We start from the raw sequence: 72,089 nt of genomic DNA, 5'->3' as shown, positions 1-72,089 counted from the left end.
ATCACATCCCCATTTGCTCGTTAAAGTAGACTGGTGTCATTTAAAGCTTCAATTTCACTCTCAGTTTTTAGTTGCATAATTCCGTTGACTGTAGAATCCAGCAACTTTTGAAGCGGCCACTTTAGCGGAAACGCTAGTAACTTCGTCGATTTCGGGCAGAACATTTGCTTCTGGCTGAATAATTTGTTGTAACTCGGCAACGCGTCGTGATTCCTCTTCTTCAACTCGTTTCGAAGCACAATATATTTATCTTTGGAAAGTCCCTAGGTCCAAAAACAGAGACAAAGCTTCTTCTGCTGTAAATTTTGTGGTGCGTTTTTTTGCAGTTCGAATGGTGTTCTTCATTTCATTGAGAAGATCGGACCAACTCCGTCTACAGCTTCAACATGGACGCCTTTTCGTGTTGTCGTTCTGATTTGTATCGTTGACACAGCCGTTAGTTAATCAAATCAGTAGATATATTTTCGTTATGTTCTCTTAACTCCCGTCTTTTGGTCACTTCTGAACAATCCTCCAAACTTTTCACTGGTCTACCCATATTAGACGTGGATGGAACTTCATATGTCGGTGTGCACATGTTTCTTTCTTTCTCCGTTTTTAAATCATGCGGGTACTAATCCACAGCTGATTATGCGCTTCGAATCTTGATACCGTCCCTACTAGCACTAAGCCACTTTCTTTTGAATGTTGCGTAAATAATTTCGAATCGGTGCCCTATCAACAATTTGCACATTATACGTCCTTGCAATATGCCCTGACAAATCTTCCACAGCTGTTGAAACTGTTTTCACGTATGATTTGGTACAGATCGCGGTATGACATTTCCATATTGATGTTAAAGTCACAGAACACTTTATCAATCTGTTTCTTTTTTGACCTGCGTTTAGTTTAAGTACCTCGCGTACGGAAAATGACGGGGGTGGGCTTTAGGATTGGTTCGCGATGAATTTTTCAAAAGTCGCGGTCGGGTAAGAAGGCGGTCGTTTCGGTAATAAAACAAAAGTGTCCTGGTGAAAAATCAGTAAAGAACACGCCCCATAGTCACTGGTCACCCCAAGTATCCGAGAGTACCCTCGAGTGACCTACTTGGGGAATTCCGCGTACAGGTAAGACTTTATGAACCCCTTTGATTTCAGTAAAAGATGGTAAACGTATTGTTTCGTGAGTGAAAAGACATAATCCGAAAAAAGGGCGACAGGTTAAATCGACGAAAACGTTTATAGAAGGTAAGAGAAGGCCGATAGGTCCAAACAATCATTATTGCCACGGGGCTATTCAGACTTTCTTAGAATAGTGAAAGTCTGGCTTACAACAATAAAAAAAAGTGGATCGGTTTATGATATGGTGATTGGCACAACAGGTACTTAATAGGATAGCTGGTAGATTTTGAAGATTATCTCGATCGTTTAAATTACAATTACTGCAGAAGGGATCGTCAACTTTTATTGAACCGAAATAAAATTTTGGATAACGAATATACACGTCGAATGCAGTTAGCTGGATAATAACGTATTTGGTACTGCTTATCCATCATCGCGCGCTGCGGCCAAGATTGGTGTAATTTATTTCAATCGCCATTTTTTTGAGCAGTGGCAGGTTGGGGGCAGCCGTTTTTTTTTTATTCTGATAGAGGAAGATTCACTCTTTACTACAGTAATAATCACGCCCTGCACAAGTGTGCACATTTTCTATAAATCAAAACGCAAAAGTTGAGATTTTAGTTAATTGTACTTCGTTTCATTCAGATACTATTATTAATAAAAAGTTGTTACATTGAACACTTTATTGAACCGAAATAAAGTTTTGGATACGAATATAGACGTCGAATGCAGTTAACTGATAAATGATCGTATCTGGTACTGCTTTCCATCATCGTGCGCTGCGGCCAAGATTGGTGTAATTTATTTCAATCGCCATTTTTTTGAGCAGTGGCAGATTGGGGCAGTCGTTTTCTCGGATTCTGATAGAGGAAGGTTCACATCGTTACTACAGTAATAATCACGCCCTGCACAAGTCTGCACATTTTTTAAAAATCAAACGCAAATTTCAGATTTTAGTTAAATGTATTTCGTTTCAATCAGATCCTATTATTTATAAAGTTGTTAACATTTTAACTTATTTATGTACTGAATAGAATCTATACTAATCTAGTAAACTTTTTAATTCATTTGAATTTTATCTTTCCGAGTAAATTACTAGAATCGTACATTGAAGTTATGGGTAATATTATCAGCGTTTCGTCTTGACGAATTTCTACTGACTTTGAGTGCGAACCACGGCAAAACGGAAGGAAATATGAAAAAACGGATTGCACTACGTTAAACTACAGTTTATTCTCTATCGATGTATGTAATTTGTTTTCATTTTCGATTTCACGAAATCGACTTTTGATCGCCGAAGCCGTTTTGGTCCCACTGTGCGCCGTGCCGTTTGGACGTCGTGCCATTTGGAGTCGTGCCATTTGATGCCATATCTTTTATAATCATTGCCTTGGAAATCGCAGATGGTGTTATTGTTTGTCGATTTAAATTCCTATGCTATTTGAATGCGTATGCATGCTAAGTATATGATTACGTATATCTAACGATAAGGTCAAGTGGTTGTGTGTACGTTTGACAGATTAGGTTATAGTGAAAAACATGTGGAAATTGAATGCAGTTACTTTCTTACAAGATATAACTGGAAGTAGGTTTAAGGTAAAAGAATATTAAACCTTATTTTGTTCATACATTCTTTATTTCAAATTAATGATTTGAGTACAATGTATCAATATTGTAACATGATTTGTTTTTCTTTATTTTCGGCATTTATACAGACATTGATGAGGAACTTACAAGCACAAAATTATGAAGTACAAAAGTTGAATAGATATGTAATAAATGAAACTCCCGGCTCGTAGCCTAAAACAATTAACTTTTATTCGCAATCCCTTGCTCGTGGCGTTCATACAATACGACTGACTTCTCGTCCGTCCCCACCAGGCCGCCGCGCCGATCGTCCTTTGGCCCGCCACACACGTACATATACAGATACAGTAAAGAAATTAAACAGTGTGGAATGAAATGCTAGGACAAATAACAAAAACTAATCTGAAGACCGATGCAATTACTTTCTTGCAAGATATATGTAGAAATATGTTTAAGGTAGAAGAAATATTAAATCTAATTTTTTTCAATATATTCTTTATTCTAAATTAATGATGTTGGGTATAATGTAGCAATATATAATAATATGGTTTCTTCTTCTTTATTTTCAGCATTTAATCAGACACGGAGGGGAAAATTGCAACAGAGATATTATGGAGTAGAAGTATTAAATAGATACAGTGCAGAAATTATTCAAGCAAGAGCAGTATTAAATTAGATAAGTTTGTCTTGCACGTTATAGACTTTAAAAACAATGTAATACCAGCATATTTCAAATAATAGTTTAATACAAGTAGATAAATCCCTTAAACTTTAACTTCCTATTCTAATTTCCTTAATAGAATTTAAGTTACAATTCACAGTGTTTTCTTCTACTTCAAATAAATAGTTTTACCAAGTAATAATTTATAAAAAAAATAACTTGAAACAGAGTTTCTATTTCACTATTCACTTGTATCTTTTTTATAGCGCTTGTATTGTGTTTAGAAGTCTTGAATTTGTCTCAAACGAGTTGAACAGTTGTATTGAAATATTCCATTCTGAATAAATGCTGAAAATAAAGAAAAACAAATCATATTACAATATATTGATACATTGTACTCAAAATCATTAATTTGGAATAAGAATGTATTGAAAAAAATAGATTAATATTTCTTTTACCTTAATCAGATTTCCTTATATATCCCGCGAGAAAGTAATTGCATCGGTTTTTCAGAGTACGTTTTTCTCATTTGTTGTAGTATTTCATTCCGCAGGTGTTTAATGTCTTTAATGTAACTTTTCTACTCCGTAGCTTTTGGTTGTAATTTCCTCATCAATGTCCGAATATAACCTGAAAATAAAGAAAAAGAAATCATATTACTATATATTGATACAGTGTCCACAACAACATTAATTTGGAATACAGAATGTATTAAGAAAATTAGATTTAATATTACTTTTACCTCAACATATTTCCTGATATATCCTGCGAGAATGCTCATCAATGTCTGAACAATGCTGAAAATAAAGAAAAAGAAATTATATTATTATACATTGATACTGTTACGTTGCGGCGGGCGCGAGGCGAGCGCGCAACGTAAAGTGATATGTGTGAATTTACTAGGAAGGAAAATTGGAAAAGATCGATTGTTAATTTTCCTTAATTTGATTAATCTTTGCGATGAGAAAGGTCTCGCTGCCACCAGCTCTGACCGCGTATGACGCGTTAACGGCCTCTACGATCAGAACAATTTTAAAAGACGGAATTTAGATAGAATTTATTTCCGTTGGGTTCGTCAGTGTTCTAGGTCCCATACGGGTCCCTCCTTGAAACGTTGTGTTGGCGTGCGTAGATTTAATGTAAAGATAGGCGTTGTAACTCAAAGAATAAAGTAGACTGAATCGTGTTCAACAAATAAAAATGTAATTCAAAACCTATTGAAAGTAGTACAACTGAAAATGACTATTGAATTTAATGCTATTAATGCTTGATATATTAATGATTACTATTAGATAAGTTCAATTCAAAAATAATACTGGTTTGACAAGGGTAAAGATGCTTAACCTATTTCATATAATAATGACTATTGTTTGTCTGAAAATCGTGTAAAATATAGATTGCCTTTGATTAGCAGTTGGACTTTGAATATATTTTAATTTTAAACGTGTTATCGAATCTAGGTGTAAGACGACTTCCTCAACCAATTAATATATTAATTGAATGGAAATTAGCGGTGTTTGGCCGCGAGGGAACGACCTGAATGGAGAAGGCCCTCACAACCCCCGAAAGGGCTTTACAGGTCGCCCCTGACAAAATATCGTAGTCTAGAAATCGTCATACACACAAAAGTCGCGATAAATCAAAATTCAGAATTTTAGAATAGCGTATTATTTATAATTCGGTACCTGAACGTAAAAATCGAGACGATCTAAAATGGAGAGACTCTCATAACCCGAAGGCTTAATAGATCGCCCGTTTTGCCTTGTTGAAATTCAATGATAATGCCGTGCTCGACGAATTAGTAATTGACAGGCTTACCGTGAAAATGTAGTTTATAATATATGGTAAAATCGTTGAAAAATCGCTATTGGTTCGTTGAAAGATCGCTGTTGAATCTGGAACACCAAGAGAGAGATGAGGAAACCTGTCGCACTAGCACTTGTCGCGCGCCCGATTGCCCTTTATTGCGTCACAAACAGAATCTAAACGACACGATCACAAACGATTACGATTTTTCTTGGAAAAATAGAATTATTATTAACACGAGTGAATTTAATACGGAGATACGCGATCAAACGGAATAAAAATGAAAGAGAAAAGATAGAATTTTAAGAGTATGAAGAATTAACGTGCGCGTCACTGAGTCTTTGCAAAATATTCCCGAATTTCACCCTCGCGACACTCTGCCTAATCTATAGGTCTTGCCGCGCAGCTAAATTACGCGAAGTATTATTACAACTCTATCTCTAGACGCACGGGCTCCCGTCACGACTTACTCGATTGTTCGACGAAGAGTGATCGGAATCGATCGCGATCCTGGCCGGAAGGGCCCGTCGCGAGGATGATGTCCTGCGTGGGGACATTCCGACAAATCATAGCGCGTGACGACAGCGTCGCGCGCGTCGCTATTGGTCGAAGACGCGTGCTAGCTAAATTCCTCTAGACTATGTTCCTTCTCTCTCTTGGTGTTTCATCTCTGTCTAACGGCTTTTCGGTGTTCCTACGCCGTAGATTTTCTGGAATATTCCATTTCTCGCCTTCGATATCAGATATAACGAATATCAGCAATTATTTAAATCTGAATTAATGTTTAGACCAGAACCATTCAACAATGAAGCGAATAATTATGAATAAATTTATATCCATTATACCATTATATATTAATAATTTGATCGATTGGCAATCGCACGATTTTGACTAGCAGTCGGCGTAAACGATTAGCATTATCGGTAATTGTTTGTTCATGAATCGCAACGTGAGTTTCGCCGGCGCGCATGTTGTAAAACATTCGATGTTTGGATGAAATTCTCGATTAGCTAACATATTCCTTGATTATTAAATCGAATATAAGTTATTTCATTAGCAGCGTAGCTAGTTCTAGAACGTTCTTGCTATTTGAAAATTACCGTTGGGGTCTTGGTTTCAGGCAAATTCTCGGAATTCGATACAAAGACTTTTATTGCCCCGTTCGACCCTTCGCCCCTAAACAGTCGTCGAACGCTTGCTAACGCTTGACTGCGAGGGTTCTCATTCCTCGTTCATTCTATCAACCAAATGTTCAAACAGATAGATTAATCCGCGCTTCCACTCCAGCACTCATCTCACGCATACGATCGAATTAGGAGCCGACTGGCGCCCACGCGTGGAAAAGAGGAGAGATTCGGTTGAAATTCGAATGATAAATTGATCTCTACGCTTTTGCGCAGTTAACCTGAGGAGACCCTATAATGCGAAGCACTGGCTAACTGCGCAGCGAACGCTGTTTATGATACCTCTCCTCTGTCGAACCCGAGTTTTGTATAGTTCGAAATCTGTTACTACGCAGTTGAGCACGACGATAGTCTCAAGGAGGGGTAATAACTAAAGAAAAGAATTGAGAGATGTAAGGAGAATAAAGAATAGAAAGACAAAATAGAATAATTATAGACTCAAACTCTTCCCTGTGCCTTTCCCACATGAAGAAGACTCTCATAACCCGAAGGCTTGATGAGAAAACACAGAGTCGAGGAGAAAATTGAAAAGATGAAGTAGTAATTCGCCCTCCCCACGTCCCTTACATGAGGAGACTCCTATAACCCGAAGGCTTGATAAGGGAACGTGAGGCGGACAAATTTGCAAAATTTTCCAGACGTAACAATACATTGTCCACAACAACATTAATTTGGAATAAAGAATGTATTAAAGAGAATAAGATTTAATATTTCTTTACCTCAAACATATTTCCTGATATATCCTGCGAGAATGTAATTGCATCTGTTTTCCGAGTACGTTTCTGTTATTAATCCTAGTATTTCATTCCACAATGTTTAATTTGTTTAATGGATCTATTCAAATTCTCTACTCCATAATTTTGGTGGTAATTTCCTCATCAATGTCTGCATAAATGCTGAAAATAAAGAAAACGAAATCATATTATTATATATTGATACATTGTCCACAACAACATTAATTTGGAATAAAGAATGTATTAAAGAAAATAAGCTTTAAAATTAGTTTTATCTTAAACATACTTCCAGATATATCTTGTAAGAAAGTAACTGCACTCAATTTCCACATGTTTTTCACTATAACCTATACCTGTCAAAACGATCTACAGATTTCTAAAAGCAATAATATTAAAACATATGGCGTCCAAAAGACACAGCATCCAAACGGCGCGCCGTCCAATAGGAACGCATCAGAACCCGTCCAATCGGTACGGCGTCCAAAAGGATCTCATCCAATCGGCACGGGGTCCAAAAGAAACGCGTCAGAACGCGTCCAATCGGTTCGGCGTCCAAAAGGAATGTATCCAATCGGCACGGCGTCCAACAGTGAACTACTGGAGAATATCAAGAAAAAGAAATGTAATTCACACATATATTGGTCGGACTACATGTAATTAATATTATTTCGTACAATTGGTCAAGAAATTTAGTGAATTCCGTTTTGTAACATTTTAGGTTATATTTGCGTACAGTGAAATAAAACTAATTCATAGTAATTGAATTTCCTTTTCTATCTTTTCTCCATAAGTCTTCTTTGCTTCTAAATGTTTTAATCCTTTTTCTAATTAGCGTGAACAATGGAATAATGCAGTTGGAATATTAAACATTGTACATATTCTTCAATACATTCTTTATTCCAAATTAATGTTGTTAAGTACAATATATCAATATGTAATAATATGATTACTTTTTCTATATTTTCAGACTTTGATGGGGAAACTACAACCAAGAAATGATGGTGTATCAAAGTTGAATAGATACATTGAAGATACTTTCCAGCGTAGAATGAAATACTAGGACGAACGACAAAAACGTACTCTCCAAACAGATGCAATTACTTTCTTGCATGATATATCTGGAAATATGTTTAAGGTAAAGAAATATTAAAGCTTATTTTCTTCAATACATTCTTTATTCCAAATTAATGTTGTTGAGTACAATGTATCAATATATAATAATATGATTTCTTTTTCTTTATTTTCAGTATTTATTCAGACATTCATGAGGAAATTACAAGCATAAAATTATGGAGCAGAAAAGTTGAATAGATACATTACAGATATTTTCCAACGTGGAATGAAATACTAGAATATATAACGAAAACATACTACGCAAACATACTTTACTTTCTTGCATGATATATCCGGAAATATGTTTAAGGTAAAAAAATATTAAAGCTTATTTTCTTCAATACATTCTTTATTCCAAATTAATGTTGTTGAGTACAATGTATCAATATATAATAATATGATTTCTTTTTCTTTATTTTCAGGATTTATTCAGACGTTGATGAGGAACTTACAACCAAAAAACTACGGAGTAGAAAAGTTGAAAAGTTACATTAAACAAATTAAACACTGCGGAATGAAATACTGTGACAAATGAGAAAAACGTACTCTGAAAACAGATGCAATTACTTTCTCGCAGGATATATAAGGAAATATGATTAAGGTAAAAGAAATATTAAATCTTATTTTTTCAATACATTCTTTAGTCCAAATTAATGATTTTGAGTACAATGTATCAATATATAATAATATGATTTCTTTCTCTTTATTTTCAGCATTTATTCAGAATGGAAATATTTCAATACAACTGTTCAACTCGTTTGAGACAAATTCAAGACTTCTAAACACAATACAAGCGCTATAAAAAAGATACAAGTGAATATTGAAATAGAAACTCTGTTTCAAGTTATTTTTTTATAAATTATTACTTGGTAAAACTATTTATTTGAAAGTAGAAGAAAACACTGTGAATTGTAACTTAAATTCTATATTAAGGAAATTAGAATAGGAAGTTAAAGTTTAAGGGATTTATCTACTTGTATTAAACTATTTATTTGAAATATGCTGGTATTACATTGTTTTTAAAATCTATAACGTGCACACAAACATATCTAATTTAATACTGCTCTTGCTCGAATAATTTCTGCACTGTATCTATTTAATACATCTACTACATAATATCTCTGTTGCAATTTCCCCTCCGTGGTCTGATCAAACGCCTGAAAATAAAGAAGAAGAAATCATATTATTATATGTTGTTTGCAAGTTGACGTGGGTCTGCGAGTTCTGAGAAATGAGACACGCTTTTAACGAGCACACTTATATTTCATGAACACAAAAATACACAAAAGAATGATGAATTATATGCAAAGAGTATGTACAGTTATTCGCGTGGTCAATTACAAATAGAATGCGTGGGCGAAGCGCGGACACTGAACTGAGTGAACACAGTTCGTTGCGTGGACAAAGCGCGGCCGAAACTTGTTATTTTAACAATCAAACTAGACTTGATCTTGCGTGAGCGTTGTACAAGCGAAGCGCGTGCGTTTGCTCTGAGCGTTCGATCAAGAAGAACGAAATCGATGATGGCGTCGATCGTGCCGGTTCCGCCTGGAGAGGGGATCGCGTGGACAAAGGAGGCCCGTGAGGTGCTGCCGCTATCGGTAACGACGCACCCAACGAATTACTTTCGCTGCCAACTTCGTCACGCTGCGTGTACGTAGGGAATTTCGCCAACATTTCCCCCCGGCCATCAGCGACTGGTCGATGAAGTGGTCTGCGTGTCCGCGTCGTCCTGAGAGGGCTGATGTAGAATGGCCAGCTTGGCGATGGGCCGTGTGAGCGTCGTGGTGGCCGTCTTGAGCTCGACGACTCTGGTCAATCCGTCCTTGCCTGGTAGGAGTTTGAGAACCCGTGCCATGGGCCATTTTTCTGGGGGCAAGCGTTCATCAGTAATAAGAACAAGAGTGCCTACCTTGATCTCATTTGACGGGTGATGCCACTTCGAGACTGCTTGGAGTCGTTGAAGATACTGCGTGGACCAGAGCCTCCAAAACTGTTGGAGACGCTGTTGCAGAAATTGCCATCTTGTCAATCGGTTGACTGAGACGTCGAGAAGCGTGGGCTCTGGCACTGCGTTGAGCGGCGATCCGATCAGGAAATGTCCTGGTATAAGGGCCGAGAGGTCGTCTGGATCATCGCTGAGTGGTTCCAACGGTCTTGAATTGAGGATGGCTTCGATCTGCGCGAGCAATGTTATTGATTCCTCGAACGTCAGCAAAGCATCTCCAATGGTTCTCTTCAGATGGAACTTGAGAGACTTGACCACTGCCTCCCATTTTCCACCCATGTCTGGAGCGGCAGGAGGGTTGAAGTGCCACTGCGTACCATCCTTGGAGAGTAAAGCTGCGAGGTCTTGATTTTCGCGTGTGCTGTCCTTGAACTGTTTCTGCAACTGCGCGTCTGCTCCTTGGAAGTTGGCGCCGCAATCTGAGTAGAGAGAGGCTGCAGTTCCTCTCCTGGCTGCGAATCTGCGATAGGCTGCGATGAACGCGTCGGCTGAGTAATCGGTGACAACTTCCAGATGAACAGCTGATGTTGCGAAACAGACGAATACACAAATCCACCCTTTCTGCGTCTTGGCTCCTCTGCCTTTCCAAGTCTTCAGCGTGAGCGGTCCTGCGTAGTCCACCCCTGTGTGGGTGAACGGGCGTGATGGAGTGACCCGAGAAAGAGGTAGTTGGCCCATCAGTTGATGGGCACGGATCCCCCTCTGCCGAGCACACTTCACACACCTCAGGATATGCGTTTTCACTGGAGCTCGTCCACCGAGAATCCAGTAGCGTTGTCTGAGAAAAGCGAGGGTGGATTGCGTACCTCCATGCATGGTCTGACGATGTGCGTGACCACGCTCATCGACCGATGAGCAGTGTAGGGAGTCGTGAATCACGAGGCAAAATAACAGGATGTTTGCCATCGTGCGAGAGTTCTGAATGTTGGAGGCGTCCGCCTACCCTGACGATTCCCTGATGGTCGAGGTAAGCGGTGAGCCTCGTGAATGGATGAGTTGTTGGAAGCGTTGTTCCCTTGGCGAGTGCAGCGAGTTCGTCTTTGAAGAATGCGGACTGCGTGGCCTGAATCCAGTAGATTCTGGCCTTCTCCATATCAGCTGCTGAGATAAAATGCGTGGGCGAAGCGTCCTTTCGTTTGAACAGCTTGTCCACGAATTTGAGGCAAAGAGCGGTGACTCTGAGTAGTCTGTGAAAAGAAGAATATTTATAGATTAACTCCCATGAATATTCTTTTACTGCGTTTGCCGTGTGGAGTGCGACGACAGCACGAGCTTCTGGGGCGCCCAACTCGTCTGCGTCAACACTGGTCTGCTTGGGCCATGAGTTCTGCGGTTGCGTGATCCACGGTGGTCCCGTCCACCACAGCGTGTGCTGTTGAAGCTGTTCTGTCGTCATGCCTCTTGACGCGCAGTCAGCTGGATTCGAAGATCCTGGTACATGCCTCCAGTAAAAGTTCTGCGTGATCTCCTGGATCTGGATTACCCTGTTGCGAACGTAATCCTTCCATTCGGAGGGGTGCGTTTTGATCCAAGCAAGCGTGACTTCTGAATCCGTCCACAAAAATGTTTGAGAGACGGTCATGTTCAAAGTAGCGTGAACATGCCGTATCAGTTTAGAGAGTAGCAGCGCTGCTGTGAGCTCCAACCTCGGGATGGTCAGACGTTTGAGTGGTGTCACTCGCGTTTTTGAGCAGACGAGAGAAACTTGGGTACCCGTGGACGGTGCGTGTACGACGAGATAGACGACGGCTGCCATTGCGAGGACTGATGCATCAGCGAAGCCATGAAGTTCAACTGTAGACGTGGTCGTGGTGTTGAACCATCGAGGGATGGAAAGCTTGGCCAAGCTGGTTAAATCTTCCCAGATGCATAACCATCGTTGAGTGATGTGAAGCGGCAGAACGTCGTCCCAACTGAGTTCCTGTAACCAAAGCTCTTGAATAAGAATTTTAGCTCTGATAATTACAGGTGCAACAGAACCGAGTGGATCAAAGAGTTGAGCTACTTCGGAGAGAATGAGGCGTTTTGTAAATTGCGTGCGCTGCGTGGCTGATATGGTCGAAAAGTTGACCGTGTCCTGATGTGGAATCCATTTAATTCCGAGAATTTTGGTTGCGCAGTCGTCGAATGAAATTGCTGCGTTGGTCTGTTCTGGTGCGAGGTCTTCTAGCAACGATTTGCTTGTGGAATGCCATTTTGCGAGTGGAAATCCACCCGCTTGACACAACTGCGTTAGCTGATTTGCAACGTCCTGTAGATGTTCTGCGGTGTCTGCGCCACCAAAAATGTCATCGACATACCTGCCATTTTTGATGGGTTCCACGGCAAGGGGATATTTCGACCCCTCGTCGTCAGCGAGTTGCAAGAGTGTTCGGACAGCCAAGTACGGTGCAGCTTTCGTTCCGTACGTGACCGTGGTCAGCTGGTACTGCGTTTCTTTCTGCGTGTCATCAAGCCAGAGTATCTGCTGCAAGCTCCAGTCATCTGGATGCACCTTAATTTGTCGGTACATCTTCGTGACGTCAGTTGCAAACAGATGTTTGTATCTTCGTATCCAAGTGAGAAGATCTGCGATATTCAGCATCAGATTTGGACCAGTATGTAGAAGATCGTTCAGCGAGTATCCTGATGAAGTTGGACTGGAGCCATTGAAAACCACACGCAATGCGGTGGTCGTGCTGCCCAACTTCAGAACGCCATGATGCGGAAGAAAGTACTGAAACGGACTAGTTATTGAGTCGTTGTTCAGTCTTACCATATGACCAAGTTGCTCATACTCGAGCATGAACTTGGTGTACAGCTGATTGTACTGGGCGTCCTTACTGAGTCCTCTGAGAGTGCGTTGAAGGCAACTGTGCGCGGTCTGATAAGAATTGCCAAGTGCTCGAGGATGAATTTTGAGCGGCAATCGCACAATGTATCTTCCACTGGAGTCTCTTGAATGCGTGGTCTTGAAATGATCTTCGCACTCTTGCTCGTCTGGCGTGAGCAAGGGTGCCGTGTCCTGCGGTGGCTCTTCCTGCGTCCAGAAGCGGCTGAGTAACTCACTCAATTGGCGATCAGTATTATTGACTGTCACTTGATGAGAAGTCCTGCGAATTGTCTGAGTGCCCTCGAGGGGCCCGATTATGAGCCAACCGAAAATCGAGAGTTGAGCGATCAACGGTGATGACGTGTTCCGAATAATATTTGGCTTGATGACTTGCCCGTATGCGTCTGCTCCAAGAATGATGTCCACCGGTCTGGATACGAGAAATTGAGGATCTGCGAGATTCAATTTCTCCAAATGCGCTGGCAGAGTGGGCTGAGATGGTGGTTCTGATGGCAAGCAAGTGGTCACCTTTGTAAGCACGTGTGCTTGAACGGTGACTGCGAGTGGTCTGTAATTAGAATGGAGGGTAATATTGACCACTCCATTTGTCTGCGAGGTCCTTGCTCCACCAACTCCGTGGACATCCAATGAGAAGCGTTTCCGTCTGAGTCTAAGCTGATTAACTAAAGACTCTGAAATAAGAGAAACTTCAGAGCCTGAATCGACCAGAATTCTTACTTGCTGCGTTGCGAGGTCAGTGTGCACTCTTGCGAGTGCTGTTGCTAGAAGTGTGGTCCGTGGTCTGCGTGGTCTGAATGCGTGGGCTGCGTGGTCCTTTAATGCGTGGGCTGAGCAGGCTGCGTGGGCGTCGACGACTGCACCAACATCTCAATGTTGTGTTGATTGTGTTGAAGTAGCCTGCGTTGTCCTTGTCGTGGGCTGAGTCGATGTGGAGGACTGCGAGGTCTGAGGTCCGGGCACCAATACTCGGATGAGATTGCCACCATGAAGTATAGTGTGATGCATCTCACCGCACAGCTTGCATCGCTGTGTAGTACGGCAGCTGCGAAGATTGTGGTGGCCCAAGCAATTTACGCAGAGCTGTTGGGTCTTCACCACACTTAGACGCTCCTCCACATCCTTGTCCCGGAATAGAGGGCATGCGGAGAGGAAATGATCCTTGGCGCAGAGCGCACAAGGATACAGAGCGGACATGCGTGGGCGAGGCATGGGCGCTACTCCGGCAGAAGCTCCGGATGTTGTTGGCGTGGGCTGGCTTGCGCTGGCTGCGTGGACGGTGGTTTTCTGCTGGACTAGCCGGATGTCACGGCTGGCGGGGCGCCCTGACGTGGTCGTCGTGGTTTGCGACGACTTCTGCTCAACCATCCGCTCCACCTGTTCTAGGATGCCGGCTCGAGCTAACAGAAAGTCTGTCAGCTGAGACAGGGGAGGAAACGTCCGCTGCGCTGAGAGCGACTGTTCCCAATGCTCCCGGGTGTCCGTGTCCAGCAGGCGAACCAGAGCGGTGAGCAAATAACAGTTATGCTCGTCTGCGAGGTCGAATGATTTCAGAGCTTGCTGAGTCTCCTCAATGATATTGACCATTTTGGTCAATGAAGCTGCCTTGCGCATTTTCATGGGCCGAAGGTTGTAGAGCCGGTCCATGTGAGATTGAACATTGAGGCGCGTGTTCGAATAGCGGGCGTCCAACAGTTGCCACGCCTGGCTAAACGCTTCACACGTAGCTGGTAGATGACAGATCAGCTGCGAGGCGGCCCCAGTCACTGCTCCCTTCAGATAATGCAACCGATCAATATCAGAGAGCTCTGATCGGTTGCCGATGACGGAGGAAAAGCCAGTCTTGAACTCCATCCACCTGCTGTAATCTCCCTCAAATTTAGGGAGAGGTATCTCAGGGAGACGAGACCGCATCTGCGAGGGCGCTGTTGTCGTGGACTGCGTGTTCTGAGCGTCCGTCTGCGAGGTCGGCGTGTTCGGTTTCAGCCTTCGCTCCAGCTGGGCAAGAAGCTTCTTCCCCTTCAGCACTAGCTGTGCTGCCGTGGAGGCCATCTTCTTGCTGAAGTACTCGTGGCCCAGCTGTGAGACAGGCCACTGGCGACTGAGCATTGCATGCTCCTGCTGGAAGCTGACGTGGAGGTGCAGGAGCGTGTCACGAGTCAGCGTGACTTCTTCCTCGATCAGTTGAAGAGGATCTGTAGCAGCCGCCGTCTGCAGATCTGCAACAATAGCACGGATCGTATCCAGGTGATCCTCCTGCACCCTGGCGCGCATCTGGAGCTCGGAAGAGAGTCTTGCGGGCGAGCGTGGGCGAATGGTCTGCGTGGACGGTAACGTTTCTTCAGGCAACGTTAACTGCGAGGGCGCGATCGGCGAGGGCGGACGTGCGACCGTTGCTGTTTGAAACGCTGCTTCCGGCACTTGCAACAAAGAGGGCGCAGCCGGCGCCTCCTCTTCTGGCTTGTCGGAGCGTCCTGCGCCATCTTGGGACGCGGGCGACACATCACGCGATTTCGGCATTTTCCGATCACTGCGTAAACGTTCACTGCGTGGTCCGAACAAATGTCACTGCACTTAATCCAAAGAGCACTGCGTAGTCGAATGGGATCGTCTGACGCTCTGTACCGCACACTTCTTCCTAGAGTCACAAGGCTCAAAGATGAGCGCGGTCACTACGCGTAATGGCGTCACAAAAACCGTTAAACGGCACTGCGTCACGCGAACCGGGCGTGTCTCATCCGGCTCGAAGGACCAAAATGTTTGCAAGTTGACGTGGTCTGCGAGTTCTGAGAAATGAGACACGCTTTTAACGAGCACACTTATATTTCATGAACACAAAAATACACAAAAGAATGATGAATTATATGCAAAGAGTATGTACAGTTATTCGCGTGGTCAATTACAAATAGAATGCGTGGGCGAAGCGCGGACACTAAACTGAGTGAACACAGTTCGTTGCGTGGGCAAAGCGCGGTCGAAAACTTGTTATTTTAACAATCAAACTAGACTTGATCTTTGCGTGAGCGTGTACAAGCGAAGCGCGTGCGTTTGCTCTGAGCGTTCGATCAAGAAGAACGAAATCGATGATGGCGTCGATCGTGCCGGTTCCGCCTGGAGAGGGGATCGCGTGGACAAAGGGGGCCCGTGAGGTGCTGCCGCTATCGGTAACGACGCACCAACGAATTACTTTCGCTGCCAACTTCGTCACGCTGCGTGTACGTAGGGAATTTCGCCAACAATATTGTTACATTATACTCAACAACATTAATTTATAATAAAGAATGTATTGAAGCTCTGTTATCAGTAAAAAAACGATAAAATCGTCCAATATTCGCTAAAATGTAGCCGAACACAGCGTTCGGCAGCCATGTTGTTTGCTTACAACAGCGTCTGTCTCAATCGTACAGTTTCGAAAATCCCATTTTTCTCAACGTATGGTCTTTATTAGCGTTAAAGTGGACCTGACCGACCTGTAGCGAAGTCTACCCGTGTGTGGTGTACCCGCGAAAATTTCATTTATGCAATTATCGAGACGAAAAATGGAATCTACGAAATCAAGTGTCTCTCTCACACATGGCGTATACGTGCATGCTTTCCGTTGATTGTGTAAGTGCACGCATATAGGTCATGGCACAAGGAGACTGTGCCCTTAACAGACCTGTTTTGTAGGAAATTAAATTTCCTACTATTTATGTTCTATGACATTTTTTGATCAGATGCATAGTTTTCGAGATATATCGAGATATGTAAAAGTTCCGAAACCGCACCAACATTATAAGGATGAAGTAACACTGTGGCCCTTTCTTTGAGGTAACTCTGAACTATTCTAAGCTGTATTCACTATTCCTAGCTGTAAATGCCACTTCCAGCGCAGCTGTGCAGAAGAAGAACAAGAAGCAGAAGAAATATCTCGGAATATGTGCGCGACGCCCCTTTCCTTGAGGTAAATCTGCAAATATCTCGGAAACGGTGTGAGCTATGGCAAAATGTTAAGGGCACGGACTCCTTCGAGGCCTCCTCCGAATCGATGTAAGCGCCATTAGAAAGAATCGGGCAATCGTGAAAATACATAATTGAGAAATTCGACATTTGACGGTGTGACATCTAACGTCATTATGCAGAATAAGACACGAAAGTGTCGTGGCATAGTTGCCAAATCACATCATTTGAGAGTTCTAACTCGGTGTTGCCGCATCTGTGACCATCTAGCAAAGTGAATTTGCTTGAGCCGAGCGAAATTTTGATTCCTGGCGGACATAGAAAAGGAGAGCGCGAAAGAAAGAGAAGGAGTATCATGAATGAAACAACGTAGGGCCGATCGGCGGAAATATAGTCACACGCTACGACAGATTCGATGAGACTCTGTAATACACATAACGTACGCGACTATAAAACTTATAGGAACATGTAAATTGATCTATAATATACAATATTTATTGATTGAAATATAATCAATAAATATAAACAATGCCTCTTCTTTCTCCGCGACGTCTACATCGTCGGTTACCATGACAGCCACTTCAGCCACGTATTATTGAAATTTTTTCATCTGAAATATAATAATGAATTTTAATATAATTGTACCTGCATATACAGGGTGTCACAGGCTAAGTGTGACAGAATTATATTAAAATTCATTATTCATTTCTTTATTTCTTATTCCCTTCTTGAAATTATTATGTCAGGTAATTTTCATTCCTATAAGTCTTATGGTCGCGTACTTACGTTATATGTATTATTTCATTCATTCTACCTGTACCAGCACCACGAGTCCGTTGTTCTTTGATGTTTCCGAACATAGAAAAGGATAGCGCAAGAAGGATAAACAAAGAGAGAAATACTCGCAAGCACAACATTTAACCCAATATTATGCTACTAAATGTTGACCAATTTATATTGTGTTTAGCTTCATTTTAATCAGAAAAATCTTCTCCACATGATAGTGAAATTTTTATTAATAAAAAGTACAAAATAAAAAACTTTATTCTGTGCATTAGTATGGTCACATTGACATGGGGCATTTAAATGAAGGCAATAAATCCCGGTTTCAGTTTCTCTTTCGTCTTTAGCTACTAACTGTTTCTAGTCAGTGTTTATTGACTAGACAATTAAATTCGAAAAATGATTCTCCTATTCCATAACAGTTGCGAAGCGGACCGGCAATAGTTACATTTATCAAGTTTTCACTGTATATGGTGCAAGTTGTATAATTCATTTTTCTGGCATATCATTTCAAGTGTTCTATCTGCAATTTCATTGATAAAAAAACATGATTATAAATATGAATAAAAAAGTTTTATGGTTGCACACATTAGTATATGTATTGTTTCATTCTCGGATCTCTTTCTCTCGAGCGCACTATTCTTTTCTATGTCTGGCAGGAATCAAATCGGCTCGAGCCTGTTACAATTGTAACAGATGTGGCAACACCGTGACCGAAGTCTCAATACGTTACGGCAACCATGCCTTACATTTATCGTCTGATTTATCGAATTTACATTTATCGTCTGATTTGTGTTTTTATCGACCCTGATGATAACGTGGTCAAATATACCATCAATGCCTCTGACGGAGAATCAGTGAACTATTCTTATTTCTATTTGACGTCTGATGCGTGCAAATCGTAGATTCCATTTTACGTCTTCCAGAAGTGATAAATTGTGAAAAATCGAATTTCAGTGATATTGTGCTAGTTCAAGGAAAGTTCGTCAGCTTTGTTGTCAGTAAAAAAACGATTAAATCGTCCAATATAAGCTAAAATGTAGCCGAACACAGCATTCGGCAGCCATGTTGTTTGCTAAATAGCGAAAGCCGCCATCGCCCCCCCCCCCCGCACCCATTATGGCCGCGGATCTCTGCGACGTCGTCGCGTCCCACGTCCGGGATCTCTCCGAGCGGGATCGTACCTTTCACGATCCCGCTCGGACCTCTCCTTGAGGGCCATGACCTACTCGCAGAAGGTGGTCACGGCCCTCCATTCTGTCTTGCTGGCAAGCACCTGTCTCACGACGCCTGCCGGCGAGAGATTCTCCCCTATTTCTGCCGTCAGGGCGTGCGGGCCACCGCAAACACCGGACACTCCGCTAGCGTGTGCTGTGCGGCGTCCCGCACCGCCCCGCAGAGCCAACAGTCGGGGGTCCATTCCCTGTACCTTCGGCACAGGAACTCCCCGAACACCCCGTGTCCGGAGAGCATCTGCGTGACCCGGAACGACAGGGCGCCGTGGCCGCGGTCCCGCCACTCCGATATCATCGGCAGGACCGCCTCGACGGCGCGGGTTCCGGCGGCAGCCCCCTCTCTAAGGGATCTCTGCCACCTTTCCGCCGCGACCAGTCGGGCCTGGCTCCGGTGTTCCTCGACCGTCGGCCCGGCGGGTCCTCCCCGGCCTGGCGGAGGGCTCGCGAATACCAGTATGTACTCGATTCGACCTCCGCCTGGTACCGGAGTGGGATCAGACCCGCCAAGACCATCGCCCCCTCGTAGGAGATCGTGCAGTAGCCCCGCACGATCCTGATGGCCAGCCGGCGCTCCACCCGCCGCAGCAGAGTGCAGCTGTGCCTGCTGACCGCCAGATCGCCGGCCCATATCGGAGCCCCGTATAGGGCTATGGATCGGACGATTCCCACGTATAGGCGGTGAACCCTCACTCCCGGCCCCCGAGGTTGGGCAACAGGCGGCCAAGATTGGTCGCCACCCGTTCCAATCGGGGAGCCAGGCTGTCGAAGTGAACATCGAACCGCCAGTGGCTGTCGAGATACAGACCGAGGTATCGAAGACCCCGGCCGATCACGATCCGGCACCCGTCGACGTCGAGCCAGAGCTGGGCCGGAGGGGCTACCCCACGCCGAGACTCAAAGAACCACATCGCCTCGGTCTTGTGAGGAGCCAGCGCCAGACCCAGCGCCCGGATCGCTCTTCGCACGATGGCGAACCCCACCTCGGCACGGCGGCAGGTCCTCAACCAGTCCCGCCCGGTGGCCAGCAGGTAGTAGTCATCTGCGAATACCGTGGCCCACACCCTGGGCGGGAGGAACACCCGCAGCGCCGCGTCGTACCCCACGTTCCATAAGGGGGGGGGCCAGTTTGGACCCCTGGGGCACTCCACAGTCGACCTCCCTCCAGTGCAGCGTACCGTCCCGACCCGTGTATCCACCTGCCATCCAGGAAGACCCCGATGATCCTCTGCAGATACGGGGGAACGTTGTGGTGAACCAGCGCCCCCCGTATCGTCCCATGGGGCAGGGTGTTGAACGCGTTTGTAACGTCCAAGGAGACGCCCAGCACCACCCCACCCCGGGACGTGGCCGACTCGGCGAGGGTGCGCACCTGCTGGATAGCGTCGATGGTGCTGCGACCCTCGCGAAACCCGAACTGGATGTCGGCCAGATCGGGGCCAACGCTCGACAGGTGGTGGACGAGGCGGTTTGCGATGACACGCTCGAAGAGCTTTCCCAACTCGTCCAACAGCACAATGGGCAGGTACGCAGAGGGCGAATCTGCGGGCCGTCCGTCCTTTCGGAGGAGGACCAGCCGCCCCTCCTTCCAAATCGAGGGGAACACCCCCTGCTCTAAAGCGGCGCTGAAGAGGCGGCACAGCCTCGGACCTAGGATGCCGGACGCGTTAACCCAGGCGTGGCCGGGGACGGCATCGTCCACATCCTCCTCTGTGACCCCCAGGTCGACGGACCAGGCGACGGGCACCGCCGGCCCTTGCTGGTGGCGCGGGTGCGACGTTCCCCCGGAAGCGGGGAAGAGGGTGTCTATTACCCGCGTCAGCAGCTGGGGGTCCAGGCTCTCCGAGACCGGGGACGCCCGTGCGCGCAGCTTGCCCATGACCGTCCAGTAAGGGCGCACCCACGGGTCCTCGTCCAGAGAGCCCTGGAGCTCCTCCCACGCCCGGGATTTCGCTTCCCTGATGGCCTGCCTCAGGGCTACCACGAAGACCTGATATGTGCCCCTCAGCAGATCCTCCCTCGCCTGGTCGCGGACTCGAGCCCTTCGGGCACGCTGCCACTGCCGCCGGGCGTGGTGACACTCGGATCGGAGATCCGCAATGTCGCCCGACCACCAGTACACCGCCCCCTGGCGGGGCAGGCGCGGGACCCGGGGCACGGCGGTATCGCATATTGCGGTCATCGCCTCCAGGAACCACTTCTCCTCCCCCTCAACGTCCACGACCGGCCCGGCCAGAAGAGCTGGCCAGGCCACGGCAAGGGCTGCGGCCATCAGCATGTCCTTATCCAGCCTTCTCAGCACCCAGCGACGCAGTGGCGGGCCACGCGCCGGCCGAGGGGCGGCGGGGAGGGAGTAGCCGAAGGTGATGTATAGATGATCACTCAGCGTCTCCCTCGCCGCCACCCTCCAATTTTGCACCATGCGCCCGGCCACAGGGGACGCGCAGCCCAGATCCACAATGGATTGCCCCTGAGCCCGAACGCAGGTGCTGGCGGAGCCCTTGTTCAGGAGCAGGAGCCCCGCGCCAGCCGCCGAGAGCAGTACCGCCCCTACTCTCGCGTCGGTCCTCGGGGACCCCCAGGCTTCGGCATGGAGTTGAAATCCCCGAGGACCAACGTCGACCGGGTGTAGGAGCTAGCTACAACGCTCCCCACCCGGTCCAGGAACTCCTCGAACCGCTCCAGGGACCAGCTGGGCGACACGTACACGCCCACCACTGCTGCGCCCCCCCAGTTGGGTCGGTCCAGTACGCGGTACGGCTCCGACACCACCGCAACCTCAATCTGCCACTCGGCCAGGGTTTGTAGCAAAAGGTCCTACGCCCCGGCCGAGTGGTTGATGTTGGCCTGCAGGAAAGGACCCTTAGGCCCCATTGCGCGCCGGCTACACCGCTGCCTCCACAGCTGCTCCTGCGTTGCTGGGGCCCGCTACCCCAGAGGACGATGCAGCCGGGGACTGCTTCGCGCTCGTGTTCTTGGCGGACTTCTTCCGCCCTTTCTTCGCGGAGACCGACGGGCATCCTCTGGTCCCCATCCTGGCCCCCGCGGGCCGCCCTGAATCAGTGCACAGGGTGCAGCGCGGCGGGGCCGTACAGCCACTGGCTCGATTGTCCAGATCGCCACAGTTGAAGAAGCGATCCGAACGATCGACCCCGCAGGGACACCGCTGCCTGACATGTCCAGTCTCCAGACAGTGGTAGCACTGCAGGGGGCGAGTCGCCAGGGCCTCGACCCGTGCTGAGGACCAGCCGACCCTCAGCCTCCCCGCGTCGACGACCTTGTTGGCTGTGGTGAGGGGGCACCTCACCCAGACCCCCCCCCCCCCCCAGGTCACGGGGTGGAGCGCGAATCTCCCCCACCTTGACCTCCTCCGCGGTGCAGGCTCCTCCGATTACCACCGCCGCTGCTACCTCCTCCCGGGTGACCGAATGGTCGAGCCCAATGAGGCGGATCTCGCCCATCTTAACTGAACACGCCACCCTAACCTCATCGGACCCGTGGAACACAGTTTGGAGGCGGCTAGCCAGGGCCGCAGCCTTTGCCGCCCTCTCCGTCCCGGTGATCTCCAGGACGAGACCGCCGGTGGCCTCGCGCCTGGGTAGGAGATTGGTGATGCCGATTTGTCGCCTTGCCCCCCGCGGTTCCCTCCTTTCGTGCGGCCGGGGAATTTGTCGTCCCGGCTGTCGTCCTCCTCCCCGTCTTCTTCGCCGGTGGCGGAGGGGGGGTCATCTCCACACCCTTCTTCTTCGCCGCCTCTGCCTTCATTGCTTTGCGGCCTACCACCTTGGACCACGCCTCGGTCTCCTGGCGGTAGTCCTCCTGGATTCTTGCCATCCTGTCGGCAACGAACGAGCCGGAGGAGGCCGCAGGGCGGGAAGGCGCGCGAGTCCCAGCCGCCGCCGAACCCTTTTCCTGGGGCTGCGGAGTTCCCCCGGATATCGTGGGATCCCAGGGCTGCTGCCTCTGCCCCTTCCCCTGCCGTCCAGAGGTGGCAGGAGGGGGGCACCCGGCGGCGTCCGCCGGGGGACGGGGCCGATCCCGCTCCCCGACGAACTCCCGCCGGAGGTCGGCCACATTTCCGCGCGACGAGGGCAGCGATGCCATCCATGAGCGCGGCCTTCCCCGACGCCCCCCCCCCCCTGGCGGCCAGGGCCTCATGCTCGGTGGGGTTGTCCACGGCCCGCCCCCTCCGGTCGCGGCAGGCGACAGTGAACGCACCGGGGCGGGGTCCTCCGTCTCCTCCAACGTGGAACCCCCCCGACAGCTTCTCTTCGGCCGGGCCTCCTGCTCCAGCGGGGACGCCGGCCGCGACGCCTTCCTGGTGCCAGGGGCGGCCGGGGCTTCTACCGCCGGGGGCCTCTCGCGCCGAGCCTCCAGCTCCCGCCGCAGCGTCGCAATCTCCTCCCCTTGTGACGCTATTTTGGCGTCGCGGAGCTGTAATTGGGCCCAGAGCTCCTCCGTTTCGTGGTCGTCGCGGTGCCGCGCGGCCCTCAGCCCCAGCTCGTTTACGACCGCCTCCACGTCGCGGGATGCCTCCCTGAGGGCACGGACACACGTGCCCTTCACGTTTTAGGTGCACCCCGCGACCTTCTCGAGCTTTACGGCGCCCTCCATGGAGCGCGCCACAAGGTCTGACGAGGGGAGGTGGCGCACCTCCCGCGCAATTTCCTCCGCCTCCCTCAGCTTCAGGGCCGACCGGCTTGGCTGGCGGGGGACCGCACCGACGTCCAGTGGCTCCCTAGTTGACTGGAGCTCCATCTCCTCCCTCTGTAGGCGCAGGAATTCTTCTTTCTTCGCGGCAAGGGCCACGTAGTCCCCCGATGTATGGGGGCGTCCCCTCTTTGCCGCAGCCGAGGTGCTGCGGGTCGTGGGCGGCACCGAGATCACCGACCCATCCGACTCCTCCTCGCTGTCAACCGGCTGTCGCCAGAATCCCCTATCAGAGGCAGCAGAAGAAGCCCTGCTGCCCCTGGTGGGCCCCGACTGTGCCGTCTCCTCATCCTTCGCCGACCTGACCGTGTCAGGTTCCCTTGCCTGGTTTGTCATCGTTTCGTCCCGTCCTGCGTTTTGTTTTTGGTTTGTAGAATTTTCCATGTTCGTCTCACGAGTAGGTCGGATCCTAGGTCCGCCCAGGCAGAGCCGCCTTACTTGGGTAAAGCAGATACACCCTGGGGGTCGCCATGTACCCCGGGGTTGGTCGCTAGCGACTGGTGCACCCACCAGCCACCCCTGGTGCTAACTCCAGGGGCACCCTCCTCACCGCGTGCCGCAGTTTGGGGCTAGGGATTTTTGAAGAGATTGTCATCCTCGCAGGCCGGCCGGTTAAGGCAAGCCTTCCGTTCCAGCGAAACGTGACCACTGGATTACGGTATAATTGCTAGGGCATTCCGGGTTCGCTACCCGCACCAGACTGCCACGCAGCCTGGCCCCTGGAGAACTTAACGACGCCGCTGCAACCTTTATCGCCCCTCAGCCCTGGACCTTACCGGCATGGTAGTACCTTCCAGAGTCCAAAGGCCGTAGCCCAAGGGCCCCGCCGGCATCGACCCAAGTCCTCATTGAGGCCATTCCAGTGGCAGCGATAGTCCCCCTTTCAGTCGCCTTGTACGACAGGCAGGCGTTACCTTGAGGCCCTTAGAAACGCCCGCTACCCTCTCCACATCCCTGCACAATTCCAGGGCCTGGGCGGCTAAGTCGACGGTCGGGACATGCCTGAACTCCTCCGCCAGGTCCTCAGGATCGGGGAGGGACGTGCTACTTCGACTCGGCTCGGTAGGGTCCTTGGCAGGGTCCAGTGCCTTTTCTCCTCCGCGAGTTCCAGCTCCTGGCGTTGTACCTCCAGGAGCATTTGCTTCGCCGCGGCGAGTTGCGAGAACACGCCGGTAGTCAGCGGATGGCACCTCCTCTTCGCCGGCCGTCTCTCCAAGGACACAGTCGAAGCGACTGACTCGTCCGAGTCCTCGCCGTCCCGAGATGCAGCTGCATCCGAGGCCGCCGGGGAGACCCCGCCCCTTCTTCCCCGACCTCAGGGTAGACCATTCCGCGTCCACCCTAGAAAGTTGAACGGATAGTTGGCGCGCATCCGTCGCTCCACTAGTGCCGGGCAGCACCAGGTACACCTCGCTAGCTGTTGTCTCACGTCCTGATTCGTAGCCATGGTCGTTTCCGTTAAAACCAGTCCAGTTTGTTTATTTGTTGATTTAGTAATTCCATCCATAGTGGCCCCACGAGAGGGTCGGTCCATGGGTCTACCCGGACAGAGCCGCCTTACCCGTGTAAGGCTATTACACCCGGGGGATCGCCAGGTACCCCGGAGTTGGCCGCTAGAGACTGATGCACCCATCAGCCATGCCTGGCGCTTACTCCGGGCACGCCCTCCTCACCGCGCACCGCAGCTTGGGGCAAGGGATTTTTTATAGAGGTTGTCATCCCCGCGGGCCGACCAATGAAGGCAAGCCCCCGTTCCAGCGAAACGTGACCACTGGATTACGGTATCATTGCTAGGGCACTCCGGGTTCGCCACCCGCACCAGACCGCCACGCAGCCTGGCCCCTGGAGAACTCAACGACGCTGCAGCCACCTTTTCGCCTCTCCGACCCAGGCCTTACCGGCAAGGGAGGCCCTGCCAGGATCCGTAGATCCCACCGGCATCACCCCGGGTCATCTGCGAGGCTTCTTCGACAGCAGCAAACGCGCCCCTTTTAGTCGCTTCCTACGACAGGCAGGGGTTACCGTGCCTGTATTCTATCCCCTAGTCACAGGGGAGGTTTTGATGGGTTTTCCTTCCCTTGGTGTTTGGTCCGCGGGAGCTATTTTATTTCACTCCTACCCTACATGCACCCCGAAAAGTGCATGGCGAGCATTCCCCTATCTGCCACCTGGGGACGCGTCACGTCGGGGTATCACCTCCCCGCCCAGCCAGTACACTTGGCCAGGTCCGTGGAACCTTTTTTTTTCTTTTTTTTAGAAGAGCAAATGCATTTATGCACGCGCGGGTTGTTCCCCCATTCACTCTATTCGGCTGGTGGGGGCCCGGGCAGTGTGGGACTCATACCCGCCCTGAGGGGGCAGCCTGGCGCCCGTTTGGTGAGGGCAAACCCAAAGAAGCAACCCCAGAAGCGGGCAACCTGGCAACCCGACCCAAAGGGTGGGGTTTAGCCCAAGAGTAGGTCTCAGCCTAGAAGGGGCGACCTGGTGCAGGTAGTCCAGAGGGAACAGTCCTGTGGCTGGGTATACTAACCACTAAAACCTCTCCCCTGTGTGGGCCGCGGTACCTTTTCATCCTTTGGGATATATAAAGAATTCAAACGTATAGCCACAACTGCGTTTTGGCAATTCAATGCATTTCGCATTATTCCGTCCTCCCGCAAAACGCCATGTAACATGGGGCATCTGCGGATCCACGCCGTTGCACCTCCGATCTAGCGGTAAGGACATTTTAAACCTGAGAAATACACGCAGGAATTTTTCTTCAGCAACGATCGGCATCGGGGCATCCTCCAGGATCGCGCCTTCCCGGCGTGACCGCGCCACCTCTTCGCCTGCCTAGCACTATTGCCAGGACAGGGGTTCCTCTTCAGCACGGCCAGGACAGGGACATCGTATCTCCACAGTTGACCGTGCCGGTCTTCGTCCTCCTGGTAGGTTGAAATGATGATGTGGCTTATCCTAGATGTCATCACGCCCACCTGTCCTGCCACGAGGACAGGCCATTTTTCTTCAGCAACGGTCGGCACCGGAGGGATATCCTCAAGGATCACACCATCCCGGCGTGACCGCGCCACCTCTTCGCCTGCCTGCCATCAGCGAGGACAGGAGCTTCTTCTTCGGCCACGATCAGGAACCGGAGCTCCTGCTCAACGGGTGATCGCGCCATGTCTTCGCCAGCCTGCACAGCGAGGTCAGGAGCTTTCTCTTCGGCCACGACCAGGAAACGGAGCTCCTGCTCAACGGGTGATCGCGCCATGTCTTCGTAGGCTGCAATCCACGATGACCTGTTCCACGCACACTCGCACACACTCGCACATTCTCACAACATCTCAAGCACACAAAAATAAATGATTAAATATATTAATAAATAACCGAAAGCTCACCCGTGTACTGCTTCACTCCTTCAGAGCGTCCTCTTCTCATTACAGTGCCCCAACCACGACTGTCCTCTTCGCTGTCTTCCATCTTCACGCCCCCCTTTTAGTCGCCTCTTACGACAGGCAGGGGTTACCGTGGCTGTATTCTAAACCCCCCAGCCACAGGGGTGAGGTCCGTGGAACCTAACCTAACCTAACCTAACCTAACTTAACCTTTTTTTTTAATATATTTTGACAGCAAGAAAATACATTTACGTAAGCGAGGAACCCGTCGGGTTAGGAGGTATCTCGGGCAGTGTGGGACTCAAAGGTACGTACCAAAACAAGTTTCCCTGAGTTGGATCGTTACAGTACCCCAATACCCACTAAAAACTTGCTCCGTATCGGCCACAGATACCTCCGGCAACCCCAGAGGGCTTTAATGGAGAGCATTCTGTGTAGCCACGATGTTGCTTACACATCGACCGACTCGGATGACCTAAAGGCGTTCAGTCGTCCAAGAGCGTCGCGGGTAAGCCCCAGCGCACCTCCGCTTATAACGCAGGCTATTTTGACCGACGGTGATTTCATTTAGCCACAGAAGGTATAGAGTGCGTTGGTGGACACTCTACAGCCGCTGTGCGTACACACCGCCGGAACTGTGCATTATCCTTGCAGAATCATTTTTCCCTACCCGTATGTTTCCGCAGGAGATGTGTAGGATTGAGCTGAGCCGCTTGGTCACCAGAGGCCGCAACACACATTTGTGCGAGCAAAGCCTCTCGATGGGCGGATCTCAGCCTGGAAGAGGTCGTGAAAACGAAGGAGTGCTCGCATGAATGCGAGAGAGAGGAGAGCCCGAGCCGCCTGGACACCAGCGACCGCTTCACACATTTGGGTGAGCTAAGCCTCTCGATGGGCGGATTGCGGGCCTGGAATTGGTTACGCGCACTGAGGAATGCACGCATGAAAGCGAGCGAAAGGAAGTCTTGGGTTGCCTGGACACCATCGACCGCAACACACATTTGGGTGAGCTAAATCTCTCGATGGGTGAATTCCGGGCGTGGGAGAGGACGCGAAATATTTTTCGAACGAAGGAATGCTCATGCGAGAGCACGCGGTAGCGCTCGGAACGCTCGTGTCGTTTGTCACATGCATTCATCCATCCATTCAATTCATTCAATTCTATACTACATGTGTGTAAGGGCACCGTAAGCGGAACGCTACGTATAGTGCGGATGCAATCAGAGAACCTAAGGGGAAGAGTAAGAAGGGTCGCGGTTCGCCGAGAGTCGGCCAGCGAGAGGAAGGTTCAGGCCGGCCGGTCTCGATCCACTGCCCGTGAGATCCAATGCATAGTGAGAGGGAAAGATCGAGCTCGGGATGCTGTGAAGAGCAAGCGCGAGAGAGGGGATCAAAGAAGAAGCCGCGGGTCGGAATCCAGGAGAGAGCCGAGACGCGAGCGTAATGCGTCCGAGATTAGAGGTCACTGATTGGGGATCGCGCGTCATGTTAATGCGATTTTAATTGAATTTAATTAAATTGATGAAATGTAAAGAAATTAAAATGTAATAAATATAGACTATCCGGGAAGGAGGAAAACACTTTCAATTCTGTCAGGATACTTCTTTATTAAATTTGACGAGTGGTAGACATTCACAGAAAGACAGACAGCGTTGGCCGGTGTCTAACCCCTATATATTTTGTACCCCAAGAAGGTGGGGAAGAGTCTCGATGGAGAGTGGGCGAAGGGGTGGTTTTAAAAACTATGAAAAACCCATTTCCCCGCCAGCGGTCATTCGGCTGGTACCGTTGCACGGCCACTCGGGACACTCGGCCTTCTGCTAATTTCTGTAGCCAGCAATAAATTCAAGGATCGCCTCGACTTTAAAATCACATGCGAAATAAACTAAGGCTACCTTAATCCTGTGCTCAAGGTGCTGACCAGCTGGTAAAAATTGGCAAGTAATGGTTCCTTGGTTTTTTATTGCTGCTACGGCAGGCCCTCGTCGCTCCAATGCACGCTGTGTCATTGTAAAATAGTCTAACGATCTACATAAAATTCAAAATTTATCAAAATCTAAAATTTACAGAAAATTGGAATTGATGTTTCGTGTTTGAAGAACCACATTAATATAATAATTAAGAATTCACACGAACCAAAACCTTGAATTTTAAATTTCCCATGAAAATTAATTTTAAAGGGAATTAAATACAATTTTCGCGAAAGAAAGTTGGTGCAGATTGCTTTCAAAATTAATTATCAGAGAGAGAGGTAGATGTATGGAAAATGTAGCATGTATTAAAATTGGATTAGCGAAATTTGGATTTTTTGATTAAGCACGAAAGCTAGCAGTTTTAAGCGCCTCGGTAGACGGGTGAGAGGCGCGTACAAGCGGGTGATGAACGGATTACGTCACCCGCTCGCAGGTAGCCGCCGAAACGGGGTGAGTAGGCCAGCCGTCAGTCGGCGTCTAAAGGGGGTGCGAGCGAACCGTGCTCGTGTACAAAGGGTCCGATACTGCCGATCTGAAGGGGCTTCGCGCGCGGTTCCTTTTTAGTCGCCTTTTACGATAAGCCAAGGGGGCTGGAGACGTATTCTGTAACCCCCCGCCTCCAGGGGAGGATGGGATGTAGTCTTCCACAGTAAATGTGTTAGAGCTCGAAGTTTCCAGGATTTAAGATTAGTGACAAATTAAGCTTTATGATTTGGGGTTGCGAAATTGTGTTGATGTTAGACTTGAGACCCGGGAGGAATTCTGGATTTGGATTTTAAATTGAATTTAAATTGAGGGTAGAGTTGATCGCGGGAATCGTAGTCTAAAAGTAATTAAATATAATTTGTGCTGATGCGATGTAGATGAATAAATGCTCGTTATCTTAGAATTAAAGTTATGGGGAGGCTAAAATGGGTGATCAAGGAGAAGAATTGTACTTGAAATTAAGGGGGTTCTGAGAATCTTGAATTAAGATAACATAACACATAGAAACTGAAAGTGTAAAAGTAAAAGCAGATGTGTACAGTAAGAATGGGTGTGGATCCTGAGCAGAATGTAAAAGGTGAAAATAGTGGAGAAATAAAAACATAAATAAAGAAATAAATAGAGGAATAGGGAAAAAGGACGGTAGAGAACAACGAAAAACAGCCAGAAACAGCTGTAAGCGGAAAGTTTGTAAAGCGGCATACGGTACATTTGGAGTTAAGCTGTACCAGGTGTCGGGAAGGGTAGGCGATAAAGTAGTTGATGGGTAATAAACGGGCAATGAGGAGCAAGGCGCTAAAGGAGGCGACGTAGGGTAAAAGCGGTGCGAGTTCGCAAGGAATAATAGAGTAATAGAGTGAAAGTACAGTGAAGCAGTAAAGCAGAGTAAGGCAGTAGCATAAACTAGGAGGCCTGCTCGAGCGACCAGAAGGAGACAAAGGAGAATGGAAACAATAAGGAAAATAAAGAAGTCGGAGTTTTATTGTTCACGTGAAGCGTAGCTGACCAAAAATAAATATGCAGGGGCACGCTGACGGGCGCGGGAGTCATGTCGGAAAAGTACCCGTGCCTGACTATCAAGGTGTAGTGGGTGTGTAGGAGATGCCGCATGGAGGGAGCTACATATTCGCGTACAGCAGGAGGGTCCACAAAAATAGAGTAGATAGGGTCATAGCAAGAGGAAGAATCGGGCCGATCTATCTCGCTCCACTGCCCAGCAGGTACAGCAAGAGGAAAAGATCAAGCACGGGATGCCGCAAAGAACGAGCGCCGGGGGGGAGATCAGAGAAGAAGCCGCGAGTCGGGATCCGGAGGAGAGCCGAGACGCGAGCATAATGCGTCCGAGATTCGAGGGCGCTAATTGGAGATCGTACGCCGCAGAAAATGCGACTTAAATTAAATTTGATTCAATTGATTAAGATGTAATTTGAAAAATGTAATAGAGTTCAAAGTTCAACAAAATCTAAAATTGGCAGGGAACTAGAATTGGTGATCCGCAGTTGAAGACCGCGATAATATTATAATTGAGAGTTGATACGGGTCAAACCTCGAATTTTAAACTTATCATTAAATACGGAGGTAATTAGATACAATTTCCGCGGGAGAAAGTTGGTGCGGATTGCTTTCAAAATTTGTTTCCAGAGAGAGAAGTAGGTGTTCGGAAAAAGGAGCATATCTTAGAATTGTGTTATCCAGATTGGAATTTAAGATTAGACGTGAGAGCTAGAAGTATTAGGGCGCCTCGTCAGGCGGGTGAGAGGCACGTACAAGCATGTGATGAGCGGATTACGTCACCCACTCGCAGGTAGCGGCCGAAACCGGGTCAACGAGTCACCCTTCGGCCGGTGTCCGAAGGGATGCGAACGGGCCTCATCCGTGCATGTCGGCTTGTTGCTGCCTATCTAGAGGGGCTAAACGCGCGGTGCCTTTTAAGTCGCCTTTGATGTCAGGCTTGGGAGGCTGGAGACGTATTCTGTAACCCCCGCCTCCAGGGGAGACTTGATTCTATACTTCCACAGCAAATAGGATCTGATATAATCGAAAGTCTGGTCTATGCTTTATTAAGTCAACACCCTTGACCGTTATTGATCAGTGAGTGCAATTGATTTAATTGTAATTTATTTTCGTTATTAATGTTGACTTGATTAGGTCCTTTCATCGAAGGCTTGGTAAGTTTTGGGTTGCCGGGCTTTGTTGAAGACGACCACGAGACCCCTCCTTCGATCGAGGGGAGGCGAGAAAGCGAGGGGAGTGTGCCGAAGCGCGTGTCGCGAAAGCGGGGCTCAAGGGTGACCCCTCGCAGGTTCCCCCAGCCACAACGATTGCCGGCCGCTCTGGATATAAATTGGGGCACCTCGTAGGGGCCTTCATTTAGTACATTTCTCACTGGGGAAGTCGCTAGTTCGCGCTGTTTGTGGTGCTCCGAATCGAAGCTTGGAGCAATACGCGTGTGTCGATACGTGCGCCGTGGTGCAGTGAGGGGTTATTGCGCATAACTAAGCGCAGCAGATCAGCACAACACACCACAGCACATTGCTCATCCTCGCAGCGAAAAGGACCCGCTGTCGCCGACAACGCCCACGCGCCAACGCGTCTATAGCAGAGGCGGGTGAAGAAGAAGAGGAAGGAGGAGTAAAACAGAGGAAGAGCGACGCAGCCGATCACTATCAGTCATCCTACGACAAGCATCTCTGAGTAAATAAGTATTGAGTGATCATTTGTCGATTAACGTTTATCGCACCATCCTTGTTTGTTCAGCCTGCCCGTTTAAACACTACTATCGTTGCTGATGTTAGTGTTAGTTCCGCTGCCGTTGCTCCTATTAATACGTAGCTGGTTAGTCCTTGATTGTCAACCATGCTGGATATTGGCCGAATGCCGACTGGAAATAGCTGTTCGGTTTACCGGTGTCCTGATACTAATTGCTTAGTTCTATCCTTACTCTTGATGAAGTCGATTTAAGTAGTTCGATCTTGACTAGCTTAATTAATTAAATATATTCAGTTAAATCCTGGCTTGGCTTGACTTCGCTTCACGTTGTCGGGTGGTTCCATGACTTGTTTCTAAGTAGGGTCAGGTGGGGGTGTCCCACTTGGACGTCGACCGATTGGACGCGTTCCTTTTGGACGCGTTCCTTTTGGACGCCGGACCGATTGGACGCGTTCCTTTTGGACGTCGTGCCGTTTGGACGCCGTGCCGTTTGGACGTCGTGCCATTTGGATTCGTCCCATTTGGACGCCATATCTTTTATAATCATTGCCTTTGGGAATCGGCAGATCGTGGTATTATTTGTCGATTTAAATTCCTATGCTATTTGAATGCGTATGCATGCTAAAGTATATGATTACATATATCTAACGATAAGGTCAAGTGGTTATGTGTAACGTTTGACAGATATAGGTTATAGTGAATAAAATGTGTTAATTGAATGCAGTTACTATCTCACAAGATATATCTGGAAGTATGTTTAAGTTAAAAGAAATATTAAACCTTACTTTCTTCAATACATTCTTAATGCCAAATTAATGTTGTTGAGTAAAATGAATCAATATATAATAATATGATTTATTCTTCTTTATTTCCAGCATTTATTCAGACGTTGATGAGGAAATTACAACCAATAAATTATGCAGTAGAAAAATTGAATAGATCCATTAAAGAAATCAAACAGTATGGAATCAAATAAGACAAATAAATAGAACAAATAAGAAAAATGTACCCTGAAAACAGATGCATTTACATTCTCGCAGGATATATCAGGAAATATGTTTGAGGTAAAAGAAATATTAAATCTTATTTTGTTCAATACATCCTTTATTTCAAATTAATGTTGAGTAGAATGTATGAATATATAATAATATATCTTTTTTTATATTTTCAGCACCTGTTCAGACATTCATGCGGAAATTACAACCACAAAATTATGGAGGGAAAAAGTTGAATAGATACATTGAAGATATTATTATTATTATTATTAATTGTAGTGAGGCTAGCCGGGCACTCAGTCCTTGTGGACCATTGTACCCGGGCCGTTAGGCAGCCTCCTTACTGACTGTGCCTTGGCAGCTGGGCTTCTGTTGCGAAATTTAGAAGCACCGGCACCAGGCCAGCCGAAGTGCTTAAAGATGCGGGTTCCGAGGTCCCCAGGATTGATCCTCTCAGGGCCCTCAGCTCCCTGCATCTTAGAAGTACGTGGAGAGGTGTTTCGTCCTCTTCCTCGCATTTCGACTCCTCTATGAGTCCCATGCGCGCGAGGTGTTTCCTCGTGTACCAGTGTCCTGTCACTAGTCCCACGAGCATGCGCTGTTGCGCCCTGTCCAGGTGGGTTAAGGTGTCCCCCAGCTTTTGTGACGGTCCCTCAAATAGGGCCCTCGTGTGTCTCATGCCGTTAGCGTTATGCCAGAGCCTGGTAAATTCCTGGTTCAACCGGTCCTTAGCCAGGCCTTTCAACGCGTGGGTTGAGACTCCAATGGGGTACTCATGGCATGGCTGGGAGCTTATCGGCCCCTGTCGTGCCAGTTCGTTAGCCCTCTCATTTCCTGGGATTCCAGCATGACCTGGTACCCATATCAGCTTAACTCTGTTGTTCAGAGATAGCTGTCTCAGTGTCAGTGCACAGTCCCTGGCTAGCTTCGACCTAACTTCCACTTTGTGGAGGGCTCTTAGCGCGGCCAGGCTGTCACTGCAAATATAGATGTGTTTTCCTGAGTGGGCCCTATCCAAGTTGTATTTGGCGCAGGCCCAGATGGCAAACACTTCTGCTTGGAAGACCGTAACGTGGTGGCCCAGCTTGTGGGTCATTTCGACCCTTGGGCTTTCCCCCGCTACCCCGGCTCCGGTGCCAGCTCCGGTCTTGGAACCGTCTGTGAACCAGACTAGTCCCCCCGGAGTCAGGATGCCGTTAGGGTCTTCCAGCCATTTCTCCTTTTCTGGGATGATTAGGTCGTATTCCCGTCTGAAGAGGTACTCCGTCTTGCAGCCGCCTCCCCCGTGGGTCAGAATTAATTCCGATCCCTGATCCCTTAAGATTTCGGTGTGCCCACCGCTCGACTGGTACCATTCTTCAGCTTGATACAGGCGGATGGCCGCTCTCCAAGCCGTTGCCATCACTACTAGATGGGGTGGCTTTATATCGAGCAGTGCACCCATTGCCATAGTGGGCGTGGTGGGGAGCGCACCTGTTATCCCCAGCAACGCTATTCGGTATACTTTTTCTATTGTCCTTTTGTGTACTCCCCTCTTCATGGAGGTCCACCACACAATCGAGGCGTATGTTATAATAGGTTCAAGGATGGCCTGGTATATCCACCTGACCATCCTTGGTTTGAGTTCCCATGTGGGGCCAAACATTCTGCGGCAGGCCCAGTAGGTGCTAATTGCTTTCTGGGTCTGCTTATTCACATGGTTCTTCCAGGTGAGTTTTTTATCTAGTGTTACTCCAAGATATTTTACCTCATCTGTGAGTTGTAGTTGCGTCCCAAAAAGATGAGGAGCCTTAAAATAAAAGCGTCTTCTTCTTGTAAATAGGACCAACTCCGTTTTGCTCGGGTTTACCGAGAGCGAGTGTGATCGACACCAGGATTCCACAAGTGTGATTGCCTTTTGCAACCTCCTCGCTAAATCTAGTGGGTGTCTGCTTCTAACCGTGATCGTGAGGTCGTCGGCGTAATCCTGAACCTCAAAGCCTTCTGTGGTGAGTATACGTATGAGTTCGTCAACCACGAGGGTCCACAGCAGGGGGGACAGGACTCCTCCCTGCGGGCAGCCCCTCGCGACGTCGGCCCTCACCGTCTCCTCTCCCAGGCTTGCTGTGACTGTTCTATTCGTCAGCATATTGTGGATTCATCTTACGACGGAGTCCTTAATATTGTATCTCATCGCGGCTTCCTTGTATAGCATCGTGAGGGGTATTGTCAAACGCCCCCTCGATGTCGAGGAAGATGCAGAGAGCAGTTTCACCGTTGGACAGTGCACCTTCGATAAGACCTACCAGGTTATGAAGTGCCGTCTCGGTGGATTTGCCGTTTTGGTAGGCGTGTTGGGAGGGGTGCAGCGGTTTGCTGGCCAATACCTCGTCTCTGATGTGCCTATCAACCAGCCTCTCCAGCGTTTTGAGCAAGAAAGAGGTGAGGCTGATGGGTCTGTATGACTTGGCAAGGTCATAATTATTCTTCCCTGGTTTCTGGATGAACACCACCTTGGAGTATCTCCAGGCTTTGGGTACATAGCCCTTCGCTAGGCAGGATTTGAAGATTTGGCCCAGGCGCCTGTACAGGTCCTCTCCACCCTCTTGAAGGAGTGCTGGGAAGATCCCGTCAGTGCCTGGGCTCTTGAACCTTTTGAAGGAGCCGATGGCCCACTTCACCTTGTCCGTATTTATCACCTTTTCAGCTATTTCCCAGTCCGCTGGAACAGGATCGGTGCGTGCGGTAACGCTACGACGCCGCTCCCGATCCTCTGTTACTGAGCCTGGGAAATGTGTTTGAATAAGGTGCTCTAGTGTTTCTTTGTGGTTGTTCTTTAGGCTTCCGTTGGGAAGTCTAAGGCGATCCAACCTCGGTGAGGGGCCTATCGTGAAGACCTTCCTTAACCTGGCAACTACATGTAGTGCCTCGGTTTCTTTGCAGAAGGTCTTCCAGGCCGTCCTCTTGCTGGTTCTTATTAACTTTTTGTAAGCTTGCTGAGATTTCCTGTAGTTGTCCCAAGCTAGCTCCGAGTTGGCCTTCATGGCTTTGTTCAGTAGTTTGCGGGTGTCCTTCCTGGCTTGGTCCAATTTCTTGTTCCACCAGGGGACCATTTTGCTACTGTTTCTGATTTTGGCCGGGCAGGCAGCCTCGTAGGCTTGAGTGATGGCGGAGCTCAGATGCTCCACCGATTGCTCAATTTCGCCTACGGTCCTGGGACGCTGACAGTTCCCCTTTAGCCTCCCTTCCAGGGGTTCCTGTAGGCCTCACCAGTGCCGCCCTCCCTGTCGTCTTTTAATTCAAAAGTGATAAGGCGGTGGTCCGAGAGTGTGCTCTCGTCCCGTACCTTCCACTGTTTGATGACCTGTGTCACCTTGGCAGAGCCTAGGGTCCGATCAATCACCTCCTGTCTACGGGAGGTGACAAAGGTGGGGGAGGAGCCTATGTTAAGGATCTCCAGGCCCGTGGTGGCGAGGTATTCCAGCAGTGCTGTGCCTCTGCCGTTGGTGTTTGTGCTGCCCCATACGGTGTGGTGCGAGTTGGCGTCGCAGCCGATCACCAGGTGCAGACCATTGACCGCACAGTGATCTATCAGGGCTCTGAGTTCCCTCGTAGGTGGAGGGTCCTCCGAGTCGTACGGCAGGTACGCCGAGCATACCACCAGCTCTGACGTATTCCCCCCGAGGTTAAGTTTAACCTTAACCGCTGAAAGATCAGTTGTACAGAATTCATTGAGTTTCAGGGCCGTTATCTCCTTTTTAACGAAGATGCAGGCCCTGGGCCTTGTGGATGTAGTATCATAGTAGAGTGAGCCACATCCCGTGTTTAGCCCTCCTACACGTTCCTTGTGAATCCAAGGTTCCTGTATGAGGGCTATGTCTGTCTGCCCCATCGTTAGGCGGTATAGGAGGATGTCTGTTGCCGCCTTGCAATGTTGCAAATTGATTTGCGAGAATCTGGTACCTTCTGGCACCTTGTTGGTGTCAGATGTGGTCCAGTCTCGCTTGGTTAAAGCAGGCGCGTTATGTTCCCCGCCGGGGCCCATTACGCCTACTTGTGAGGGGGGCCCTTGCCGGGGCCCGTCCCTCTTCTGCCTCTGGTACCGGCCTTCAGGGTGTGTGTCAGGGTGCGTTGGCTCCCCTTTTGCACACCCATTAGCCCGGTCCTTCTCGTCGCCTCCGCCGTGGTCGGCCTTCCCCTTGGCATTGCTGCCTTGGGGATGCTCCCGCTTGACGGAGGTTGCGTTTCGGCGGCTTTCGGTCCCTGGGAGGATCCGGCGGCCGCCGTCTGTATGTTGCAGTCCCTGGGTGGGTTGGGTGGGAGGGTGTCGGCGCAGGGGGCGAGGGTCTCCGTGGGCACCGTTGCCAGCGCCCTAGGCTCCCCTTCACCTCCATCCACGCCACTCACCCCCACCGTTCCTTCCTCCATCACCGGGGCTGCTGGTCCCGGTTTGTTCTCTGGGACCGTGTTGGGGTTCTTTTTATCTTTATCCTCCGTGGTCCCGGCAGGTCCCTCTCTGAAGAGTGCCCTGCGCAGTCCCACGTGGACCTCAGAACCCTGCCTCTTGATGAGGCTGTGTGACACAGGGTCAACCCCCAGGACGAGAGTTACCGAATTCGGTCCCTCTCTCCTGCTCCACACTCTCCAGAGGTTTGTGCGGAGCCCTGGGTTTTGACCCTCCATCAGTCTTAGTAGGGCCTCTGTCGCCACCGGAGGTCCGGGGATGACTGTCACCATCCTCTTTAGCCTTAGGAGGTGCCGACCATCCAACACCTGGAGGTCCGCTCCCTCCCAAGGCCTGATTTTGGTGGCAGTGGCCCTCAGCCACTCCACCGCTCCGGTGTCCGAGCAGGTCACGAGAAGCAGGCCTCCCCCGAACCGGCACTCGTCGAAACGCGGTATGGTGTTCCCTTTTTGGAGCCCACACAGCATCCCGACGATCGCCTGCTCGACAGCGGAAGCCTGCGCCTCAGTGAGGGTCGACTCCGGGTAGTTGGCCGGCGCGATAGCCAGCCTCCTCTCCGTCGTCAGCGCCTCCCTGAAGCTTATCGGCGAAGGGAAAATTCTTTGCCTTTTCTTGGCACAAGGCTGGGTATTTGGGGATATGGATGGTCGGGTCCTTTTGAGCCCCTTACCCTCCATAGCTCCCTTACCGCTCGCCTGCGACGTCTCTGCGCAGGGTTTCCCGGTTACCGGGCCTCCTCTTACAGCGGCCGTCGCAGGGGCCGTCCCCGCCTTGTTAGTGTTCACAGCGGTGGCCGACCCGCCTGAGGTCCCTGGTTGCGCTGAGCGCGCCCTACGGGCCCTCTTCTTGGCGGCCCCACTGAGCCCCACCTTCTTCCATGCTCCCGGGTCCTTTTCCGGGATTTCTCCCTGGTCGGCCCCGGTCGCACCGGAGGAAGGCTCCTCGTTGAGGGTGAGCATGTCCAAAGCCGGCAAGGTTGTGACCTCGCCTGCCACGGACACACTCTCCCCAGAACCGCCCGTCAGTGGTGTATCGGAGGTGGTCCCCAAGATTGGGTCCCTTCCCTCCTCAACCAGCCCGCTTTCGGGTGGGTTCGTGTATATGTCTGTGTCTGTTGTTTTGTCCGTGTTCATGTTCGTTTCCGTGTTCGTGTCCATGTTTGTCTGCGTGTTGTTATTGTTTTGTTTTTTTTAGTTTTTGTCCATGTTAGTCCCACGAGTAGTCGGGAAGTATGGGTCCACCCCTGCAGAGCCCGCTTACAGGGGTAAGGCTAGATACAATGGGGGGACGCCTGGTACCCCAAGGGCATCGTTCGTGACACCTTTACCCTGGTGCCATCCAGCTCTCGGCACGATTGCTTACACCTTAGCTTGGGGAGCTGGTCCGCGACGGGGCTTTATTTCTCCTCTGAGGGTTTTTGGGCCCTCAGGGGTCCCTTATAGCTCCCGCTGGCCGGGGCACTCCGTAGGCGCACCTTTTCCGTATCCCGGTCACCGGAGGCGTCCCGTTCTACGGTACTCGGGGCCCACTTCACGCACCCGGTCGTCCTCCTATCCGCCACCCGGAGACGCGCTCGGTTGGGGCTCAGCCTGGATCGACCGAACGTCGTCCTGGTTCCCCACATCCCTTTCGGGGGTTGGGGTACTCCGAGCCTTTCGGGGGTTGGGGTACTCCGAGTACATTGAAGATACTTTCCACCGTAGAATGAAAAATTGGGGCAAATAACAAAAACGTACCCTGAAAACAGATGCAATTACTTTCTCGCAGGATATATCTGGAAATATGTTTGAGGTAAAAGAAATATTAAATCTTATTTTCTTGAATACATTCTTTATTCCAAATTAATGTTGTTGAGTATAATGTAACAATATATAATAATATGATTTCTTTTTCTTTATTTTCTGCATTTATTCAAACATTGATCAGGAAAGAAAAATATTGGAGTAGAGAATTTGAATAGATCCATTAAAGAAATTAAACAGTGTGGAATGATATACTACGACAAAAAACAATATTGTACTCTGAAAACAGATGCAATTACTTTCTCGCAGGATATATCAGGAAATTTGTTTGAGGTAAAAGAAATATTAAACCATATTTTTTTCAAAGCTGACCAACTTTCCTTGAACTAGCACAATATCTCTGAAATTCGATTTTTCACAATTTATCAGTATCTGGAAGACGTAAAATGGAATCTACGATTTGCACGCATCAGACGTCAAATAGACATAAGAATAGTTCACTGATTCTCCGTCAGAGGCATTGATGGTATATTTGACCACGTTATCATCAGGGTCGATAAAAACACAAATCAGTCGATAAATGTAAATTCGATAAATCAGACGATAAATGTAAGGCATGGTTGCCGTAACGTATTAAGACTTCTGCCACGGTGTTGCCACATCTGTTACAATTGTAACAGGCTCGAGCCGATTTTGATTCCTGCCAGACATAGAAAAGAATAGTGCGCTCGAGAGAAAGAGATCCGAGAATGAAACAATACATATACTAATGTGTGCAACCATAAAACTTTTTTATTCATATTTATAATCATGTTTTTTTATCAATGAAATTGCAGATAGAATACTTGAAATGATATGCCAGAAAAATGAATTATAAAACTTGCACCATATACAGTGAAAACGTTATAAATGTAACTATTGCCGGTCCACTACGCAACTGTTGTGGAATAGGAGAATCACTTTTCGAATTTAATTGTCTAGTCAATAAACACTGACTAGAAACAGTTAGTAGCTAAAGACGAAAGAGAAACTGAAACCGGGATTTATTGCCTTCATTTAAATGCCCCATGTCAATGTGACCATACTAATGCACAGAATAAAGTTTTTTACTTTATACTTTTTATTAATAAAGATCCCACTATCATGTGGAGAAGATTTTTCTGATTAAAATGAAGCTAAACACAATATAAATTGGTCAACATTTAGTAGCATAATATTGGGTTAAATGTTGTGCTTGCGAGTATTTCTCTCTTTGTTTATCCTTCTTGCGCTATCCTTTTCTATGTTCGGAAACATCTAAGAACGACGGACTCGTGGTGCTGGTACAGGTAGAATGAATGAAATAATACACATAACGTAAGTACGCGACCATAAGACTTATAGGAATGAAAATTACCTGACATAATAATTTCAAGAAGGGAATAAGAAATAAAGAAATGAATAATGAATTTTAATATAATCCTGTCACACTTAGCCTGTGACACCCTGTATATGCAGGTACAATTATATTAAAATTCATTATTATATTTCAGATGAAAAAAATTTCAATAATACGTGGCTGGAGTGGCTGTCATGGTAACCGACGATGTAGACGTCGCGGAAAAAGAAGAGGCATTGTTTATATTCATTGATTATATTTCAATCAATAAATATTGTATATTATAGATCAATTTACATGTTCCTATAAATTTTATAGTCGCGTACGTTATGTGTATTACAGAGTCTCATCGAATCTGTCGTAGCGTGTGACTATATTTCCGCCGATCGGCCCTACGTTGTTTCATTCATGATACTCCTTCTCTTTCTTTCGCGCTCTCCTTTTCTATGTCCGCCAGGAATCAAAATCTCGCTCGGCTCAAGCAAATTCACTTTGCTAGATGGTCACAGATGCGGCAACACCGCGTTAGAACTCTCAAATGATGTGATATGGCAACTATCATCGATGGCGCTTACATCGATTCGGGGGAGGCCTCGAAGTAGTCTGTGTCGTTAACATTTTGCCATAGCTCGCACCGTTTCCGAGATATTTGCAGATTTACCTCAAGGAAAGGGGCGTCACGCACATATTCCGAGATATTTCTTCTTCTTGTTCTTCTTCTGCACAGCTGCGCTGGAAGTGGCATTTACAGCTCGGAATAGTGAATACAGCTTAGAATAGTGCCGAGTTACCTCAAAGAACGGGGCCCCAGTGTTTCTTCTTCCTTACCTAATCGGTAAGACGTTCGTTTTGAACGGCTGTTTATTGTCGTTTGGAGCGACGACGCTGGCCGATTGTGTTGTCTAGCAAGGCCCCAATATGGATCTGTCCTCTTTTCTCTGAATCGATGCATGCTGCCCAGTTGCCTGGTTGTTGAAATGTCCCTGTACGAGAGTGCATACAAGCCTGTTTATTTACGGCCGGATTTGCGCGCGTGGCGGAAACTTGGATGCTTGCGAGACGTGCTTTGATGTATCCTTACACATCTTTCGGTGTAAATTTTTATTCCTTTTGCATTTGTATGGGCGCAATCGCTTACAATTTACAATTTGCAATCTATGTGTTCAAAAGTGTTCGAGATTGTAAGGAGGTCTTGAGCTTGCGATTGATAACAGGTTCGGAATGTAGGATCGGCAGTGAGACGGCAATTGAAAATGAATGCACTTGAGATTGCACAAAACAAACAATGTATATTTACAGGCACAAATACACTATGTACAGTATTTACAATAAATTGTGCGTTGCACGAATTTATGATGATCGTAGATCGTGAAGATTCACCCGCGTCGCGGAGAATTTGCGATTGAGATTGCGCTTTATTTAAACCACGTGTTGGTTCAACACGTGGTAACCACGAAATTCTACTAATTTCGTGGATTTGCACAAACTAGATTAACCGCGAGTTCGCGTTGGCCGTCGGCACAGAATTCGCGTCGCGATGCTGAGTTCTTTAGAATCGAAATTCGTTAATTGCACTAGAAATTTTTGGAATCAGTGCTGCACGTGTTTACCGTAACGATACAAAACCGTAATGGCCGAACCACCGGCTTCGTCGTAGCAAGAGCCGTTGGCTTCTTCCCGGTGACGTCAAGCCCGGTGATTGGTCAGCCTGACCGGCATCCAAGGTGGCTGCCGGTCGCGCTGAAGAGTGCTGCCGCGGTTCGTGTGGCGACGGTTGAAATCAATGCATTTTCGAACACTATGACTTATAACCGTGTAATCTATAATTTATAAAGTAGGGGGGATTGAGCCAATAAGGCCTACGGTTATATTTAGTTGGAATATAACTCATTTGCTGTATTTATTATTTTACATTACATTACATTTCATTACATTACATTACATTATGTCGGCTATGTATGTCGGTTATGTTGGTTACGTATGTTGCGCGTTACACACTTTCTGTAGTTCCCAATTTGTGAATATCCTTAGCTGTTTTACCTGCATTCAGTTTACGTACATTCATTCATTTATTATTCATTCATTCCTTCATTTTGATGTTGATTGATTAAAGCTATACATTGATCTGATTCGATTTTTCTTGATTTATTGATTCATTTCTGCTTCATATTTCATTTCTGCTTGTTGCCTGTTACCATGATTTATTCTAGTTTCATTGATTTATTATTTTATTTTACTAACTAATATTATTTGACCGAGAGTTGTTTTTATTGGGCTCACGGGACTTTCCTGATCGCATGCGTTGTTGGCGTTGTTTGACTTTACTGGTTGATTTTGTCTAAGTTAAATGTTTTATTCTATTTATTTATTCGGCCCTTCGTTCTGTGGCGATTCCTGATTCCGTTGATTCAGTTGTTCTGTTGTTCTGTTGTTTTGTATAATCTGTTTTCTGCGGCGCGATATGTAGTAATACAGTGTGTCCTGCAATCTGCGCAATCTGTGGATCTTATTCGGGTTGATTCATTTGATTTTGTTGTGCCCTCAGGTGATTTTTAGGGATTTCGGGTTCTGGAGCGTTTGAAGAATTTGAATTCACCGGTGTCCGAGTAACAGTCGAGTGTTTATTGCCAAAACGAACTTCTTACAATCTGGCTCTTTTACAATTGTTCGTTCTTTTATATCGTATCGCGTTGCGTGTGGATGACCAAAAAAGGTCGTGCTGCCCGGCGTGTGCTCTGCTAGCTTGCAGAGTTTCGCTATCGGTATGTACTGCTGATTCGGACATTCTTTAGCCGGGCGATGGTCGTACGATGACCCTTATGCTCGTTGCCGGGCACAACATCCCTCCCCCCGTGGAAGGAGTGCGCTTACACTTATTCGACTTACAATTACTTACTTATCACTTATCGTATATATGGTTTCTCCTATAATAGGTAACAGTGTTTATTAATATGCCACTTTAACGTGTTGTTAATATTTATAATATTCGCTTCTGATCCGATTTATTACGTTTCGCTGTGACAACAATTTGTGATTCGATGAGGGATGGATCTGGGGTTTGTTCTGTTGTTTTTATTTGCGAATTGTTAGTTTGTTGGTTTTTACCATTACATTTCACTTTAGGAACGTATTTATAAAAAATTACTATACTTGCGATAATTACAATTACTCCGCTTATTGAAAGCGATGAAATGAGGCTATAATGGTATTCCACAGGTATAATGTTATTATTTGCACTGAGGTCGGCTTTTACATTTAATAGACTTTTACTAATCGCACGCAATTCTTCGGGGTGTTTAATAATTTTTCGTAGTTTATATTGTTGGACGTGTTGGAGGTGTGCTATGTCTAATACTTTAGGTAGGTCGGGTACTGTTAAATCATAAGTAGGTAAATAGCTTATAGTTTTTTCTGATTTATAAATTTTTCCTGTTTCTATTGTAAATTCAGTCGTGGAAATCGTACATTTTGCTTTGATCGCTATAATACCAGAGTCTTGTAATTGAATTATCTGAGTGGTGTGATGCTCGCATGTGATAACTAACTGAATCGGTTTTGGAGTTACATAAATCCATGTGCCGGTGTGGTGCAGTTTGATTAGGATTGTTTGATTTAAGGTTATGAATCTAATGTTGCAATTTTTTGGGTGTTGAACTACTTTTGTGAACATTTGTACTTCGCATGGGCCTTGCGGGATGACCTTGAAAACGGGATGGTACATTTTGCATAAGTAATCGTTGTTTAACCTTTTACATTTGTCTAAATCTTTGTCGCTAATTCGTATGAAATCTAGACTCGATATATCAACTGCTATGTAAGAGTCGGAAGTGTCCAAGTACGCGTATAATGATTCGATTATCTTTGTCGGAACGGGATATACTTTGCTTAATCTATATACTTTTGGATGTAATAAGGGAATTTCGATTATTGTGGTGATTGACTGGGAATCAGAATAGGCCGCTAGATTGACCAGTTCGTATAGATAGTGTACGTGTTCGGTGGAGAGTGGTAATGAAAAATTTAAACCCTTATGTAATAGAGGCAAAGCCGAATTTAGGTATTCAATAATCTGTGTTGGCGAAATAACTAGTGGATTGAGAGTTCCCTTTCTTATTTCTATGGCGAAGTCTAATAAATTTTTTACGTCTCCTGCGAGATCCCTTATTATGTTTTCGATGATTATCGCATTTTCGTCTATTGCAGCTTGGAAATTATGATTGCCTGTCTCTGATATTAGTAATTGTCTGAGAGTATTTGTTGCGTCTAGTAATGTGCGTTCGTTATAATTTATGTTGGAGATTGACTCGTTGTAGAGTTTGATGTTGGCGTTTACCACCTGTATTTGGTCCAGTAGTGAAGTCCGTAGTGTACTCCCTTCTTGTCTCAAAATTTGAATTTGTTTGTTAATCGCTTTCCTGTCGTCGGCGTCCATTATTCCGAATAGTGTTTTCCCCAAGTAACCTATTCCGTCTATTAGACCCCGGCGTGTGCGGTCAGAAGTACCGATAATTTGGAATACAATGTTCAGGTTGGCATTTATTTGTTTTAGTAGCATGTTAGAAATTGTGGAAAACTTTCTGCAGAAGCTACCAAGTCTATGATCGTGTTTGTCAATACACTGTCTCAGGGTGTCGGTTAGTGCTGTTTGGATTTTTTCATGGCGCTCGGCCAGTGGGGTTGTGTTCACGTGGACTACCAACTTCCAAGTATCCTTGTACGCGTGTAGGTTTCCTAATTCTTCAAAATAGATGCCAGGGTGGTGTGAGAATTTCGTGATTTCTTGGGGGCTACCTTCCGGTGACTCGCTCGTCGCTATTTGGAACAGGAGAGCTATCCTGAAAGGCAGTGGCAGGAATAGGTTTTAATTATTAGTTTGAAGTTAAGTTGTGTGTTTTTTTTTTTTTCGTTTGGTCGCATTTCAAGCCGCAAAATGTTTTAGCCTGTTAGTGTGGACACGCATGGTCCGGTGACCCTTTTTTATAGTGTAGTTTTCGTTGTCGTGCGTTTGCATTATCGTGTAAGGACCAATCCAGACTGGCGTTAATTTCTTCGCTCGTCCTCGTCTAACTGTATCGTCACGAAGTAACACTCTGTCACCTAGATTGAATTTGTGACTCCTTGTCTTTTTATCGTAACATCGTTTAGATTGTAACTTACTGTATTTTAGGGCGTCTCGGGCTATTGCGTTAGTTGATCTTAATCTTTGTTTTAATTCATGCGCGTAGTGATCGTAAACGTAATTTGGCTCCGGTGCACGCGAAAAGGATGAGGGTAATTCCGCTTGTCTTCCAAATAGTAATTCGTAAGGGGTGAAACCGGTGGAAGAATGGGGTGTGGTGTTATAAGTGAACATCGCGTAGGGTAACCATTCGTCCCAGTTTGATTGATCCTCATTTATAAAATTTTTTTAATATTCTGCCAAGGTTCTATGGCTCCTCTCGAGAGCTCCGTTTGATTGTGGGTGATAAGGTGTCGTTTGAATTTTATCTATTTTTAGCAATTTACACGTGTCCTTAAAGATTTGACTAAGGAAATTTGTTCCTTGGTCAGTAAGCAGTATTTTCGGAATTCCGTGTTCGCATACTATCTTGGTTACGAATGCTTTTGCTACCGTGCTTGCCTCTTGATCCGGAATCGGCAAAGCTTTACTGAATTTTGTCAACGCATCTTGAAAGGTTCCTATGTATTTATTTCGATTGTTCGTTTCAGGGAGGGGACCTACTATGTCCAAAGCGCATTTTTCAAACGGTTCTGAAGGTGTATCTGTAATGACCATTGGGGGTTTAGAGGACTTACATAATTTATTTTTTTGACATTTTACGCACTTCGCGATATACTCTTCTACGTCTTTCTTCATTCCTGGCCACGAATGCTTTAGTAATAACCGTTTCAAGGTTCGTTTTACTCCTAAATGACCACCTAACGGGGCGTCGTGGTATTCGTATAGTATACGTTTTTTCTCGTCCTCCGTGAGAGTGTTAATTGTTGTCATTGCTGAGTCGTCAGAGTCTGTTTCTGCGAGCGGGTCGCCGACCTCTACGTCACTGTCGTCACAAGCTTCGTCTGCTGTTTTTGCGACTTGCTGATCTACTTCCGGCTGATCTATCAGCTTTCGCGGCCTTCCTCTTCCGCGTTTGACTAAATACATTCTACTCAGAGCATCCGCGTTTTGGTTATTTTTTCCCTCTTTGTAACGAATTCTGTAGTCATATTCTTCCAATTTTAACCTCCATCTAATTAACCTAGAGCCGGGGTCCTTAACACTGAACAACCAAGTTAGCGGTTTATGATCGGTCACTATTTCGAATTTTGTCCCGTATAAATAGGGTCTGAAATGCTGTGTTGCCCATACAATTGCTAAAAGCTCCTTTTCGGTTGTACTGTAGTTGATTTCCGCCTTGTTTAGTATCCTACTTGCATAAGCTACCGGTAAATCCTTACCTTCGTACTGTTGGGATAATACTGCGCCTAACGCTTTACCAGATGGGTCAGTTGTCAACGTGAAAGGTTTAGAAAAATCAGGGTACTGTAGAATCGGTGCTGTTGTTAGTTTTACTTTTAATATTTCGAAAGCTTCGTGCTCCTGGTCCGTCCATCTGAATTCTGTGTCCTTCTTTAATAATTGGGTTAGTGGTTTTGCAAGATTAGAAAAATGTTCTATGAATTTACGGTAATAGCCTGCCAATCCCAAGAAGGACTGTACATCCTTTACGCTCTTCGGGACTGGGAATTTTTTAACTGCTTCTAATTTTGCAGGGTCTGGTTTAATACCCTCTTCGGTAATTACGTGACCCAAATAAATGGTTTCCTTACGTAAAAATTGGCATTTGGAGGGCTGCAATTTTAACCCGCTATCTCTTATTCTGATAAAAATTTGCGTCAGCCTTTCCTGGTGTTCTTGTAGGGAGCGTCCATGGATCACTATGTCATCGATGTAAACGAAACACTTTATGCCCCGTAATCCTCCCAGTAAGGCCTCCATTGCTCTTTGGAAGGTTTGAGGCGCTCCCTTTAAGCCGAATGGCATCCGGTTAAATTCGAAATGTCCGTAAGGTGTAGAGAATGCAGTTTTTTCGCGATCGTCGGCATCCATGGCGATTTGATGGAATCCGGCGGCTAGATCTAGCGTAGTAAAACATTTGGCACCGCCGAGTTGGTCAAGAATTTCTGTTATATTGGGTAGGGGGAAGGAGTCACCTACCGTCAAATCGTTCAACTTCCTAAAATCAACCACTACCCTATATTTCTTTTTGCCCGAATCATCGGATTTCTTGGGCACTAGTAACAATGGGGCGTTCCATTCACTCATGCTAGGGCTCACTATTCCTTGTTTGATCATTTCTGTGACTTGTTTTTCTACTTCTTCTTTATGTATTTGCGGAAGTCTGTATGGTTTAACGTTCGCAGGTTTCGCGTTTGGAATGAGCCGTATGTTATGCCTGACCTTGTCCATATAACCCAATTTGTCGCCCTCTAAATAAAATATGTCGTTAAATTTTTCGCAAAGTTCCAATAAACTCGACCTTTCTTCTGAATTTAAATGCTCTGTTTTTACGCTGCCTCGCAACGTTTTCATTCTATCCATTCCGACTAAAGCTCTAATGTCATAAGTCAGCGTTTCTTCGCGGTCCTTGTCCCCTGGATCGGGTAGGTCAGTGTCTAGCGCTATCGGAGTCATGTCCAGCTGCACCGTCGGCGGACGTAACTGTATCGTACAGTCGGTTAAGTTTACTACGGGTACAGGACACATGCTATCTTTAGCATCTGTCAGGCAGCATCCAATATATACCCCTTGACCTATTGTTTGTTTTTCAACTACCCCTTGTCCATTCCTGTCCGTAAGTGCCCGTATTATTGTTTCTGAACGTGGTTGAAGTTGAATTTCGTCGTCTTGAATTAAAGGCCAGTGCGTTCCTAATACTTCTACTCGCATTCCCGGTCTAATGATGGCCCTATGCTTTGTTATGAAGTCGTACCCTAAAATTCCGTCGGCCCTCAACGGGAAATCATCTTTAACTACGCGACACGGGTGTTTAATATATTCATTTCCTATTTTTATATGTAAATCTATCTTGCAAACTGTCGGGGTTTCCGTGCGACCGATGCACCTCAGGGTTACCACTTCTCGAGTGGTGCGCACTTCGCCACGAATTTTACTATACTTTAGGAGGGTAATATCTGCTCCAGTATCCACTAACATTCGTACTTTGGGAGATTTTAATTCCTTTGCCTCTATTTCTACTATATTTTTTAAACCTGAATTCCCGTCTGTGCAAGTTACTTCATAGGATCGGAGCGGCGGTCCTTGATCCGTTTCTGGTTCTTGCGGTCTTGTCGCTTCGTCATTTCTCGAGTTTCTTTCTCTGTGTCTGTCCGTGACGCGCTGTTTTACGACTGCTAGATTAATATTACTATTTCTTGGTTGACCTCCGTTGTCTCTCATTAACGTTCTACAGTCGCGTTGAACATGTCCTGGTCTTCTGCAATAATTGCATATCACAGAAGCTCGATGTACCTCTCGTTTAATTCCGAATCCTTGGCCACTAGTCGAGTGTCTCGACGGTGGTAAGGATGGCCGTGGTACGCTCAGTTGTGCATAACAATTTTTTGCCAGATGCCCTTGCCTGTGGCACCTCTCGCGCTGTAGCGCGCCGGAGTTTTGCCCTATTCTTCCCCTCGAATAACTGGAATTTCCTTGATTTCCGAAGCTACGCGTCGTATTTAAACCCATTGTCTGCTCCTCTTCTATAGCCGCTGAGATTGCTGCTCTAAGCGTGGTAAACTTCCAAGACATTATGATCACCCTCAATTTTTCTTTCAACCCTATACTAAATATATTTAGTGCCTGTTCGTTTACGGAATCCGCCAAGGTCATGTTTATTTCGTTACTCTTTCCTGGTTTAGTCATTAATTCAGTCAATTCTACAGTTAGTTTTTCTATTCGAGTTGCAAAAGACCTAACGTTTTCGCTGTCCCTCTGCCGACAGGCGTTGAATTCTGTCTGTACCGCACACAGGGAGCGTTGTTCCGTGAATAGTGCAGTCAGTATCGTCTTCAATGAGTCAAAGTTGTCTATGTCTCGGTAACTCAATTCTGTAGCTGCTCTCCCCTTTAGTTTTGTACCTAAAATTGTTCGCAGCAACAGGGGTCGTTCAGCCCCGGAGACCAACTCCCACGCAATATCGCATGATATTAAAAACGTAGTTACTTCACTAGCGGATTCTCCCCCGAATTCCCTCACTAAGGAAAGTGCTTTGATTACGGGAACTGCCATGTTTTGTGCTTCGAGTAAACTAAAATCGTGTTCGACGATAGGGAACTCTCTTTCTACAGTTATTTGTTCGAAATTTACACTACCGCTCGGTGAATCGATGTCGAAGTCTATGTGTGGCGCGCGTATAAGTCTACACACTGGTAATTCTGAGTCGGAAAAAGGTGTATTTGAGACAACGTTACGGTCAAAGGATAAGTAGTTGTCAAATATTGATTCAAACGATCTTGAAAAGGTTCTAGTATTGGGTAACCGGAAACGATTTATATCGACACCTTGCTCCGACATTCAAGATTCTGGTTTACAATTTCGTTTTCAAGTGAGATTGGGACTTACAGGATTAGTCGCTTGCACATCCTCGTTGTCCTAGGTCGCTCGTTGTGGAACCCTTCGAACTTGCTGCCAATGGCCCTCGGGTCGCTGATGGCTGCCTTTACTCGAACTCCCGTTTGCTCCAGGCGTCGATGAAGAAGAAAGATCTGGATTCGAACCTTCTAGGGTGTCTTTTCCAGGATGCCTCCTTCGATATCGACGGTCCTTTGATCGGTCTTCGAATGCTTCCTAGTCGTATGGTCCACACCAGACCTGATATTGACTTGCCGCTTTATGGGGCTGATGAACGTCTCCTCAGAGTCAGTTCTGGGTGAACTCTTTGATGCCACCTCAGTAGCTAAACGGTAGTCTCTTTTCGTTTGGCGATGCCAGCTACGAAACAGTGTCTACGACTGTGTTGAACCACGACTTCGTAATTTTCACTGGATTTGCACTTTCAACCCGATATAATTGACGAAATTCCACCGCTACCACCAATTTTGTTGTGCCCTCAGGCGATTTTTAGGGATTTCGAGTTCTGGAGCGGTTGAAGAATTTGAATTCACCGGTGTCCGAGTAACAGTCGAGTGTTTATTGCCAAAACGAACTTCGTACAATCTGGCTCTTTTACAATTGTTCGTTCTTTTATATCGTATCGCGTTGCGTGTGGATGACCAAAAAAGGTCGTGCTGCCCGGCGCGTGCTCTGCTAGCTTGCAGAGTTTCGCTATCGGTATGTACTGCTGATTCGGACATTCTTTAGCCGGGCGATGGTCGTACGATGACCCTTATGCTCACTGCCGGGCACAACAATTTCATTTTATTTTTCCTTATTGTTTGTAATTTGTAATTCATATGTAATTTATATTTATTTCATTCCACCCTATTACAAACGTATGATTCATATTTATATATCATAAATAACCGTAGTATTGATTTTACTAACTGATTTATCCTCCATCTTGATCTGTCTGGAAGCTTGATGATAAGTTTGATGGTAAGTATGGATTCCTAGGATTGCGCGGCTGCACGATGGATGGTTTTGCAGTCGATAACTGTGTGTACCGGGTAACTGGCGCGCGGTAGGTAATTGCTGCGCGGCAGATAATTGATCTGTGGATAACCGTTACGGAACCGTTACGGAGCAAGCGGCCGAATATTATGTGGTGGATGGAATATTTGCGGTTGGTAATATCTCTGGTGCTGCGGCTGGTTACCGACTAGGGATAGCTTTACGGCTTATCTTCGGGCAGTATTGCATGCTTTACTTATTACGATGCGTTTTGTTATCGTTATCTTTCGTAGGTACCTTACTTCTGGTTTTCATCGCGGTGATTTATTGAAAGTTGTGGAAGTATTTTCTCTTTTATTTCCGCTTTTCGCTTTTGAACGTTTATATATTCTGTATATTTAGTTGATTAATTTGATGATTTGGTGGTTAATTTGATGGTCGATAATCATTATGGTATGGACTAGGGAATTCGAACACTAGGTATCTATGTTCTTTATGGTTTATGGTCGCGCTCTTTATTTTACTTCGCCCGGTTTCCTATCTTAGTTGACGTTGACATGGTCATCGGTCATCTATGATGTGATGTGATACGAAGTGTTAAGTGATAAGTGTCAATTGAACTAAATTAATTAATTAATTGAATTGAATTTATTGAAATTATTGAATTTATTGAATTATTGAATTATTGAATTAGTGCAGCTGTGACAGTTGTGAATCTGTGTATTTTGAATACTTACGGTACTTTATGCAATCTTTTGTACATTAATTACCCTTTCTTAATTACAATTCTGATTCTGATTTTGATTCTGATTTGGAAAGTGTTAGTTCAGTATTGGTTAATACGGCTGGTGCTCAGGGAGGCATACGCTGTGGTAGTCCGTCCTGCATGATACAATGTCTTTATGGTTTTCTATACATACATATATGCGTTATGGTTCCTTAAATTCTTTGAATTTCTTGACCGTGGATCTCATATGACTTTCTTATTGGAGTGTCTGGCTTGGTTTAGCACCTATATGCCTTTTCTATTAATTGGTATTAAAGGGGGTTTAATGGAACTGCATCATTTAAACTGATTATGGTATGAGGAGCTTAATTAATTATCTACATCGGTATACTTATTAAATTGATTATATTTGGAGTGTTTTCGTTACATATTATATATACACATGTGTTCATAGTAATTTTGATCTATTGTAGTGTAGTTTAGTTTTCTTGTACCTTTATATTATGATTTAGTAGTAATATGGTTGTATGTGGGGTTTATTATTGATTGTTTATTATTGATTAGTTTTCACCACGCGCTGTATTGCATCGACTTACTTGTATCAGTATTAATATTAATACCATAATTATCGGAGCGGTATTATAATCCAGTAACAATCTAATCTACTCAATTTATAACTATTTGAATTGTTTGATCTGCCTTATGGTTTATGCCGATTTAGGTCTCATGTGCTCCCCATATTATATCAGATGGGTATTCTCTTCTCCTGTTATCCGTTAATTACACTCTACCTCCACTTCCATTGGCTGGCGTTAGGGCTTCCTGCAAATAGACTAGCATTATGTTACATTTTACATTTAATACTATGGTTAATTTCTGCTGTTAACAGTTCTGTCTCTTCCTATTATCCTCATTATGAAGTATATGTTGCTACGTATTTTTATTGATGATTTGCTCGCAATAATCCCTAATTGTTTTTTATTGCCTTCATTTGATCACTGATTGTACTCCATCATGTTCGCTTGCCAACCACGTTGAGGTTGTGCTTGCGTAAATGTTGCTGCAAGTAACTTTAAGTAACTTAATAGTTTCAATGAATGGTTTCAATTATTAGTATTACATTACGCACACCTATTTATTTTCTTCCCAGCTTACTTTCTGGTTATACCCTATATTCTATATTTTATACTGTACCTTATTTACCTTTACCTCTGATAATAATTAGTAGCATTCTATGTTATGTTATGTTTGCTTCTCTTCTCTCATGGCTGGCTTGCTATTTGCTATATGTCTGGCGACTTTATTTTACTTTACGGTTCACATCCTTGGTTTATTTCGTCTCAAATTTATGGATTATCTTGGGTTTAATTTTATGTGATTATATTGTGCGCTAGTGTTGAATGTTAAATATTCCTGTTCTGCTATTTGGCTGCTCGGCTGTATGTATGTATGTTTGACGTTTTAGGTTTTGGAGGTTTTGTTGGTCATTTGCTTATGTCCAGTTCACATATGCTCGCTTGCCTGCTTGCGTGCAATACTACTTATGTTTACTTCACAGTTTCTCACGTTCTCATATTGCTTACTGTTTCTTTTACTGTTAACTATTCATTAACTGCTCTATTGCATTAGATGCATTAGATGCATATATATATATTTATTTCCCGTTTATATTTGGAGGCCCCGGCCGCCAAGGGCGGGGGGGCGGGGGCGTTGGGGACGGCCGCGCTCATGGATGGCATCGCTGCCCTCGTCGCGGGGACTGTGGCCGACCTCCTGCCACCTCTGGACGGCTGGGGAAGGGGCAGAGGCAACAGCGCGGGGATCCCACGACATCCGGGGGAACTCCGCAGTCCCAGAAAAAGGGTTCGGGGGCGGCTGGGACTCGCGCGCTTTCCCGCCCTACGGCCTACTCCGGCTCGTTCGTTGCCGACAGGACGGCAAAAATCCAGGAGGACCACCGCCAGGAGACCGAGGCGTGGTCCAAGGTGGTAGGCCGCAAAGCCAAGGAGGCAGAGGCGGCGAAGGAGAAGGGTGTGGAAATGACCCCCCTCCGCCGCCGTCGAAGAAGACAGGGAGGAGGACGGCGGCCGGGATGACAAATCCCCAGGCCTCATGAAAGGAGGGAACCGCGGGGGGCAAGGCGACAAAGGAGGCCACAAAGGAGCCCCGCCTCGCCCGTCCCCCCGAAACCTCGGCGGTCACGCTAACGGTCGCGCCCGGGGCGAAGACCACCTGCTGTGAGGCCGTGATCAGGGCCAGGCAGGAGGTCGACCTCGCGGAGATCGGCATCACCGATCTCCGGCCCAGGCGCGCGGCCACGGGCGGTCTCGTCCTGGAGATCGCCGGGACGGAGAGGGCGACAAAGGTGGCGGCCCTGGCAAGCCGCCTCCAAACTGTGTTCCGCGTGTCCGATGAGGTTAGGGTGGCGTGCTCAGTTAAGACGGGCGAGATCCGCCTCATCGGGCTCGACGATTCGGTCACACGGGAGGAGGTAGCAGCGGCGGTGGCAACCGGAGGAGCCTGCACCGCGGAGGAGATCAAGGTGGGGAGATTCGCGCCCCACCCAGTGGCCTGGGGAGGGTCTGGGTAAGGTGCCCCTCACCGCAGCCAACAAGGTCGTCGACGCGGGGACGCTGAGGGTCGGCTGGTCCTCAGCGCGGGTCGAGGCCCTGGCGGCTCGCCCCCTGCAGTGCTACCGCTGCCTGGAGACTGGACATATCAGGCAGCGGTGTCCCTGCGGGGTCGATCTTTCGGATCGCTGCTTCAACTGCGGCGATCTGGACCATTGAGCCAGTGGCTGTACGGCCCCGCCGCGGTGCCCCATGTGCACCGATTCAGGGCGGCCCGCGGGGCACAGGATGGGGACCAGAGGATGCCCGTCGGTCTCCGCGAAGAAAGGGGGGAAGAAGTCCGTCAAAAAGGCGAGCGCGAAGCAGTCCCCGGCTGCATCGCCCACTGGGGTAGCGGGCCCCAGCAACGCAGGAGCAGCTGTGGAGGCAGCGGTGGAGCCGGCGCGCAATGGGGCCTAAGGGTCCTTTCCTGCAGGCCAACATCAACCACTCGGCCGGGGCGCAGGACCTTTTGCTACAAACCCTGGCCGAGTGGCAGATTGAGGTTGCGGTGGTGTCGGAGCCGTACCGCGTACTGGACCGACCCAACTGGTTCGGCGACGCGGCGGGCTCCGTCGCCATTGTCCTGGGGGGTCGGCACGTCCCCACGCCCGCCGACGTCTTAGCACGGGGGCGGGGTTTCGTGGCCATCGACTGGGGGGGCATAGCAGTGGTGGGCGTGTACGCGCCGCCCAGCTGGTCCCTGGAGCGGTTCGAGGAGTTCCTGGACCGGGTGGGGAGCGTTGTGGTTAGCTCCCACACCCGGCCGACTTGGTCCTCGGGGATTTCAACTCCAAGGCCGAAGCCTGGGGGTCCCTGAGGGCCGACGCGAGAGGAGGGGCGGTACTGCTCTGGGCGGCAGGCGCGGGGCTCCTGCTCCTGAACACGGGCTCCGCCAGCACCTGCGTTCGGGCTCAGGGGGAATCCATTGTGGATCAGGGCCGGGCGTCCCCTGTGGCCGGGCGCATGGTGCAAAATTGGAGGGCGACGGCGAGGGAGACGCTGAGTGATCATCTATACATCACCTTCGGCTACTCCCTCTCGCCGCACCCCGGCCGGCGCGTGGCCCGCCACTGCGTCGCTGGGTGCTGAGGAAGCTGGACAAGGACATGCTGATGGCCGCAGCTCTTGCCGTGGCCTGGCCAGCTCTTCCGGCCGGGCCGGTCGTGGACGTTGAGGGGGAGGCCAAGTGGGTCCGGGAACCGATGACCGCAATATGCGACACCGCCATGCCCCAGGCCCCGCGCCTGCCCATCCGGAGGGCGGTATACTGGTGGTCGGGCGACATTGCGGATCTCCGATCCGAGTGTCAGCACACCCGGCGCCAGTGGCAGCGCGCCTGAAGTGCTCGAGTCCGCGACCCAGCGAGGGAGGATCTGCTGAGGGGCACATACCAGGTCTTCGTGGTAGCACTGAGGCAGGCCATCAGGGACGCGAAATCCCGGGCGTGGGAGGAGCTCCAGGGCTCTCTGGACGAGGACCCGTGGGTGCGCCCTTACTGGACGGTCATGGGCAAGCTCCGCGCACGGGCGTCCCCGGTCTCGGAAAGCCTGGACCCCCAGCTGCTGACGCGGGTAATAGACACCCTCTTCCCCCGTTCCGGGGGAACGTCGCACCCGCGCCACCAGCAAGGGCCGGCGGAGCGCGTCGCCTGGTCCGCCGACCTGGGGGTCACAGATGAGGAGCTGGACGACGCCATCAGAAGGCTCGGGGCCAAGGACACCGCCCCGGGCCCGGACGGCATCCCCGGCCGCGCCTGGGTTACTGCGTCCGGCATCCTAGGTCCGAGGCTGTGCCGCCTCTTCAGCGCCGCTTTGGAGCAGGGGGTGCCCCGCTCCATTTGGAAGGAGGGGCGGCTGGTCCTCCTCCGAAAGGACGGATGTCCCGCAGATTCTTCCTCTGCGTACCGGCTCATTGTGCTGTTGGACGAGGTGGGAAAGCTCTTCGAGCGTGTCATCGCAAACCGCCTCGTCCACCACCTGTCGAGCGTTGGCCCCGATCTGGCAGACATCCAGTTCGGGTTTCGCGAGGGTCGCAGCACCATCGACGCTATCCAGCGGGTGCGCACCCTCGCCGAGTCGGCCACGTCCCGGGGTGGGGTGGCGCTGGGCGTCTCCTTGGACGTTACAAACGCGTTCAACACCCTGCCCCATGGGACGATACGGGGGGCGCTGGTTCACCACAACGTCCCCCCGTATCTGCAGAGGATCATCGGGGCCTTCCTGGATGGCAAGTGGATACTGTACACGGGCCGGGACGGTACGCTGCACTGGAGGGAGGTCGACTGCGGAGTGCCCCAGGGGTCCAAACAGGCCCCCCCCCTTATGGAACGTGGGGTACAACGCGGCGCTGCGGGTGATCCTCCCGCCCGGTGTGTGGGCCGCGGTATTCGCAGATGACTACTACCTGCTGGTCACCGGGCGGGACTGGTTGAGGACCTGCCGCCGTGCCGAGGTGGGGGTCGCCATCGTGCGAAGAGCGATCCGGGCGCTGGGTCTGGCGCTGGCTCCTCACAAGACCGGGGCCATGTGGATCTTCGATCCTCGGCGTGGGGTAGCCCCTCCGGCCCAGCTCTGGCTCGAGGTCGACGGGTGCCGGATCGTGATCGGTCGGGGTCTTCGATACCTCGGTCTGTATCTCGACAGCCACTGGCGGTTCGATGTTCACTTCGACCGCCTGGCTGCCCGATTGGAACAGGTGGCGACCAATCTTGGCCGCCTGTTGCCCAACCTCGGGGGGCCGGGAGTGAGAGCCCGCGTGCCCTCCCGCCTCCTGGGAAGATTTTACGGGGGGCGTTTCTTGTGGGGTAGGAAGGGGTCGCGGTGTACCCTCCCGCCCTGGACGAAATGAGCCCGGACGGGGCCGGCTGGGGGAGTTGTTACTCCCCCGGTGAGGGTCGCTATCAGCGCACGGCGGGGGAGGCTCAGGAGGAGGTCGCCGTGGGGTTTTAGTCAGTAGGAATCTGACACTCCCCCGCTGCCCTCCCCCACGGGTGGCGAGGGGTCTTATGTAAGATTTCCCCACGAAAAAAAAAAGGTAGGATTCCCCCTCGACGCGTCGAGGAAAGCGGACGTGTTTTGTGGTCGCTCCGTGGTTAGATTTTCAACGCGGTGGATAGCGGCTTAGTTATTCGCGTTTTTTGGTATAATCAATTTTATGTGTGCGGAAGTGCTATGGTGTCGTTTTTTGATTAAATATTGTGTTAATTTATTGTTAAATAACGAAAACGTGATGTGCGTGTTACGCGGCATTTCGACGTCGTGTTTCCGGTGTTCGGGGTGTTAATTATAAACATTGGACATTATTTCAGGATAATTTTCATAAATTGGAAACGATTAGCAGTGAGATTCCGCGTTTTTTGGAGCCATAGCTCCAAAACTGCGCATCTGATCAAAAAATGTCGTACAACATAAATAGTAGGAAATTTAATTTCCTACAAAAAAGGTCTCTTAACATTTTGCCATAGCTCGCACCGTTTCCGAGATGCGTAGTTTTCGGGATATATCGAGATATTTAAAAGTTCCGAAGCCGTACCAACATTATAAGGAAGAAGAAACACTGTGGCCCCATTGTTTGAGGTAACTCTAATCTATTCTAAGCTGTATTCACTATTCCCAGCTGTAAATGCCACTTCCAGCCCAGCTGCGCAGAAGAAGAACAAGGAGAAGAAGATATATCTCGGAATATGTGCGTGACGCCCCTTTCCTTGAGTTAAATCTGCAAATATCTCGGAAACGGTGCGAGCTATGGCAAAGTGTTGAGAGACGTTTTTTCTAGGAAATTAAATTTACTACTATTTATGTCGTACGACATTTTTTGATCAGATGCGTAGTTTTGGAGCTATGGCTCCACAAAATGCGGAATTTCATTGCGAATCGTTTCCAAACTACGAAAATTATCCGTAAATAATGCCCAATGTTTATAATTAACACCCCGAACACCGGAAACACGACGTTGAAATGCCGCGTAACTCGCACATCACGTTTTCGTTATTTAACAATAAATTAACACAATATTTAATCAAAAAACGACACAATAGCACTTCCGAACACATAGTAAAAATGATGTTACCAAAAAACGCGAATAACTAAGTCGCTATCCACCGCGTTGAAAATCTAACCACAGTGCGACCACGAAACACGTCCGCTCTCCTCGACGCGTCGAGCGGGAATCCAACTTTTTTTGTTTTTTTTTTTCGTGGGGAAATCTTACATAAGACCCCCCGCCACCCGTGGGGGAGGGCAGCAGGGGAGTGTCAGATTCATACTGACTAAAACCCCACGGCGACTTCCTCTGGCGTATGGCAAAGGCTCCCGGACCTGTTTACTATAACTCCGGAGCCTCCCCCGCCGTGCGCTGAAAGCGCCCCTCACCGTGGGAGTAACATCTCCCCCAGCCGGCACCAGGGGTCGCACCCGGTGCCGGCTCCATCGCGGGGGAACTGCGGGCAATGACGGCCGTGTCCCCCAGCCCGTACCGCCTGCAGTCCCCGCGCCTCGATCTCCTCACAGGCTACGGGGAGGAGCAACCCCCCGCCCGCCCGCGAGGAAGGTCGGGCGCTGTCCTTCGCTCCGCCGGCTTCCGGTGCCGGCTATACCCCGGATCCGCGTGCAATGGTGCCCAAACAGGGCGCCTGCGGCCCGCCGAGTCGTCCCCCTGTGGGCTGCGGCGAGCCGTGGCCGGCCACCCTCCAGGGGCACTCCCGCGGCTCCGATGCACCCCTCCTGTGGGGGGCAGCGCCACTCCCAGCGTGGGAGGGAGACGCCACTCTCCGCCCGGAATCACCCGGCCCACAAGAGGCGGACGGAGAGGGCCCCCCGATTGAGAACGGGGTCCCCACCCGCCCGCCCCCGGGTACGACCGGAGTCCGGGCTTATTTCGTCCGGGGCGGGAGGGTACACCGCGACTCCTCCCAACCCCAAAAGCAACACCCCCCGTAAAATCTCTCCAGGAGGCGGGAGGGCACGCGGGCCCTCCCGCTACACTGCCCTTTCCCGCATCCGTCGCGCCGGGGGGGCAAATAGCGAAAGCCGCCATCGCCCCCCCCCCCCGCCCGCACCCCTTATGGCGGCGGATCCCTGCGACGTCCCACGTCCGCGACCCCTCCGAGCGGGATCGTACCATTCACGATCCCGCTCGGACCTCTCCTTGAGGGCCATGACCTCCTCGCAGAAGGTGGTCACGGCCCTCCATCTTGTCTCGCCAGCAAGCATCTGTCTCACGACGCCTGCCGGCGAAAAATCCTCCCCTATTTCTGCTTTCAGGGTGTGGCGGGCCACCGCAAACACCGGGCACTCCGCCAGCGTGTGCTGTGCAGCGTCCCGCGCCGCCCCGCAGAGCCAACAGTGGGGGGTCCATTCCCTGTTCCTCCGGCACAGGAACTCCCCGAACACCCCGTGTCCGCAGAGCACCTGCGTAACCCGGAACGACAGGGCGCCGTGGCCGCGGTCCCGCCACTCCTATATCATCGGCAGGACCGCCCCGACGGCGCGGGTTCCGGCGGCAGTCCCCTCTGTTAGGGATCTCTGCCGCGACCTGTCGGGCCTGGCTCCGGTGTTCCTCGACCGTCGGCCCCGGCGGGTACTCCCCGGCCTGGCGGAGAGCTCGTGAATACCAGTATGTACTGGATCCGACCTCTCCCTGGTACCGGAGTGGGGTGAGACTCGCCAGGATTATCGCCCCCTCGTAGGAGATCGTGCAGTAGCCCAGCACGATCCTGATGGCCAGCCGGCGCTCCACCCGTCGCAGCAGAGTGCAGCTGTGCCTGCTGAACGCCAGATGGCCGGCCCATATCGGAGCTCCGTATAGGGCTATGGACCGGACGATTCCCACGTATAGGCGGCGAACCCTCACTCCCGGCCCCCCGAGGTTGGGCAACAGGCGGCTAAGATTGGTCGCCACCTGTTCCAATCGGGCAGCCAGGCGGTCGAAGTGAACATCGAACCGCCAGTGGCTGTCGAGATACAGACCGAGGTATCGAAGACCCCGGCCGATCACGATCCGGCACCCGTCGACCTCGAGCCAGAGCTGGGCCGGAGGGGCTACCCCACGCCGAGGATCGAAGATCCACATGGCCCCGGTCTTGTGAGGAGCCAGCGCCAGACCCAGCGCCCGGATCGCTCTTCGCACGATGGCGACCCCCACCTCGGCACGGCGGCAGGTCCTCAACCAGTCCCGCCCGGTGGCCAGCAGGTAGTAGTCATCTGCGAATACCGCGGCCCACACCCCGGGCGGGAGGATCACTCGCAGCGCCGCATTGTACCCCACGTTACATAAGTGGGGTCCCTGTTTGGACCCCTGGGGCACTCCGCAGTCGACCTCCCTCCAGTGCAGCGTACCGTCCCGGCCCGTGTACAGTATCCACCTGCCATCCAGGAAGGCCCCGATGATCCTCTGCAGATACGGGGGGACGTTGTGGTGAACCAGCGCCCCCCGTATCGTCCCATGGGGCAGGGTGTTGAACGGGCTGCTAACGTCCAAGGAGACGCCCAGCGCCACGCCACCCCGGGACGTGGCCGACTCGGCGAGGGTGCGCACCCGCTGAATAGCGTCGATGGTGCTGCGACCCTCGCGAAACCCGAACTGGATGTCGGCCAGATCGGGGCCAACGCTCGACAGGTGGTGGACGAGGCGGTTTGCGATGACACGCTCGAAGAGCTTTCCCACCTCGTCCAACAGCACAATGGGCCGGTACGCAGAGGGAGAATCTGCGGGCCGCCCGTCCTTTCGGAGGAGGACCAGCCGCCCCTCCTTCCAAATGGAGCGGATAACCCCCGCTCCAAAGCGGCGCTGAAGAGGCGGCACAGCCTCGGACCTAGGATGCCGGTCGCGATAACCCAGGCGCGGCCGGGGATGCCGTCCGGGCCCGGGGCGGTGTCCTTGGTCCCGAGCCTTCTGACGGAATCGTCCAGCTCCTCCTCTGTGACCCCCAGGTCGGCGGACCAGGCGACGGACTCCGCCGGCCCTTGCTGGTGGCGCGGGTGCGACGCCCCCCGGAACGGGGGAAGAGGGTGTCTATTACCCGCGTCAGCAGCTGGGGATCCAGGCTCTCCGAGACCGGGGGCGACCGTGCGCGGAGCTTGCCCATGACCATCCGGTAAGAGCGCACCCACGGGTCCTCGTCCAGAGAGCCTTGGAGCTCCTCCCACGCCCGGGATTGCGCGTCCCTGATGGCCTGCCTCAGGGCTACCACGAAGACCTGGTATGTGCCCCTCAGCAGGTCCTCCCTTGCCGGGTCGCGGACTCGAGCCCTTCGGGCGCGCAGCCACTAGCGCCGGGCGTGCTGACACTCGGATCGGAGATCCGCAATGTCGCCCGACCACCAGTACACCTCCCTCCGGGGGGGGCAGGCGCGGGGCCAGGGGCATGGCGGTGTCGCATATTACGGTCATCGCCTCCCGGAACCGCTTGGCCTCCCCCTCAACGTCCGCGACCGGCCCGGCAAGGGCTGCGGCCATCAGCATGACCTTGTCCAGCCTCCTCAGCACCCAGCGACGCAGTGGCGGCTCACGCGCCGGCCGAGGGGTGGCGGGGAGGGAGTAGCCGAACGTGATGTATAGATGATCACTCAGAGTCTCCTTCGCCGCCACCCTCCAATTTTGCACCATGCGCCCGGCCACAGGAGACGCCCAGTCCAGATCCACAATGGATTCCCCCTGAAACCTTTTTTTTTTTTTTTCACTTGGGGGAAATCTTCGAAAGACGCCCCCAGCACTCCTGGGGAGGAGCCGAGGGTAGTGCCGGAATTTTACCGGCTAAAACCCCCACGGTGACCTACACTGTGTGTTGGGGAGGGCCCCGGGACCTCTGACGAACTACACCGGGGCTCAAACACCCATGGCGCGTTGACGCCGCCTTGCTCCGGGGAAGGTCTAGCTATGTCCCTCCCCCTACGTGCCAAACTCCGCCGCCATCGGGGGCCATACCCGATGACGGCACTCCTCGGGCCGCGTGCAATAGGGACCGAGGCCCCAGCCGCGGCCCCCTGCGGCCCTGCGGCCCCGCATATGTTTCGCGGGGCGTTCGCCCCTCCCCGGTGCTCCTCTTCAGGGGGAGAGGGTGCTCTCCCCATCCTCTTCTCCCCGTTGGGGGCGGTGGGCCTGGTATGCAACATCTTCACGGCCCACCGCCCCATCACCCTCAGATAACGCCGTCAGGGGGTCTCCCCCGACGACGCCCCCTCGTTCTTCTGCGGATGGGGTCGGTTCTGTCCCGACCCCGCTCCGCTTCCTCCTTCAGGGCGATGACCGTCTCGCAGTAATCGGTCACCGCCCTCCACTGATTCTCGCCAGGCCGGGGAGGACCCGCCAGGGCCGCCGGCGGGAGATCACCACCAACTTCGCACTGCAGGGCGTGACGGGCCCGCGCAAACGCTGGACAGTGCTCCAGGGTATGTTGCGCGGTGTCCCGCCCCGCCCCGTACTGATGGCGTGCTGCCGTCCCCTACGCTCGGATCCAGTGCAGGAACTCACCGAAACAACCGTGTCCGGTGAGCACCTGTGTGGTCCTAAGCGTGAGCCTTCCGTGGCCGCGGTCCCTCTATTTCTTGAGCACTGGAAGGACCGCCCCGGCTACGCGCTGGGCGGTGGCGCCGCTCTCGACGAGCTTGCGTCGCCACCGACCCAGGGCTCTCTGCCGGGCCGGGCGCCTAATCCTAGCAACAGCTTCGGTGATCTCTTCTGGCGGGATCGCGTCCAGAAGAAGGGCACGCAGACGCCAGAAGACTTTGGCGTCACCCTCCGCCTGGAACATGAAGGGGACAACCCCCGCCAGGGTCATCGCCTCCTCGTAGCGGACCGTGCTGTAACCTCTGATTACCCTGATGGGTATCCTCCTCTCAGCCCGGCGCAGCAGTTGCTGGCTGCGCCGTGAATCCATCAGGGCGTTCGCCCATATGGGCGCACCATAGAGGGCCATGCTCCGCACGATCCCCACGTAGAGACGGCGAACATTATCGTTGGGCCCCCCGATATTGGGCAGTTGACGGGCAAGCGCATTGTTTGCCCTGTCTAGTCTAGGGGCCAGACGACCGAAGGGCTCCTCGAAACGACAGTGGCTGTCCAGGTGGAGGCCCAAGTACCTGTGGCCCTTCCCCACCTGGACGTTGACTCCACTCACATGGACCACCGACTGGGGCGGTGGCGCAACCCCACACCGAGGCGAGTAAAACCAGATCGCCTCGGTTTTGTGGGGAGCTAGCTGAAGCCCCAGCCGCCGGATCCCCGCGGCAACGGCAGCGACACCAATCTCGGCGAGGAGGCTAGTCCTTTTCCACCCCTGACCGACGGCCAACACGTGCGTATCATCTGCGAAGCACGTGAGGCTCACACCGATCGGGAGCTCGACCCGCAAGACCGGGTTGTACCCCAGGTCCCAAAGTGTGGGACCTTTCGCAGAACCCTGGGGTACGCCACAGTCCACGTCCCTCTCGTGCATCTGGCCATCCCGGCCCCTGTACACAATCTTCCTGTCCAGGAGGTAGTCGCCGACGATTCTCCTCATGTAGGGGGGCGCCTTGTGGTGTATCAGCGCCCCCCTTCTTCGACTCCGCAGGCTTGGTCCTTGATGCCTGTTCCTTGGGGGCTGTTCCTGCCCCTTCAACGGCACTCTTCTTCTTCCTCTGGGAAGAGGAGCGGGCACAACCTTTTGCCCCCAATCGATGCCCCGCGGGCCGCCCCAGGTCCGCACAGAGGGGGCACCGCGGGGTGGCGCTACACTTGCTGGCCACGTGGCCCGACTCTCCGCACGCATAGCAGCGGTCGGACCTATCAGCTTCGCAGGTACATCGCTGCCTAACATGCCCTCTTTCCAGGCAGCGATAGCACTGCAATGGCCGCGGTGGTAGCGCCTGTATTCTGGCCGAGGACCACCCGACCAGAACCCTCCCAGAGGCGGATAACTTTTTGAGTGCCGCTAGAGGGCATCTCGCCCAGACAGTCCCCATCCTTTGGGGGGAGGTGCGAATCTCCCCCGTTTTAAATTCTTCAGCGGAGCAACCCCCCGCAGCGGCCAATGCGGCCGCCACCTCCGCCGAGGTGACCGAGTCGTCGACCTAACCTCGCGCATCTTTATGGGGCGGGCAACCCTCACCTCGGTGCCACTGAACATCTGGCGGAGTCGGTCAGCCAACTTGGCAGCATTCTCCGTCCTGTTCTCCCCAGGTAACTCGAGGACCAAGCCAACGGTCCGAGCTCTTCTGGGCATCAACGCCGTGATGCCCAGCTCCTCCAACTTGACCCGCTCGCGGGCCATGAGCATGGCATCGGCGTATGAAACCTTAACCTCGGCAGCTAGGTTGACGGTGACCGCCGCAGTACGAGGAGGGCGGGGGGCCTTCTGCCTGGCAGGTTGGGCCCCGTGCCCCTTAACGCCTTGGGGCGTTCTTCTCCGCTGTCGCCTTCTTCTCCGCAGCTTTAGCGCGGCGGCCAACCACCGTCACCCAGGTCCCATCCGCCGTCCTCCGATGCTCCTCAACAATCCGGGCCATTCTGGCCTCCACAAATGATGCCGGCTGGTCCGGTGCTGAGGAGGGACCTGGCAACGACTCCGTGGCAGGCAGGGACTTATTCCGCACCCGCCTCTCAGCTTCCTTCTTCGATGCAGTGGGGATGGTCGCAGGCGCAGCTCCCTCCTTAGCATGCTCCGCCCACTTAGGCGGGGGCTGGACGGCTGCAATAGCGACTTTGAACTCCGCCCGGAGCCCCGATAGGCCCTTTTCGAGGAGAGCCGCAGATCCCCTCATCAGGTCGGGCTCGGGGCCAACAATCTTCCCCTCCTCTTTTCCAGGTGCAGCAGCTGGGATCGGGACTTGCACCACGGGACATTCAGGCGGGCAAGACTGTAAGTCGAAAGCTTCAACTGCGTCCTTCTTCCTTTTCCTTCCCGCCTCTTCGCCAGACAACGGCGAGCCGGGCCTCGCCGACCTTTCGGATGGGCCGGGGCCTTCAAGCGCCGGCACCTCTGTGGCAGTGACCCTGCACGTAATGTCTGCCAGGCTATTTTGCAGGATGTTGATTTGGGCCTCCTGGGCAGCCACTTGTTCCTCCCGCAGCTTCAGCTGTTCGCGAAGCTCCTTCACCTCTTTATCGGCCCTGGCAGGTGCAGCCCTGATTCCCGCTTCCGTGTGGATGGCCTTAAGGTAGCGGGAGGCCATCCTCAGCTTGCGAACAAATGTCCCTTTCAGCCCCTTGGAGACGCCCGCGGCCTTGTCGATGCTGCGACAGAACTCCAAGGACTGCGCAATAAGGTCGCGCGTGCTGACTTGACTTCCTCCGCCAGGTCCTCAGGGTCCGGGAGGGACCTGCTACCCCGACTCGGTTCTATAGGGTCCTTGTTAGGATCGAGCACCCGCCTCTCCTCCAGCAGGTCAAGTTCCCGGCGCTGGACATCCAGGACTCTCTGCTTAGCCGCCGCGAGCCACACGTACTGGCCCGTGGTTGGCGGGCGACCCCTCTTGCTCGTGCGCCGTGCCTCCAGATATACTGCCGAGGAGAGTGACTCGTCCAAGTCCAAGTCCACCTCACTCTCTCTGGATGCGGGGGCATCAGAGACCGACGGGAAAACTCCGGGCCCTCCTCGTACCGGCCTCAGGGGAGGCCACTCCACATCCGCCCTAGTTAATCGGATGGATAGGTGGCGCACATCCGTTACCCTGCTAGTGCTGGCTGCGCGATATCCTCCGCGCCCGTGTCCCGTCTCGCGTCCTGTTGAACAGCCGCAGTCGTCGTCGGCACGTCCCGTCCAATGTTTGTTGTTGTTGTTGGCGTTTTTAGTTTCAAGTCATCCATAATGTTCCCACGAGTGGGTCGGTCTGTGAGTCCACCCGGGCAGAGCCGCCTTACCCGGGTAAGGCTAGTACACCCGGGGGGTCGCCAGATACCCCGGGGTTGGCCGCTAGAGACTGATGCACCCATCAGCCACAGCTGGCGCTGACTCCATGGGCACCCTCATCACCGCGTACCGCAGCTTGGGGCTAGAGATTTTTTATAGCGGTTGTCATCCTCGCGGGCCGGCCAATGAAGGCAAGCCCCCCGTTCCAGCGAAACGTGACCACTGGGTTACGGTGTAATTGCTTGAGCACTCCGGGTTCGCTACCCGCACCCGACCGCCAAGCAGCCTGGCCCCTGGAGTACTCAACGACGCTGCAGCCACCTTTTCGCCTCTCCGACCCAGGCCTTACCGGCAAGGGAGGCCCTGCCAGGATCCGTAGATCTCACCGGGATCGTCCCGGGTCATCTGCGACGCTACTTCGACAGCAGCAAACGCCCCCCTTTCAGTCGCCTTGTACGACAGGCAGGGGTTACCGTGTCTGTATTCTATCCCCAAGTCACAGGGGAGGTTTTGATGGGTTTTCCTTTCCTTGGTGTTTGGTCCGCGGGAGCTATTTTATTTCACTCCTACCCTCCATGCACTCCGAAAAGTGCATGGTGAGCATTCCCCTATGCGCCACCTGGGGACGCGCCACGTCGTGGTATCACCTCCCCGCCTAGCCAGTACACTTGGCCAGATCCGTGGGTCCCCCTGAAAGCTTTTTCTTTTTTTTTTTTTTTTGGTTTTTGGAAATGCGTTTGCGCACGCGCGGGTTGGTTCCCCTTTTCGTCTATTCGGCTAGAGGGGACCCGGGCAGTGTGGGACACATGTCCGCCCTGAAGGGGCAGCCTGGCGCCCGTGAGGTGAGGGCAAACCCGAAGGGGCAACGCCAGAAAGGGGCAACCTGGCAACCCAACCCTTAAGGGTTGAATTTAGCCCAAGAGTAGGCCACAGCCCTGAAGAGGCGACCTAGACGGGCAGCCCAGAGTGGGCACTCCCGAGGCTGGACATACTACCCACTAAAACCTCTCCCCTAGCGTGGGCCGCCGGCACCTTTTCACTCGTTAGAATTCATAAAGGAATACCAGCGTATAGCCACAACGGCGCTTTGGCACTTCAACGCATTTCGCGTTATTGCGGCCTCCCGCAAAAACGCCATGCGCTAGGCACATGGGGCATCTGCGGATCCTCGCCATTGCACCTCCGATTCAGCGGTAGGACATTTTCAACCTGTACGGTAAGGAACAGGAATTTTTCTTCGGCCACAACCAAGACCGAAGTAAGCCCATTCCGGTGGTCGCGCCATGTGTTCACCTGCCAGGGCAGGAGCTTGCTCTTCGACACAGCCAGGAACCGAGACATCGTATCTCCTCGGCTGACCGTGTCCATCATCGTCCACCATGGTAGGTTGATAATGATGATGTGGCTTATCCTAAATGTCATCACGCCCACCTGACCTTCCACGAGGACAGGCCATTTTTCTTCAGCAACGATCGGCACCGGGGGGACATCCCCAAGGATCGCACCATCCCGGCGTGACCGCGCCACCTCTTCGCCTGCCTAGCATTTTGCCAGGACAGGGGTTCCTCTTCGGCCACGACCAGGAACCGGAGCTCCTGCTCAACGGGCGATCGCGGCATGTCTTCACCAGCCTGCAAAGCGAGGTCAGGAGCTTTCTCTTCGGCCACGACCAGGAACCGGAGCTCCTGCTCAACGGGTGATCGCGCCATGTATTCACCTGCTTCAGCAGGGCTTGCTCTTCGGCCACGATGAGGAACCGGAGCTCCTGCTCAACGGGTGATCGCGCCATGTCTTCACCAGCCTGCAAAGCGAGGTCAGGAGCTTTTTCTTCGGCCACGACCAGGAACCGGAGCCCTTGCTCAACGGGTGGCCGCGCCATGTGTTCACCTGTTTTAACAGGGCTTGCTCTTCAACACGGCCAGGAACTGGGACACCACATTTCTCAGTTGACCGTGCCACATCTTCGTAGGCTGCAATCCTCGATGACTTGTCCCATACATACTTTACACATACACACAAACGCTCTCATGACAAGCATAGTGCTTCGAATGCCCCAAAATGCAACAATAAATAATGAAAAACGAATAATAAATCAATAGGCCCATGAAGCCCATGAATAGAAGAACCCATAAACGAACCATGAATAACCGATGACAGATGAATGCAATAATAAAATAGACATAATAATAACATAATTGAACATGATTAAACGTAATTAAATCTCAAATCACAAAATACAACAGAGAATCAACATGTATATGCATCTAATGCAACAGTGCAATTAATGGAAAAGTTAAAATAAATAAACAAGTAATGAAACAGTTAAAATAAAGAAAGAAACAGTAATAAACAGTAATAAATAAATAAGTAAATAATAAATAAATATGAGAACATGAGAACATGTGAACGAAACATAGGATGCATAGTAAGCGAGTAAGCAAGCAAGCACATGTGAACTCGGCATAAGCAAGGCAAAGGCGTATAACCAACAAAACCTCCAAAACCTCAAACGTCAAACATACAGCCAAGCAACCAAGCAGCAGGAAATGAAATGAATAGTAAATAGTAAAGAGTATTTAATATTTAGCACCAACACACAATATAATCACGTAGTTCATAATAAATTCAAGATGAACTAGAAATTGAAATGAAAATGAATCTGAACCAAGGATGTAAAGAATGTAAGTAAAGTAAAAGACGGTAGACAACAGATAGCAAATACCAGTCATAAGAGAAGAAGTAAACATAGAACGCTGATAATTATTGTCAGAAGTAAAGGGCAAAGTATATAATATAATCAGAAACAGCGGATTCTGTTGCAAAGTAGGCACACGCATCACCACAAATGAAGAAACAGGATCACCATAAAGAAAGAAAGGGTACGCCAAATATGTAGCATAATGAATAAATGTATGTAATGAATAAATGCATGTGTGATAGGGAACTCCTCATAATCATCTATTAAAACTATTAAGATGACTGAAAGAAGAATTACAGATAATAAGAACTGAACTGAGAGCTTATATGATGTGCTCGAGCCAGCGAAGCTGAGAATCCCTCCTGCGAGGCCAAGATAGCCAAGGTAACCAAGGTAATGTAAATTCAAGTCTACTAAGATTATGATTATAATTATTTAAACTACTAGACTGTGCCACGTGTAACCAAGCAACCCTGCAATGAACAGATGTACTTAGAGGACGAGCAACATACAATTGAGCAGACCAATCAGTGGCGCTAACGCCAAACATCGTATACAATACATAATATATTCCTATTACATCGATTAATGAGAAAGGTACCACATCTTCAAAGAAGGGGAAGATTGGCTGGGAATAAAAGCAGAAAGAAGAAATAGATGGTGAGCATAATGTAACACTAATAATTGAAATTATTGTTTGAAATTGTTGAAACTGCTTAAATTTGCTTGCAGGAACATTCCACAGAACCACGACCTCACACTCGATTAATAAGCAAAGATGGTGGAGAAACAAAATGATCAGATGGTGGCAATGAACAATAAATAGGGGACTTATAGCAGTCGGCAGGCCAAGAGACAATAAAATAAAGCAACGACAGGTGTGATACAAATTAAAATAATCAAGTAAGAGTAGACAGTAATTACAAGAATAGAAATGTAAAGAGAAGAATGAAGGAAGAACAAGAAGAAAACAAGAAAGAAAAGAAAGATCAGTATCGAATGACAATGAAATCAAGGTAAAGTATAAATGAAATAAAATCATTGAAGTGTATAAATACTGAAATCATTAACAGGAACCGTATGCCCTCACGACCACTATCATTCCTGAAAGGAACAGAAGAACAAACAGAGCATTGTAGCAGCCCAGAAGAAAATTAGTCAGAAAACGACTCAAATCAGATCAAATCAATGTATAACTTTAATCAATCAAATCAAATGAATGAATGAATAGTAAATAAATAAATGAATGAACGAATACTGAATGCGAGTGAAACAGTTAAAGATATTAAAAGGAGAAAACAGAGAAAATGTAGAAAATGTAGAAAATGTGAAGCGCGTAACAGCATGACCCACATAATGTAATATAATGTAGAAGTAAATAAATGAATAAATGAATACAACAAGTGAGTTATATTCCAACCAATATAGCCGTAAAGATTATTGTCTCAGCCCCTGTAACTTTATAAACTATAAATTATATATTATAAATTACAAATTATAGATCAAATTCATAAATCATAGATCGCAAGTTGTAACTGATTATATCCATGCAAATGCAAATAGGAGATAAAATTGACAACCGGATGGTGTATAAAGGTAAGTAAATAAAATGACAAATAATCAAATCAAGCATAAGCTGCGTGGTTCAGTCAACACCATACTACTACATAATATAAGAATACAAGAAAAAATAAATAAATACTAAATAAATAGAGTATTTAAAATAATATTTTAAATGGTGAGATTACAACAGAAGCCACGCGCCATCAAGCATTTGAATAGACAAAATCACCTATCCTTACAGGAAAATTAACCGTACCTAAATCCAAGTGAATAATGAATGATAAGCGAATGAATGAATGAGTAAGCAATAGAGCGATAGAGAAGTTAAGGCAATTTAAGGCAAATAAAGAGAGTAAAGAAAGTGAAGAAAGTGTACAGCGTAGTATAAAGGCCAACGTAACCGACATAATATAATGTGACACAAAATAAAATAGAATAAGGTACAACAAGTGTAACCATACAATTATTCATCCATCTCATATTAACGCAACCATCCAAGACTAGATCAAATAAATTTACAAAACCCATTGCGTTGAATATGCAATGAGGCAGATTATATTATACTACGCAGAAATCATCTTAAAAGGTACGGTAGATAAAACAATACACTCAGCACTCAACAAGGCAGCCAAGTGTTTCAAATAAAGCTATCAATTATCTTTATTCATTAATTAAGTGTAGAACAGATAATACAATACAAAATATTACACAATACTCACTGAATTTATTGCAGATAATATGTAAAGTATAAGTATGGGTATGGGAATATGTATAAATACAATAGTAATAATAATAATATAGTATAAGTGTAAATGTATGTTACGTCCGGGTTTATTTTACATAACCCGACCTTGCGTTTCCCGTTTTGTGCGCTGCACTTGGAAGAAATTCCCCTGCGGGAGGCGCAAGGAAGGGTATTGACTTGATTTTCTCATCTTCGTATCCTGTCCGCGCTCCCCCTAACTTGTGTCTCTTCGTTGAGTGCGCTGCACTTGAAAATATTCCACACGAAGAGCACAAAGAAAGGGGTTTGAGATTTAAAATAATAATTCTTCTTTTTCTTTTCTCTTACTAGCTTCAATAGTTCAACCGTTAGTATACCAAGTTTGTGTACCTCGCCAGTGCGAAGCACTTGGAAATAATCCCAGACGAGGCACACAAAGGAGGCTATATTTAGCTCTTTCAAATAATACAAAGTCAACCTTTCCTTGAGATGATTGCCTACTCGAAACTGCGTAGTTCGAAAATTTAGAAAGTCAAAACCGTTAAGGGAGA

At 49.3% G+C, this 72,089-nt stretch overlaps 2 protein-coding genes across 2 annotated transcripts; both read right to left on the bottom strand.

Moving 5' to 3' along the window:
• Window positions 1-33,570: 33,570 nt before the first annotated feature.
• On the bottom strand, window positions 33,571-35,358 carry LOC123989236. Its single transcript, XM_046289942.1, has one exon. The coding sequence runs from the start codon at window positions 35,356-35,358 to the stop codon at window positions 33,571-33,573; it is 1,788 nt and encodes a 595-aa protein (XP_046145898.1).
• A 1,086-nt stretch (window positions 35,359-36,444) lies between these two features.
• Window positions 36,445-37,254, bottom strand: LOC123989235. The gene has a single exon (XM_046289941.1). The coding sequence runs from the start codon at window positions 37,252-37,254 to the stop codon at window positions 36,445-36,447; it is 810 nt and encodes a 269-aa protein (XP_046145897.1).
• Window positions 37,255-72,089: the final 34,835 nt, after the last annotated feature.

This window comes from Osmia bicornis, unplaced genomic scaffold (assembly GCF_907164935.1).
Source record: "Osmia bicornis bicornis unplaced genomic scaffold, iOsmBic2.1, whole genome shotgun sequence".
Lineage (NCBI taxonomy): Eukaryota > Metazoa > Arthropoda > Insecta > Hymenoptera > Megachilidae > Osmia > Osmia bicornis.
Note: the sequence above shows the minus strand (reverse complement) of the source record. Positions and strands in the feature narration are given on the sequence as shown.

What these genes read in the sequence shown, in the direction of transcription:
- LOC123989236 (XM_046289942.1), bottom strand. Translation starts at nt 35,358, where the DNA reads ATGCTGACGAATAGAACAGTCACAGCAAGCCTGGGAGAGGAGACGGTG.
- LOC123989235 (XM_046289941.1), bottom strand. Translation starts at nt 37,254, where the DNA reads ATGGGCCCCGGCGGGGAACATAACGCGCCTGCTTTAACCAAGCGAGAC.